At 43.0% G+C, this 72089-nt stretch overlaps 2 long non-coding RNA genes across 3 annotated transcripts in view; one reads left to right on the top strand and one right to left on the bottom strand.

Moving 5' to 3' along the window:
• Nucleotides 1-3323, top strand: part of LOC132810182 (uncharacterized) — a 17864-nt gene extending 14541 nt beyond the window's left edge. The window contains exon 5 of the long non-coding RNA XR_009642779.1: nt 3305-3323. This is a non-coding gene — a long non-coding RNA (uncharacterized LOC132810182). The remainder of the gene's footprint in view (nt 1-3304) is intronic.
• Nucleotides 3324-23930: 20607 nt separating this feature from the next.
• LOC132810184 (uncharacterized) lies at nt 23931-52250 on the bottom strand. Of its 2 annotated transcripts, none has more exons than XR_009642780.1 (5): nt 52148-52250; nt 47108-47213; nt 26250-26319; nt 25079-25196; nt 23931-24003 (listed from the first exon to the last, which is right to left on the bottom strand). It is a non-coding gene; the product is annotated as an uncharacterized LOC132810184 (long non-coding RNA). The 2 variants fall into 2 exon arrangements; XR_009642781.1 differs by lacking the exon at nt 52148-52250 and adding an exon at nt 47353-47430.
• Between the last annotated feature and the right edge of the window lie 19839 nt (nt 52251-72089).

Below are 72089 nucleotides of genomic sequence, written 5' to 3'. Positions count from 1 at the left end.
ATATCAATGATTTGGATGTGAACATATGAGATATAGTTAGTAAGTTAGCATTTGAAACTAAAATTGAATGCATAGCAGACAATGGAGTATGTTACCTCGGATTACAATGGGATCTTGATCAGATGGGCAAATGGGCTGAGGAGTGGCAGATGGAGTTTAATTTAGATAAATGTGAGGTGCTGCATTTTGGAAAAGCAAAGCTTAGCAGGACTGATACACATAATGGTCAGGTCCTGGGGAGTGTTGCTGAACAAAGAGACCTTGCAGTGCACATTCATAATTCCTCGAAAGTAGAGGTGCAGGTAGATAGTGCACTTGAAGAAGTGTTGAGATGGACACACCAAGCACTACTGATGCTGCCTGGCCTGAACACAATGACCAGGATGGATAAGATGTGGGCATTGCTGGAAGTCAGAGTGTACACAATGTGGACCTGGGGAAGTGCAGCAGGTCAGGCAGTATCAGAGGAGCAGGAAAGTTGATGTTTTGGGTCGGGACTCTATGTCAGTCCTGATGAATAGTCCTGACCCAGAACGTCTGCTTTCCATCCCCATTGTATTCATGCTGGTCATCAAGCACCTATTTATTCTGGTCCCACGTTCTGGCACTCAGCATGTAATCGATATTGTAATGCTTGGTGTGATCATCTCAACACTACTTCCAGGCTGCAATGTTTCCTGCATCTGTCACCATTTCAGACGCTGCCTGACCCGCTGAGGATCTCCAGCAGGTTTTGTTTTTATTGTGAATTTCCACCATTTTGCTGAGGCACTTCGAGTCAGAGAGTTATCCAGCACGGAAACAGGCCCTTCAGTCCAACTCGTCCATGTCGACCAGATATCCTAACCAGATCCAGCTCCATTTGGGAGCGTTGGCCTATATCACACATGAACACTTTCTATTCATGTACCCCTCCAGACACCTTTTAAATTTAATTTGACCTGCGTTCATCATTCCTATAGCATCTCATTCCATATGCTCACCAACCTCTGAGTGAACCGTTTGGCCCTCAGGTCCATTTGAAACCTTTCCCCTCTCACCTAAAACCCAACGCCCTGCAGTTTTGAACTCCCCGACACTGGGTGGAAACAAAGACCTTGGCTATTCACCCTGTCTGTGCTTCTCCGTAAGGTAACCCATCAGTCTCTGACGCTCTGGGGAAAAGCCCCAGCTTATTCAGCCTTTCCCTTTAACTCCACAGTTCTAACAATAGCCTTGCAGATATTTTCTGAAACTCTCCTCATGTTTTGTAAAACAGAGTCACAGAGATGTACAGAATGGAAACAAACCCTCTGCCCTTATCGTCCATGCCAACCAGCTCATTTATGCATGTAGCAAGCAAGTTGTCCCTACGGTCCCCTTGAAGTCTTTCCCCTCTCACTTTAAACCTATGCCCTCTGCTTTTGGACTCCCCTATCCTGGGAATAAAGAAACTGACTAGTCACCATGTTGTTGCTCCTCACAACTATATAAAGTTGTATAAAGCCATCCCACAGCATCTCCTGCTCCAGGGAAAATAGTCTCAGCCCCTCCCTATGGTTCACATGTTCCAATACTGGGAACACCCTTGTAAATCTTTGCTGAACTTGTTCAGGTTTCCCAACATCTTTCCTGTAGCAGGGAGACCAGAATGGAAAGCAGTCTGGGGATTCCAAAAGTGGCCGAGCTAATATACTGTACAACCGAACCATGATCTCCCAACTCCTATACTCAATGCACTGCCCAATAACAGCTAGCATACCAAACACTACCTTCACCGACCTGTCTACCTTCAACCCCACTTTCAAGGCATTATCAACCCACTCTGCACAGTGCTTTTGTTCTGGTACACTTCCCAGGAACTTGTTATTATGAGGTTGAGTCCTATTGTTGTAACATTTTTTTCCAAAATCAGGGAGATTAGAATTGAATGTAGTATTCTAAAGCTGGCCTCACCAATGCCCAGTACAGTCACAACTGTAGCTAATTCCTATACACAGTGACCAAAGCCCTACAGTGTGGAAGCAGGCCATTCGGCCCATGAGACTATGCCAACCATCTGAACTTGTGTATTTCCCCTATCCATGCCTCTCATGATTTTGCAAATCTCGATTTTGCAAGCCTCTGACGCTCCAGGGAACACAGCCTATTCAACTTCTCCTGGTAGCTCAAATCCTCCAGTCCTGGGAACATCCTTGAAATTCTTTTCTGACCCCTTTCAAGTTTCCCAATATTGTTTTGATAGGAAGGCAACCAGAATTGTATGGATTATTCCAACAGTGGCCTAAGCAATGTCCCGTGCAGCCGCAATATGATCTCCTAACTCCTGTACTCAATGCTTTGACCAATAAAGGAAATCATACCAAATGCTGCCTTCACTATTCTATCTACCTGCGACTCCACTTTCAAGAAGCGATGAATCTGCCCTCCGAGGTGTCTTTGTTCAGCAATGCTCCCGAGGACCTTATCATTAAGTGGATAAGTCCCTACTGTAGCACCTCACATTTTTCTAAATTAAACTCCATCTGCCACTCCTCAGCCCATCCGCCCATCTGATCAAGTTCCCATTGTACTCTGAGGTAATCTTTTTCACTGTCTATTACACCTCCAATGTTGGTGTGATCTGCAAACTTACTAACCATACCTCCTATGTTAGCATTCCAGTCATTTATATAAATGACGAAAAGTAGTGGATCAAACAACGATCGTTGTGACACTCCACTGGTCACAGGCCTCAAGTCTGCAAAGCAGCCCTCCACCACTCTGTCTTCTACCTTTTGAGTCAGTTCTGTATCCAAATGGATGGTTTCCTCTGTATTCCATGAGATCTAACCTTGCTAACCAGTCTCCCATGAGGAGCCTTGCGGAACACCTTACTGAAGTCCACGTAGATCATGTCCATCGCTCTGCCCTCATCAATCCTTTGTTACTTCTTCAAAAGACATTCTTCCCTTTGGAAAACGTAACAGTTACAGCCCCAGAATAATCGGCCCACCATGTCTGTGTGGATCATGATGCCATTCCAAACTAATTCCATCTGCCTGTACATGATCCATATCCCTGCCACCCCATGCCTGCTTATGTCTGCCCAAACGCCTCAAAAACGTTGTGATTGTTTCTGCTTTTACCATCTCCCAGGAGAGTACATTCTAGTCACTGACCACCTTCTGCTTAAGAAACTTGTCTGACATAACTCCCTTTAAACCTGCACAGATATTGTTGGAAATGCCCAGCAGGTCATGCAGCATCTGTGAAGAAAAATGAGTTAATATTTCGGGACTGGTCCCCCTTCCTCAGATACGGTAACTCTAATTTCTCTTCCCAGATGCTGCTGGACCTGCCGAGCGTTTTCAGAAACTTCTGTTTCCCTTCCTGATTTACAGCATCTGCAGTTGTTTTGGTTTTCATTTTCTTTAAACTGCCTCCTCTCCTCTTAAATGTCTGGCTCTAGAATTTGTCACTTCCACCTTGGAGAAAAGATTCACATTATTCATTCTGTCTGTGCCTCTCGGGTTACCCCGCAGCTACTGACTTGCCAAAGACAAAAGTTTTTCCAGCCTCTCCCAATCCAGACAACATCCTGGTAAACCTGTTTTCACCCTCTCCAAAGCCTCCAAATCCCCTTGAAGTCTTTCCCCTCTCATGTTAAACCTATGCTGTCTACTTTTAGATTCCCATACCCTGGGGTAAAAAAGAAACCATGACTAGTCACCCTATCGTTGCTCCTCATAATTTTATAAAATTCTACAATGCCACCTCAAGCGTCCAGTGATCCAGGGAAAATAGCCTCAGCCTATTCAGCCTCTCCCGATGGTTCTAATGTTCCAATCCTGGCAAGACCATTGTAAATCTTTTCTGAATTCTTTCAAGTTTCCCAATATCCATCCTATAGCAGGGAGACTGGAATTGAAAGCAGTATGAAAATTCCAAAAGTGGCCGAGCCAATAAACTGTACAACCGAAACATGATCTCCCAACACCTATACTCAAAGCCCTGCCCAGTAACAGCTAGCATACCGCACACCACCTTCACTGACCCTTCTACCTTCAACTACACTTTCAAGGAACTATCAACCCACACTGCACGGTCTGTTTATTCGTCAACATTTCCCAGGAACTTGTCAGTGAGGTTGAGTTTATTGTGGTAACATCTTTCTGAAATCAGGGAGACTAGAATTGAATATAGTATTCTAAAATTGTCCTCACCCATGCCCTATACAGCCACAACATGACCTCCTAACTTCTATACTCAGTGACAGAATCCCTACAGTGTGAAAACAGGCCATTCGGCCCATGAGACCATACCAATCAACGGAACAGCATCCCACCCTAACTCTGTAACCTCTCATTTCCCACAGCGAATCCACCTTACCTGCAAGTCTTTGGATTGAGAGAGGAAACCAGAGCACCCAGAGGAGGGCCACGCAGACACACACTGGGAGAATGTGCGAACACCACACAGACAGTGGAATTGAACCCAGTCCATTTATTAATCAGTGCCCTGTCCAATAATGGTCACTATCCCAAATGTCATCAAATGATCTCCCTGAAACTCTACTTTGCAGGAACTATGCAGTTGTTCTGAGCCCTTCAGAGGGATTGAAGGGGATGGAGAGAAAACAGCAACTGGGTTGAATTTTGATCTGTAACAATTCTCTCCATCTTCCCCCTCTCTGCCTGTCTCCCTTGTCTGCTTGTTGCCCCCGTCTCCCCCTCTCTGTCTGTCCCCCATCTGTCTGTCTGCCCCCTCCCCGCGCCTGTCCCCGTTGCTTCCTCTGTCCCCACTGTCTGTTCCCCATCTCTCTCTTCCCCCTTCTCTGTGCCACCCCTCTCTATCCCACCAGCCTCTCTGTCTCCCCACCCTCTGCCACCCCATCGCTGCCTTCCCTCATCTCCCTATTCCCTAGGTCTGTACTCCCCCACCACAGGGACAAGACGTTGTCTATTTAACCTACCCATGCCCGGCGTCCGATGTCACCCCTCAGTCTCCGACACGCCAGGTAGAACTCCTGGCAACATCCTTGTAATTCTTTTCTGACCATTTCAAATTTGAGAACATCCTTCTGATCGGAAGACCGAAATTGCATGGAATATTCCAAAAGTTGCCTAATCAATGTCCTGTACAGCCACATTATGACCTCCCGACCCCTATACTAAACACTCTGACCAATAAAGGCAAGCAGACCAACTGCCGCCTTCACTATCTTATCTACCTGCGACTTTACTATCAAGGAACTATGAAGCTGCATAACAAGGTCTCTTTGTTTAACAGCACTCTCCAGGAACTTACTATTAACTGTATACGTCCTGCTAAGGTTTGCTTTTCCAAAATCCAGCACCTCACATTTTTTTCTAAACTGAACTCCTCGGCCCATTTGCCCATGTGATCCAGCTGCCTTTTACTCTGAGGTAATCTTTTTCACTGTCCACTCCAACTCCAATTTTGGTGTCATCTGCAAACTTCCTAACAATGCCTCTTATGTTCACATCCAAGTCAATGATATAAATGACAAAAAGTAGTGGATCCAGCACAAATCCTTGTGACACTCCACTGGTCACAGGCCTCCAGCCTGAAAAGCACCCCTCAACCACCGTCCTCCCTCTTCGAACTTTGAGCCAGATTTGTATCCAGATGGCTAGTTCTCCCTGTATTCCATGAAATCTAACCTTGCTAACCAGTCTCCCAGGGAACTGTATCAAATGCCTGACTGATGACCACTGCTCTGCCCTCATCAATCATTTTTGTTACTTCTTCAAAAAATTAACTCAAGTTCATGAGATGTGATTTCTCACACGCAAAGCTGTTAATAAAATACAGGACTTAACTCTGTACATTGGGGTCTGCGTCACCCAGTTATGGGTGTTCATATTGTGGATAAAGTTCCCGTACACCAGCTTTGTGTTAGTGACTGTGTACGGAGTCTTGTTAATATCACCAACACAGGTGAGTTCCATTAGAAAGGCAGTCCCCATATCCCTAACCCCCTCTCATCTGCTCTGTCCCCTCCATCCCCACCGTAGACAGTAAGTGGGATGAGCTCATGGAGTTTCCATGTGAGTGAGATTGAGAACATCTTCCCTTCTTTCCACTAGCCCACCAGGAAATGGTGGTAGTGTCCTTGCCTCTGGACCAGGAGGATTGGGTTCGGAGTTGAGTAACAGCATCTTTGAAGTGGCTGATTAGAAAACCTACCCAACCCACCAGGCCATACTGTCTCCCAGCTGTCCCTGCCTAAGCCTCAACAGAACCTTCCTGTAGTTTCTCTCCTGTCAGACTCTCCCATTGCTCAGTTTGTCCAGGATCCCCTCCTGCTGCTGCACTGCTCCTGTCCCTCACTGACCTGTCCATTCCCCGAGTCCCTCCACATTCATTCATTGTTTACAATCCCATTGTCCCAGTCCTCAAGCCCTGCCCCCTCCACTCTATTGGGCAGCAGCTGCTGTCAATCACCCAGGCTCCTGTGTGATCTGGAGCGTGTGCTGTCGGAGGGGAGACCAGTGCACAGGCACGATGCTGGCCAATTGGCCACAGGGTGGGTCAGTGCCAGGGAGGGAGGCTATGGATGTGTGGGATTAATCTATCATTGGCAGCTCCCTATCTTCCTCCGCTGGGAACAGGACCTGGGGAATAGCCCCTCTCCTGGTATCCTGACGAGTGGTCAAATTATCAATGGGGGAGGATTTTGCAGAAAGTTATCAGAACACATCTTGTGAAAATTCAGGAATGTTATGGAAAGGGACAAGGATGGGCCTGCAATTAGAGATCTAATTTGGTTCATTTCAGTTCAACCAGATATGATTTTGCCAGTGTGCAGGATGCAGTGTGGGCAGGATGGTTCTCATCAGAGGGTGGAGGTGGGGAATATAAATGAGAGGTTCCAGATTGATTTTTTTCGCAATGTGATTCCGACCAGGAAGGCAACCCGGGGACCTGGCGGGAGGATTCACCAACACCCGGGAGGCTCTGAGTCAGAATCGTTGATTTGGTTCTTAGTCTGCAGACAAGAGCTAGGAAACTGAATTCAAGGAGAGGAGAGAGATTGTGAAAACTGGGTGTGGAGGAAAGGAGTGAGGAGATTGGTTTGGTCTTCAGTTAACAAGAGAGAGAAATTATGAGACTGAGATTTAAAGCTTTGAGGGGAACAAGGAAACTACAATTTAATACTATCATTATCTTGTAAAGTTCCATCCTGTATTAATGGTGGTGACTTGTTTTCTCTGTTGTAGGGTACTGAAAGGGTAGATTTGTGGATGAAAAATTCAAATTGAACTTCACGTTCAAACCCGATGGTTACTGGATCCGTGCCGATCTGAATATCATTCGCCTTTTCATCTGGAAGGAAAGGTGTGTATTCTGTCCGTGGGCGAATATTTCAAATGTCAGTGTGTCTGGAAAAATTACTGCGACACAGCCAAGTCCATGTTAGCAAAGTTTGTAGTTTTGAATGGAGGCTGTTTATCAGGATTGTCTCCATGGCAATGGCAGTTTAAAAAGTCTAGTTCAATTCAGCACATTGTTTTAACACCGCACCCCTGCCCCACACCCCCTGTGGCTCACTTCAGTACCTGACAGGCGCTTCAGTTTCAGTGGGATTATCTGTCAGGATTCTGATGTGGAGGAGATGGTGTTGGAGTGGGGTGGACAAAGTTATAAATCTCACAACACCAGATTATAGACCAACAGGTTTTTTTTGGAAGCACTAGCTTTCCGAGCACGGCGTAATTTTTAACTTTATCAGGTCTATCTCTATGATGACACACTTCTTCAGTTAAGTACTTCAGTAATTAGTGGGCGGCACGGTGGCACTGCTGCTTCACAGCGCCAGAGATCCGGGTTCAATTCCCGCCTCTGGCGACGTTGTGCATTAGGTGAAGGGGTAAATGTAGGAGAATATTTCTGGGTGGGTTGCGCTTCGGCGGGTCGATGTGGACTTGTTGGGCCGAAGGGCCTGTTTCCACACTGTAGGTAATCTAATCACAGAGGCTGCATATTCCCCTCTAGCAGTATCAACTGCTATTCTGGCCCTCGGGTTAGCTACTCGTCACTTTTTATCCCCAATCTCATCTAGCTTTCTGTTGATCTTTAAAGATTTTTCTAATCTCCTAGTTTCTCCTTGGTTATTGCCAATTTGTGTGCCTTCTATTACAATTTGATAGACTCCCTTATTTCCTGAGCCACCCAGGGCAGATTATTCCTTTTCCTAAAGTCCTTCCTTTTCACTGATATATACTTTTGCTAAGCACTTTGAAAAATTGCTTTGATATTTTTCCACTGTCCCTCAACTGCCTCATCGTAAACTCTTTGCTTCCAGTTTACATTAGCCAACTCCTGTCTCATCCTATTGTAGTCTCCTTTGTTTAAGCACAGGATCTTGAGACTGGATTTAATCTTCCCGCTTTCCATCTGTATTCTAAATTCATCCATACTTGGCACAAGTCTTTTATCAGATTACAAGGTGAAGGGATGTTACCTGGGTGTTTTGGTTTTCATTATCAGAGACCTTGGCTTTGTAATAAAGTCCCGGATAGATATTCACAACAGAGTATTCTGGACGGTGTGAATGTACTACACAGTCTAAAACCATAAATCACTGTCCCCCCTCAGTTTAAAATTGCAAAATCATTATCTCCTACACGCTTCCTCACTATCTAAGTTTGGAACACTAATCCAACTGACTATCCTGCATTTTCCGAAAATCTCCTTTGGTGAAGGTGGTGAGTTTTGGATTCAGCTTTCCAGTTATTACCGTAAGGAGATGAGCACTGGGCACAGGAGAGGCAATGCAGCCCTTCCAACCAGCCTCACCATTTAATACGGTGATGATTGAGCTCACCTCGGTCTCAGCTGGGTTTTCCCACCTGCTCTCTCTCACCCTTCATCTCATTGCAAATTCAACATCTGTATCTCTTCATTAAATCTGCTCATTGTCCTGGCATCCACTGCATTTTGAATAGGAAATTCCACAGATTCACAACACATTGAGATAAATACATCCTTCGTCCTGAGAATAGAGTCCCTGTTGTGCAGAAATAGGGTATTCATCCATCGAGTCCACACCAACCCTATGATGAGCATCCCATTCAGACCCAACCATTCCCTGTGACCCTGCATTTCCCATGGTTAATGGCCTAACCGACACATACATGGGCACTGTGGGCAATTTAGTTTGGCCAATCCATCTAACCTGCACATATTTGGACTGTTGGAGGAAACTGGAGCACCCAGAGGAATCCCACGCAGACATGGGGAGAATGTGTAAACTCCACACAGTCACCTAAGGCTGGAATCACACCCGGGTCCCTGACGCTGTGAGTCAGTGGTGCTCGCCACTGAGCCACCTCTGCTTAAAATCTGCTCCCCCTTATTAACCTTCCCGCCCCGCAATTGGCTGAATCTGTGTTCTTTACATCAGAAATCAGGTTGTGGAAGCAGATGTCTCAGTAAAACCCAGTAACAGCCCATATGTCCTGTGTGTCTGAATGGGGATCCTATATACAACACTTTTCATTGACTCCAGAGACAGGACTCCATTGGCTTCATGGGGACTAACACTCCCACAATCTCTGAGGTAGGGACCACACGTGTGTGGGGAAAACTAGCACTGTACATGTACAGAATGTGAGCAGGTTTTGGAGCATGTGCTTTAGGTAAGTATACTTTGCGGAAAGTATTTCACACTGTGATTGGCTGGAGGAGGAATACATCTGCTTCTAGTATTGATCTGTTGGGGGGTCAAAGTGTCACCACACCCATGTAGGACCACTCTCCATCCCCAATTCATTGTAATGGTGGGAATCAACTAATGGGAAACAAAGAAAGATCTGACCGATTCTCCCAGACTGAAGGTTCCTCTTCTGTCCAGGATCTGCCACCTCCCTTTCTGTTTCCTTTTGTTTCATTCTGCTGTTACATTATTGACTTGCAGCAACTGAAGGGAAAGGAAATGAACCCAGAAAGGGTGCAGAGTCTAACCAGGGATGGGAAGTGGTGGCATGGATCTGTTTATCAGTAACTCCATGAGAATGGGGAGGGTGTACACTAGGGGGTAGCAGAGTCAGAATGGTGGGAGAGAGTAAGTGGGCTGGAGGGTTACAGCGTTGGGGGAAGAAAGGGGAAAAAGATATTCCAGAGAAACTAGAATTGTCTGTTCTGAATTTCTAACTGTACATATTCCTTTATACAGGGTGCTAGATGGTGAGGATTTGCAGACTGAAATCTCAAACTCATGTGCAGATTATGATTAAGTTAACCAGCATTTGAAGAACCAAAGATGGAGAATGACTCGGCTAAAATCCTGCAACACTCTCCCTCCCAGCATTGTCGGTCTATCTGCACCAAATGGACTGTGAATGGTACAAGACAGCAGCTCACTCCCATCTTCTCAAGGGTAACTAGAGATGGGGAATAAATGCTGGCTGAGCCAGTGATGCCCATATCCTGGAAATGGTTTCTATCTCTCGTTGCTGAACCCCAGTTGATGTTACTGCAGGATGATGAGGGATGCTGAGTACATCCTCCAGGAGGCAGCACCATCACATTACCCCTGCCTACACCCACACAGTAACACAGCAACGTCACTGGAACAAAAGGCAGTGAAGCCAAAGGAGGACTGAGATATAGTTCTTCGGGGTAAAGGGGATTGGAGCACAGCATTAACAGGAGACTGAGCTGGATGGTCAGCTGTTTCCCATTGAATGGTGGAGCAGGATTGAAAGGCTGAATGGTCTCCTCCTGCTGCTATCTCCCAGGTATGTATATAGTCATGGAGCCCGGGTAGGAAGGAGTAGGCAGGGATTCTCCAGGAGATTGCACTTCCACAACAGTGGAGGGATGGTTTGATCGATTTTATTTAACATTTATCTTTAACACTAGATTTGTAAATTTTGGCTTAAAAATGTTGTACAAGTTTTTTTGCACAGCAAATAAAATTAAAGAAAATAAATTAAACACTCTGCAAGTTTTAAAACTGTATTAAATCTCCTATTAAAAAAAATCCTGTCTATTCCCGGGCACCATCACTTTCCAGCTACTCAAACTCCAGGGAAATATTCCCTCCCTGTCTGAACCTTTGGTTTGATTTAACTGCTTTTCAGTTCTCGGTCTGTGAGCTGAGAAGCGTTCTTTTTCCCCATTTCTCCGACCCAGAAATGTTATCGCAGCAACCTTCCAACCATCAAAATCATCATTACGCCATTTTGCTTTTGGTTAACATATAATCACCAGGAGTGCAATAGTGAGGACTGCAGATGCTGGAAACCAGAGCCGAGCTTAGAGTGGTGCTGGAAAAGGGCTTTTGCCAAAACATTGATTTTCCGGCTCCTCCGATCCTACCTGACCTGCTGTGCTTTTCCAGCACCACTCTAATCTAGACATAATCACCAGCAGTAAACCATTTGTGTAACCAATTGAATATTTCCAAACAGAGCCCATTATGGGCCAAGCAAACCATTACAAGTGACCGAGTGAGAAGGGACTAAATCAAAGTAGAGTTGTGGGGAGGGGCAGCGGTGGAGATAAAGCACTATATCCCCTGCGGTGCCCACCTCTATATAAAGGCATCGAGAGCATTGATATACACCACATGCTCCTTCTCCGAGGACACTCTGTTGTGTAGTCTTTATCCTCACTCATAGAATAAAATCCCTACAGTGTGGGAGGAGAGCATTTGTCCAACAAACCGCACCCATCATCTGAAGAACATCACGTCCAGAGCACTCTATCACTATAACACTGCCTTTCCCATGGCTGATCCACCTATTCTGCACAATCCTGGATACTGGACAATTTAGCACTACTGATCCACCTATCCGGCACATCTTTGGACTGTAGAGTAAACCAGAGCACCTGGAGGGGACCCACACTATCCTGGGGAGAATGTGGGAACTCCACACAGGCTGTGGGCCAAGGCTGGACTACAACCTTGTGCCTAATGCTGTGAAGCAGCCGTGTTACAATCACAATTTAAATCAAGACAAACGACCCCTGTTTATTGTCCCATTGCTGTTTGTACAGATGTCCTGCCCAGAGAGACACCCTGAGGTTCAGAAAATGGCAATGTAAGTTCAGTCAACTCCAGCCCAGTTGATGTGATTAACAACCACAACATCAATAATGTCATCATGTACAAGGCCCACTCCTGACTCTGCTGAACAGTAACATTAGAATCAGAGTCCTGCAGTCCACACGGAGCAGGTGGATGACCACTTCCCTGTGAGCACTCACTGGGCTCTCAATCGTGTTGAAGACGCAGCAAATCCCTTGTCACACAGAGGGGTGAACAGCTCCTACCCAGTGTGAACCCGCTGGGGTCTCAGGGGGCGGGATGAATCACAGCATCCCTTCTCCCACACTGAGCATCTGAATGGCCTCTCCCCTGTGTGGCCTCACTGGGGTGTCAGGGGGGCAGGATGAATCACTGAATCCCCTCTCTCGCACTGAGCATCTGAATGGTCCTCCCCGGTGTGGACTCACTGGGGTCTCAGGGGGGCAGGATGAATCACTGAATCCCCTCTCACTCACTGAGCATCTGAATGGCCTCTTCCCCCTGTGTGGGCTCACTGGGGGCTCCGCAGTTGGTGCAGTTGAGTAAATTTCCCCCCATACTGGGAACAAGTGAATGACGTCCCCAGAGTGAGCTCACTGCTGTTTAAGCAGGTCAGAGGACTGAGTGAATGCTATCCCACACACTGAGCAGGTGAATGGCCTCTCCCCGGTGGGAATGCACTGATGTCTCCGCTGGTGAGAGATTTGAATGAATCCTTTCTCACACATGGAGCAGGTGAAGGGTCTAAACCCACTGTGCCATCTCTGGTGCCTCAGCAGGTTGTAAGATCGAGTAAATCCCTTCCCATACGTGGGGCAGGTGAGCGGCCTTTCTGCAGTGTGACTGTGTCGGTGAGTGCCCACTGGGAGGGGTAAGTAAATTCCTTATTCTGATTGAGCCCGTTCTCCTGTTTTCTCAGTTGTTATTGACAATCTCATCCCCCCCTCCCCCCCGCACCAGAACCTGTTCCAGAGAGTGTTACAGAAACAGCAGAATGGTCAGCTGCAGCTGGTCACCTGACCGGTCACTGGTCCCAAAGGTTCACACTCCACAGAGGCTGCCAGACCTCCTGAAAATTTCCAGCAATGTCTGGTTTTGTTTCCGATTTCCCAGCATTTGCAGATGGTTAGCTTTTCAATATTCATCTTGTCTGTTACAGAGGAGTTTATTGATGAAATTAAAGGGTTTCCAAAATTGTACGTTAGGTCACACATCAGCTATGATCATCATGGGTGGCAGAGCAAAGTCGAGGGGCTGAATGGCCTCCTCCTGTTCCAATGAAAGTTGTCCATCGGCAGCTTGTGGTAACATTTCCCCTCACTTCTCACTTCACCTCCATCTCTAACACACTGTTACTGACTGAACAAACCTCCTGTGTTTGAACTAAACCTGCTCATGTTCAGTGGCTCCCTCTCCTGCCTCCTGGGTTTAACTCTCACCGTGGAGTGCTCTCTCATATTACTGCAGGAATGCCCACAAGGATAAATCCTGGAGTCTGTATCCGCTGGGATCCACAATCACCGTTTATTTCCCTCTTCCTCTTCCATTCTGGCTATTGAACTCTCGGTTTCAATCCATTCTCCTGTCATGCTCTTTAACATGTCCATGTGGGTAGACTAGAGGCAACTGGGATTTAATGAAGGGAAGTTGGGATTAGGCGGAAGCACGAGGAGAGGTGACAGCAAAGACAGTTCTCATTGTAACGGCAGAGTTTCTCCATGACCCAGTGAGTGGTGAGGCACCTGAGTTTGTGGGGGGAGACAGATTCAATCAAGGATTTGGTAAGACACTCAGACATTGACCTGTCCATCTCATTGTTAACTCAGACAGATAGTAAGCAAGATGCACATTTAGATAGCACCTCTGATGATCTGGGGCAATGAAACATGCTTCCAACCCAATGATTTCAATCTCAAATCTCTGAAAACACAGACACAAAGCTTCCTACTTGTACCAGGCTGTCTCTGAGCCTCCTGTTTCCTTGAGAAAAGCGTTTTGAGTTGTTCAGCCTTTCCTGGTGATTATAACCGCTATGTTCCTGTAAGATTTGTAACTGAACCTTTTATTTTCCTCTTCCTTGTGAGTGATGAAAGTAGCAAAAACAGTTCCTGACCTGTGAGGGGTTTCGGTTGGAGTATTTATATTTGCAAATCCATTCCCACCCTCACATTCAGTGTGAAATTGATGTAAAACTGAAGGGAAGGAGTGAGTGAGCACCCACAGAACCATAAAGGAAGCATTTGGATCTGAGTTGAATGAACCTACTCTAACATCAAACTAACCAACATGCCCTTCATTTACTATCATCCATGTGCCTATCCAAGAGTCGCTCAGAGTCGTTGATCTGAATCTACTGCCACCACTGGCAGTGCATTCCACGCACCCACCACTATCTATAAAGAAACTATCTCTGACATCACTGTTAAAAACGTGAATTTTGCTCATTTGAATGATCTCTGTAATCCCAGCTTATAAATTTAGAAAAACCTAATTACTTCTCCCTGCAACAATTCCTGTTCATTTTTGCAGATAGCACAGTCAAACAGCAAGATGAAATTTCTCATTATTCTTAAGTATGCTGATAGAATTTTGAAAATCTATGTGTTGCTAATATATAATAATTATTCATTTCATTCCATAGAATATAGAACAGGACAGAACAGTACAGTCCCTTTGGCCACGATGTTGTTCCAACCTTTTATCCTACTCTAAGATCAAACTAACCAACACGCCCTTCATTTCCTATCATCCATGTGCCTATCCAAGAGTCGCTGATGGATCTGAATCTCCTACCACCACTGGCAGTGCATTCCACGCACCCACCACTATCTATAAAGAAACTATCTCTGACATCTCCCCACAACTTCCCCCATTCACCTTAAAATTATGCCACTTTGTGGGGAAAACTCTCATTACCCATTCTATCTATGCCTCTCATCATCTTATAAAAATCTATCAAGTAAACTCTCACCTTCTTTCACCTCAATGACCAAAGCCCCAGCTCCCTCAACCTTTTTTTCATAAGACATGCCTTCTAGTTCAGGCAGCATCTTGGTAAATCTTATCTGCACCTTTTCTAAAGCTTCCTCATTCTATGTATAATGAGGTGATCAGAACCGAACACAATATTCCAAGTGTAGTCTCACCAGGGATCCATAGAGCTGCAGCATAACCTCATGGCTCTTAAACTCAATTTTCCTGCGAATGAAAGCCAACACAGCATACACCGCCTCAATAAACCTATCACCTTGGATGTCAGCCATGAGGGATGTATGGACGTGCACCCCACGATCCCTCTGTTCCTCCACATTGTCACGAATCCTGCATTTAATCCGAAAATATGCACTCAAATTTGAAATTGCAAAATGAATAACTTCACACTTTCCCAGGTCGTACTCCATCTGCCACTTCTCAGCCCAGCTCTGCCAATGTCCTCTAGCAATTACAAAAGCCCTCCACACTATCGACAACTCCACCAACCCTCGTGTCATTGTCAAACTTCCTAACCCACCCTTCTACTTCCTCATCCAAGTCATTTATAAAAATCACAAGAAGCAGAGGTCCCAGAACTAATCCCTTCAGAATACTACTGGTCACCGTGCTCCAAGCTGAAAACTATCCATATAATCTCACCCTGTCTTCTTTGGGCCATCTAATTTATTCTCTAATCAGGCAGGTTTCCCTGTATCCCATGCTTCATTACTTTCTAAATGAGCCTACCATGAGGAACCTAATCAAACAACTTGCTAAAATTCATATACTCCACATCCACTGCTCTGTGCTCACCAATGAGTTTGTCACATCCTCAAAATAATTCAGTAAGGTTTGTGAGGCATAACCTGCGGCTCACAAAGCCGTGCTGACCATCTCTAATCAATCAATACTTTTCCAAATAATCATAAATTCTGTCTTTCAGATTCCTCTCCAATAATTTGCCCACAACCGATGTAAGACTGACTCATCGATGATTATCAGGATTATCTCAATTGCCTATCTTGAATAAGGGAATAATGTTTGCCACCCTCCAATCATCTGGTATGACTCCAGTGGACAGTGAGGATGCAAAGATCATTTCCAAAACACAGTAATCACTTGCCTCCCTTCCCATAACAACCTAAGTTATATCCTTTCTGGCCCAGCGGACATCTATCCCCGTGATGTTTCAATGTTTTCAGCACATTCTTTGCCTTAACATCAAACTGTTCGGCCATATCAGCCTGTTTCGCGCTGTCCTCACAGGAACAAGGTCCCACTCACTCATGAATACTGAAGCAAAGTACTCATTAAGGACCTCCCCATCCCCTCTGACTCCTGGCACAAGTTTGCTTCACTATAAGGGGTATTAATGTGGAATTAAATCTCAGCAGTGAATTAATGTAAAGATATTGCAGTGTACAATCACTCGATTACTTTGAATATTGAGTTGTATTTTAACTGAGAAAATACAGTTGAATTGATTTGATTATATTTCACTTCATGCTAACATTTATTGTGTTTCCAAGCACAACAACAGTTTCATTTTTACATATATATAACTTACTTAAAATTCATCGCACGTTTATGTACAGAAAATAGAATTAACATCTGCTTGTTCCTTTCTTTATCGATGAGTGTTCATTTTGAATTTGTGGAAGTTGTACATTGTTGAAAGGAAGGGAAATTGCATTTTTAAATCAAAGTACAATGATCATGCAGTTTTATCAATTTGTCCTTCAAAGAATTGTCATGAGATTCCTCTTTATTTAAGACCACCGTTGTATTGTTATTGTTAAATATTGTTTAATTTCCAGTCCATTACAGACAGAAACTACCTAATTCGAATTGTTACAATAAACAGCTGATTAGTTTTCATTTGTGTAACCACATTAAACATAATATTACAGTCCTGCCCGTCCTGGGTGGGAACATTATGAAAGGAGCTTGTGGAGCTGTGGCAGTGTCTCTATTACTAGACCCGAGGGAAGGTTTCAAATCACACCTTCACCAGAAATATACCAAGAGCTGCTCTGAATGTTGATTAGAGAGCACCGAAACACAGACTGAACTGCTTTTCAATTCAACATTAGATCTGCACTTATCTATTATATCAATAATCACAAAATCTGATATTTATTTGTGTCAGGTTACCAAGAAATATTGTTGGAAACTTCACTTTAGCCACATTGCTTTTACAAAAGACTTACATCTGTCCCTGTTTTCTCTAACTGAAAGAAATCTGAAGAGGATTTTCACTTTTACGAAAAAAAGGGAGATGTTTCCCATTTAAATTAATGCGTCTTCGATTTGCCCCTTTTCCGTTTATGTGAGGTTTCATAATAACGCTCTACTTTCGGATAGTGGGGATACCTGTATCTAATTCTGTTGCTTATAAGTTCCTGGAGAATATTTGAAATTGTTGCAGAATTAAAGATTATGAAGCCTAAGTAATGAGATTGATCTTTTTTTGTTATGAAGGGGCAAGACCAAACAATTGAAACACATTAAACATTATTCTCTTGTGCTATAAATTTGAAATAAAGTTGATATCTTCAGTAAAATAACAAGTGCTACCACCAATTACATGTCAGTCAGCTGGTTACCTACTTTGTAACTAAATGTTGTGATTAATCTAAATATTACTCTGTCCTTTTATCAAAGTGAATTTGTAATTGTTCGGTTTATGAATTGTCAGAAACTTGTTTTTACTTTTCCATTCACCTGTTCATTTTGACCGATAGATTGAAATGTTTTGAAAATATTGGAGTTTGTTCATTTAAAAATAAGGTTTGCACATCTCTCACATATCTCATTTCTTGTATTGTGATTCAAGAATGCTTCCTGGTGGAATTCGAATAAATTCCAAACATTTGTTGACTTCAAATAAGATCTATAGCACCCAGTTATCAATCTGTTGTTACTGTTTCAACTGGTTACATTGACATTGATTAGGTACTCATTCAGAGAGATCAATTAACAATTATAAACTATTTGCATGATTATTGAATTGAAGGAGAGATACAGATGGGCAAACATTTTTGGAAGGCATTACTTTTTCATTTAAATGTGTCGGCTGTTCAAGAATTCTATCTCGCCTTCCATTGGTTTTCTTGTCGAGAATGCAGATTTATAGTTCATGTGAATTTTAATGCGTTCTGTATTTTGAGATTTGTATCCGATTTAAGAAGAAAAGGAGAAACAATTAACATGAAAACTTTAGTGAATAGAAAGCAAAGGAAATTAAATTGACAGAGGCAACTTTTAGTATAATCTCTGAACATTCAGTCAAATGTTTCTAATGTCAAGAGCGTGGTGCCGGAAAAGTGCAGCAGGTCAGGCAGCATTCGAAGAGAAGCAGAATCGACGTTTTGGGCATAAGCCCTTCATCAGGAATATTTTCTGATGACAGTCTAATGCCCGAAAGGTCGATCCTCCTGCTCTTTGGACGTGCCTGCCCTTTTCCAATGCCACACTCTTGGCTCTGATTTTCAGCTTCAGCTTTCCCCACTTTCTCCAAATATGTTTGATGAACATGAACTGAAAAGGTTAGCATCAGCACTTGAACAAGACCAAGTTAACACATTTGTTTGCAATATTTATAGAGAAAACCTGTTTGTGAACATGCAACAAATCAGATCGAAAAACATCTCTTGCCGTTAGAACCCTTGGCCATTCATAATAAAGAATAACCATGCGGTGAACAACCAGTGTGGTGTATAACTACTGAACTGAAATACCAGAGGGACAATGATTGCATTTATTGGAGGGAATGATAACCAGATCCTTACTGTGATAGTGGTGATTAATCTCAGAAACAATAAGATATTTACTGTGATTATTCCACTGAACAGTAATTAGATGGTCATGAAGATCTTTGTGTGGCTTCATGTGCAGTGTTTTGTTTGAACATTGATTTCAGTAACATTGAGATATTTTACAAGATTGACAATTGACTGTTAAAGATTAGTTTTAAAGGCAACTTTTTTTTAAAATGTCAGTTTTGTTTAGCGAAACACAATTCTAATTATACGGAATCCCTACTGTGTAGAAACAGGTCTACACTGACGTTCCAAAGAATAATCCACTCAGCACCATTCTGCAGTCAAATTTCTGGACATTTACCCCTGACTAATGCACCTAATCTACACATCCCTGAACAGAACGTGCAGTTTAGCATGGCCAATTTACCTAATCTGCACATCTTTGAATTGTGGGAGAAAACCAGAACATGCAAATTCCACACAAACATGTGGCCAAGGATGGAATCAAACCCAAGTGCATAACACTGTAAGACGCAAGTGCTAACCACTAATCCTCTGTTCTCAATGCCCAGCCCCCATGCAAGAAGTGAAATAAGTAAGAGACATGCAAAACAAAAAATAAAAATCTCTAACAAATCATGAATGAACAACAATTAGAAAATTAATATGATCAAAGGGCACAACAATATTCAGGTGAATTGCATTGTTTAATTACAAATTTGGGAATGAGATAACTAACGAATAACGGGAAGTGACATTTGTTTATTTCACTGATGAAGAAATTAATTTTCTTTTCATCTTTTTAACACTGCAGAATAGCAATTTATGTGCCTGAAATGTTTGCATTAAGCTCTTTCTAATAAAATAAATCAGTGAAATCAGAATGACTTCTTCATCTTTAAGACTGCAACAATATCAAATACTTTCCAGGAATTTTGAACCAGCAAAATTAGTTAATTTGGTTGCTTGGGAACTCGAAGAGAATTAAACAGCAGATTCTGTGAATTAGTTATTCAATGCGATTATTTAGCTGAAGACAACATCCCTTCTTTGCAAAAATGCTCAACTTCGAAAAATTCAAAATGCATTGTCATTGTTTTTGAAACAATACAGAGATGTTAATTCTTTTTCATTTGACTTAACAAAACGCAAACATTTTAAATGATTTTGTTGCAGAAAAAATACATAATCTTATTGTGATTAGAAGTACAAGAAATGTTTGCATTGAAGTGCAATATCTTTAAATGAATTCAACTATGTTTCTGTGGGTAAAATAAGAATTAATATTTAACAATGATTGAGAGATTGTACACTACAATATATTCAGTTATTTATGTAAAGAGCTGTAATTCCACATTTACAGCAAATACTGGATTTAATGATTATTAGGTATGAGCAACAATTGAATTATAAAATTCGATCAATGAATTTAGAAATAGTGCGAAATTTCGTTTTGCTATGTGACTGAGGAATATGTGCAAACAAACAGGAATTATTGCAGTGAAAAGTAATTGCAGGTCTGCGAATTTAAAGTCTGTGATTATGGAGATCATTCAAATAAGCAAACATCAGACATTCATAATTAATGTTGGATGGGAAGTCCTTGGATCCATCGTGGGAAACTTGACCTGAAATAAAGTTTCATATTGCAGTGTTGGTACTCAGAAACAATTGGTTAAATTAAAATGTGAATCTCACTTTACTTGTTCAAGACTTTCTTAAATAATTGCACAATTATTATCATGACAATGACTTGATAATGTTGTTATACGAGCAATTAAAATAATTCAATATTTCAAAAAGACTTTGCTGTTTTGTTGATTGAATATTTATTAAAATTGGTAAATTGTGGAATACAATATAGTAACTAGCTTTATGAATTGAAGAACAAATGCGCCATTCAGTGATTATCGAACTATTTTTCTTTACCAAATACAGGTAACACAAGAAATATGAATTTCTATTAAAACGGTTTCCTCATAGAGACATGTCATTTTAATTCAGGTAATTAATATTATGATCAGATTTCAGACATTTGTGTCAAAATTTGTAAGAAAGTTAATAGATAATGAAAGTGAGCATGAAAGTGAACAAATGATGCAGACATTTGGCACATCAAGGAATTATAATAATTGTGTCATTATTATACAGTGATGAATAATGTTGGAATAGAAAAAACAAAAAGAATCAACGTGTTCAAAGCAGTTCTTTTCTTACAATTAACTGAAATCAATAATCATTTTGTAGAACGCGTGATTTGGAAAAAAAAAGTCATTTACTGTGTTATATAAACTGAAAACGAATTCCATTTTGCAAAAATGGAGACTTCGTCAAATTCAAAGTTTAAGTTTGCTGAATTATACAACAAAAATTGTTGTACTTTGAAATATCTCTTGCACACAAATGTAAAATAAGCAAACTTAAAGATTTTTAGAATGACAAAACGTTTGTTGTTTGCATGACTGTATTACAGTCAATATCCGTGATAAAGTAGAAGCATTGTTTTAAGCAACATAAATCATCTGTAACTCCTGAACTGAAATAGAAGATATCAATTGCACTTGTTGCATGGAATAGTAAATAAATGCTTACTGTTATCATTGGTTTCAGGAGCAATAAGGTACTTACTCAGGTTATTCTACTGAACATTAATCAGATGGTAATGGACGTCTTTGTGTAGCTCTATGCGTACTGTTTAGCGTGGACATTGGTTTCAATAAAATTGATACATTTACTTGAATTAGGAACAGATTGATAATTGGATGCGAATGATCTGATTTAAAATCTGACAGTTTTTTATATTTACTACGATTGCTGAGTGAAACGTTCTGAAACCATCATGCAATCAATGGGATAAGTGAGAGTTGGCAAATCCAACTTTCAAATGAACGCTACCTGATATTTTCACACCATGTCAATGTCACATTTAATATAAATAAATGACTGGAACGCTAAAATCAAATCTCACGCAATTCATAATTGACCAGTAATTTAAAAAATGATAAATAATATCATGTGACATTTGTTGATTTTACTGAAGAATAAATTGATCTTTTCTCATATTTATAGCACTGGAACATAAAATTCTATGTGTTTTAACTAAGATCGACAGAACAAGAGAAAATTAATGAGTATCATGATTTGTATATTTCAGCTTTATGACTGCAACATTCTCAAATATTTTCTGAGGAATATTGATTGAGCGGAATTAGATACATCTTGCTATTAGTGACCAGAAGAAAGTATATAGCAGATACTGTGATTATTGGAATGAACGATGATACCTCCTTATAATCTACTGATATTGTGATTGGATATACAGTAAATGTCAGCATCGAAGTACATTATAATCAAATCAATTCAAAAATGTTTCCAAGTTTAAAATAAATACAGTATTCACAATGATTGAGAGATTGCACATTGCAATGTCCTTGCAGTATTTATTGTACGGAAACATAATTCCACATTTATACCCCTTACTGGATTGCACAATTATTGTATAAGATATATTAGCAACAAAGGGATTTTAAAAATCATATTCGTGATTTTGAGAATAATGAGATATCTCATCTTGATATTAGACTGAGTAATATATAGAAATGAAGAATAATATTGCAGGGAAACATAATTGGAGCTCTCTGAATTTCAAAGGCTGAGATAATTGTAATGTTTCACCTGAGCAAAAATCAGATATTTACAAAGAATTTTGCAAGGGATATTATTGGTCATTTTGTCTTTGGATTGGCCTGAACAAATATGTATTAATATAGTAGCATTGACAATCATGTGTAATTGCTAGGCTGAAAAGTAAGAGGATAGCTCTTGTATTTATTGGCAAGAATTATAATGAAATGTTTACTGTGGTTACTGCATTCTGTAGCAATAAGATCAAGATCGATGGCTGTGAGAATCCTTGGCCACTCGTAATGAAGAATAAACACTGCTGTGAGCAATACGTATCTTGGGTAATTACAGAACAGAAATTTCAGAAGATACTCATTGTATTTACTGGAGGGAATGATAATCAGATGCTTACTGTGGTGATTGATCTCAGGAACAATAAGACAGTTACTCAGATTATTCCACTGAACAGTAATTAAATGATCATGAGACCATTGTCTGGCTTTATGAATAGTGTTTTGTGTGAGCATGGATTTCAATAACAATGCCATAGTATTCACGTCTACAGGTTAGGTGAGTTGGCCATGCTAAATGGCCCATAGTGTTTATGGATGTGTAGGTTAGGTGCATTAGTCAGGGGAAATGTTGAGTAATAGAACAAGGGAATGTGTCTGGGTGGGTTACTCTTCGGAGGGTCGGTGTGGACTTGTTGAGACAAGTAGCCTGTTTCAACACTGTAGGGATTCTATGACTCTATGATTCTTTGATTTAGGAATAGATTGATAAGCGAGTGCTAAAGATGCTATTTAAAGTCAACAAAATCTTTATGTTTAGTAGAATTGCTTAGCAAAATGCATTGAAGCCATCATACACAAAGTGAGATAAGTGGAAGTAGTATTGTGATATTTTAAATTTGAAAAACTACAGTGTCCTCAAATCTAAAATTTAGAGACAATGAAATGTGATACATACATTTATTAATGACCTGAAGATAATAAATTACAGATTCTGTGATTATTGGAATGAACAATAGACACAGCAAATCCAAAATTGGATTGAAAAGCAATTCAAACTCTGCTTCGATATTTTCTAATCACCATTCGAAGCTGTTTTGGTGCATCTCTGTTGAAGATGGGAACTCAACGCACACTTCCTGGTCTCGTGGGAGACACTCTACTGGAGCTCCACAGGTTCCTTTCATTATGTTCCCACCAAGGAAGGGTGGGATTATAATTAATTGTGATTACTCAAATGAAAATTAACCAGTGTTCACTCTGATAATTGGGCTGGGAATTAATTTGACTGTTTCTATGCAATGGACTGAGAATGAAATGGTAATTCACAATAATGATGGTACTAAGTATATAGGCTCTTATGTAAAAATTAACATCGTGACAATTGAAGGAAAAATAAATAGATATATCATGCGTTTATTGAAAATTCATGAAAAATACAACTGCTGAATATGTTTAAAGCATTTTTTTCTGATAATGAAAAGATAATTAGAATGCTTAGCAGCAGATGGAATCACCAAAACAAAAATGTATTCACTGTGACTATGCAGCTGCAGGCAGCTCCCCTTCCTTCCACAAACGTACAACTTCCAACAATTCAAAATGTACTCTGATTGATAGAGGGAAGAACAAAGTGTTAGGAAGCATTATTAAGGGTAGGTTGTGTTCAGAAACTTTATTGTTAGGTAGTGCTCACGTAAGGTAGTACTAGCAAGTCTGGAAACTGTTAGCTTCACTAGACAACAGTAAGCCATTATGTTACACTAAGAACAGACTGAAACACTGATGGCATAATGGGGCCACAGGGAGGGTGAACAGATAACAGGACATTGAAACCGTGTTAGATTGCACGTAGCTCATACTGAGGTAACTGAATCTTATCTCTTCTGGAACCAATACTATTAGAGAATACCGCTTCTTACCAAATAAGGATGTAGCACTGGGATGTGAGGGGCTAAAAGCTAGACAAAGAGAACAATAGCTCAGAACGCGCCTTCTCCAGTGAAGAGTAAATATCTCACTGCATGTCCTATGTACGGCTCTCTCATTAAAACAGCTTATATTTTGAATCAGATCCTGTGTCTCTCTCCTTCAAACGAACACGGGACGGTAGCCCGTCCTAACAAAACACATGTAAGTTTTTTTTTCTCGTGTTTACAAAAAAAGTCACAAATTTGAACATTTTAAGCTTTAAATTATTTAACCCTTGCTGAGATCAGAAATACAATAAATCTTCACGTTGAAGAAAAATATAATCAAATCATATCAAAATATACATCGATATTCACAATAATTGGGAGAGTGAACACTGCAATATCTTTCCATCAGTTGATGTACTGAGCCATACTTCCACTTTTATATCCCTTACTGGATTGATCAGTTATTGGATATTAGTAATAACTAAATTATTAATATGCTGTCAGTGAACTGAATATTAAAGATAAATCTCACATTACTGTGTGAACATACAATGTGCCGAAATAAATAGTAATTATTGGCAAAATGTCATTAAATATCTCTTAATCGATGAGGCTATGGTTACTTTGGTTGTTGAAATGAGTGGCATTCAGATATTTCCAATGAGCATTGGATGGAAAATCAATATTTTTGGTGTAGACTTGAAAAAACATTATTGGAGTATTGGCAATAAGAAATATAGGATTAAATTATGATGTGCATCTCACCTTACCGAATATTTTCAAGTTTTCTGAAAGGTTTCTAGTCCAATCATCAGTTTAAAAGGGGTCATTTTGGTTCAGCAGATCAGTAACTGCAAACATTTTCAACACATCTCCATCAAAGCTGATAATTTAGAAAAAAAATACCAAAGCATTACCTGTGTAAATGACAAAATATATCTTTAGCTTAGAGTCAAGTTCATTCTCTACTTATTTTATTCCTATTTTGACACAAGTGACTGAATATTGATTAGATTAAATGTCATATGTGTTAGACATGAGTTTTCTCTCAAAGATCTGTGCAACACAGGAATGGGCCCTTTGGCCCATAACGTTGTGCTGAACATAATGCAAAATAAACTCACCCCTTCGGTCTACCCTTGGTCCATATCCTTCCAAATTATCTAAATGAACATTTAAAAAGCCCTAATGTATCTGCCTCTACCACCAACCCTGGAAGTTCATTCCAGACACCTACCACTCCCTTTGTAAAAAACAAATTGCCCCTCACATGCCCCTTGAACTGTCTCCCCTAACCTTAAACGCATGTCACATACTTTTGACGTTTCAACTCTGGGAAAACCATTTTGACTGTCAACCCTATTTACGTATCTCCTGATCGAATAGACTTGCATCAATTCTTCCTCCATCCTCCGCTACTCCACAAAAAAGCAACCTGAGTTTTTCTCACGTCTCCAAATCCAGGCAGCATCCTGGTAAATGCCCTCTGTATGCTCTCCAAAGCCACCATACCCGTCCTATAATGTGGCGAATAGGAGTGAATACAATACTTTAAGTATGCCTTATCCAAAGTCTTATAAAGTTGCAACATGCCATCCTGACTCTTGTAATCAGTTCCCTGACCAATAAAGGCAAGCATGCCATTTGCCTTCCTGACCACCCTATCTACTTGCATGGTTACTTTCAGGGAGCCATGGTCTTGAACACCAAGATCCCTTTGAACAACAAAGCTGTTCAGGGTCCTGCGATTACCTACTTTTCCTTAATATTTGAGCTCCCAAAGTGAAACACCTCACTGTTGTATGGATTAAACTTTGCCTTTAATTTTTCTGCCCATATCTGCAATTTATCTTTTTCCTGCTTCATTCTTTGACAACCCTCTACATTATCCACAACTGCACTGAACTTTGTATCATCTGCAAACTTATTAACTCACCAAATTAGATTTTAATCCATGTCACTTATATATATTTGTCCCGCAAACAGAAGGGTTCCAGTGCAGATCCCTGTGGGAAAAAGACAGAAAATGAGGAAAATGCAGAATTCTTGAATAAATGAGGTTTCTTTCAATGACAAAACTATTCTGATGAATAATCTCTGAAGGTGTGATTTTTGTTTTGAAATTAACCCAATATTTTAATTCTCAGTTTACTGATCTTATTGAATATCTAGTACAAACTGCTGTGAAAATATTGAATCGTTTTAAGTGTTTAGTTCCAACATTAATTATTCTTTAATTGTAATTTCAATTATCACACCATCATGAGAGTTGAATCTATTATTTCTTAGTGCCAGTATCATGATGAAATATTTACACTCGTTTCAGGTCAACTCACCTGCAATCAAGCAAAGTTTTCTCACCCAACACTCATAGTAACTATCTCATTCTCTTTCATTTGAATTCTCAAAATAATTAAATGATTATTAATCAGTCTTATCAATTAAGAGGTGGCTAACTAGTTTTCACATCAATATTTCAGTTCTTTACAACATATTGCACAATTACATTGCAATAAGGGGTGTTCTCATCCTTCTTAAATTTGTTATCAGCTATTTTTGTTTCTGATTTCCAGTATCCACAGTTTTTTGCGTTCTTGTATTAATTGTATTTCATTTCAATGCTAACATTTCTATATTTCTGATTATTACAATAAGAGCTAAATCTTTTTCATGTTAAACATTATATTAATTTCACATGTTTCTTGTGTATACAAACCAGAATTAACAAATGTTTGCTCTATTCTTTTACAATAAATCTTGAATTCTTAGAAATCACAATTTTGTGAAAATGAGGGAAATTATCTTTTGCTTGATAGTCACATTGAATGACTAATGCTTTATTTCCAAGTCATGTGCATTACAAAGCAGTTTAATTTTGAGTACATAAATAACTGCTTCAAACATATTTAATTACTTGATTATCATGAGATTTATATTTATTTCAGATCATTGTCGCTTCGTTCCAACATTTTTAGAAATTACTAATTCCTTTTATCAGTCCATTACACACTGGAATTGTCTAATACAACCCAGTCTGATTATCACAATAAATATTTGAGCAGTTTTCCCTGTGAGTAACCACAGTAAGTAAGTGATTATAGTCCTGCCCTTCTTGCATAGGAACATTATGTAGGGCTCTGGTAATGTCTGTACTGAAAGACCAGGAGGTATGGGTTCAATTCCAACCTTCAACAGAGATGTGTCAAAGCACATCAGAGTTGATTAGAAAATATCTAAGTGTCTTCTGAATTGTTTTTCAATCCAACATTTTCTCAACTTGTGTCTGTTGTTCATTGTAATGTTCATAATATCTTGAATTTATTTGCTTCCGGTCACTGACTAAACCATGAATGTTATTATGCTGCTTCTAAGTACCTCTCAACTTTTAATAACTTTGCAGTCATAAAGATTCTGCAGTGTTATATTATTAAATTATATTTAAGGTAAGGGGGAAAGATTTAAAAGGGATCTGAGGGGCAACTTTTTTCACAAAGTGTGTTTGGCTCACATGGAATGAGCTGTGAGAGGAAAGGCGTTGGCTGGTATAATTATAACATCTAAAAGACTTTTGGACAGTTACATGAATAGAAAACGTCCAGAAGAATATGGAACAAACACAGGAAAATGGGGCTAGTTTCGTTTAGGGAACCTGGCCGGGCTGCCTGAATGGCCTGTTTCCGTGCTGTACCAAGCTAGCATAGTACAATTCAAACTTGACTGCGATGGGTAAAGGAGAGAACAAACGGGTGTTGATTCGATTTTGTGTTCATAAAAAAGTGACATGAATTTTAAATAATTTTGTCACAAGAAATAGTTCACTCTTATTGTGATCAGAAATACAATGAATGTGAGCATTGAAGTCAAATATAATTAAAACAATTCAACTGTGTTTATATGGTTAAAATAAAAATTGATATTCACAATCATTGTGAGTTTGTACACTGCCATATCTTCACATTACTTCATGTACTGAGCCACTATTACACATTTATACCCCCTACTGAACTGAACAACAATTCGATGTTAGCAACACTTAGATTTTGAAAATCTATCAGTGCACCGTGAAGAAGGAGAAATTGATGTAATTTTATCCTGATCGATGATCCAACATTTGTGTCTGAATCAGGAAGAGAGTAAGGAGATAACCAAAGTGAATATCAGAGTGACCACAAGATACAGTCCATGACATGTGATAGAAAAAGGAATTTGCATAATTCCATGGTTATTGAACGTTAATAATTAATTCCCTCCGCAGGTACTGAAGCAGTCCAAGTCCAAGTACAACAAGATCTGGACAATATCCAGGTTTGGGCTGACAAGGGGCAAGTAACATACATTCCACACAAATGCAGGCAATGACCATCACGTATAAGAAATAATCTAACCACCATCCCTTGACATTCGATGGTGTTGCCATCACTGAACACCCACGATCAACATCCTGGGAATAATCATTGATCAGAAACTGAATTGGTCTCACCACATAAACACGGTGGCTACAAGAGTAATTCAACTGCTGTCTCCTGAAAGCCTGTCCAACAGCTACCAGACACAAGTCAGGAGTGTGATGGAATACTCCCTACTTGCCTGGAAAGTGCTGCCCTAACAACACTCAAGAAATTTGTTATCATCCAGAACAAAGCAGCCCGCTTGATTGGCACAATATCCCCAGGTATCCACCCCACCCCCCATCCCCCCACCACCACCACTGATGCTCCGTAGCAGCAGTGTATACTATCTACAAGATGCACTGCAGGAATTCACTAACCAGCACCTTTCAAACCCATGGCCACTTCCATCGAGAAGGACAAGGGCAGCAGCTAGATGGAAAGACAACTATCTACAAGTTCCCCTATAAAGGTACTAATCACCCTGAATTGGAAATAGATAGCTGTTCTTTCACTGTCGCTGGGTCAAAATCCTGGAAATCCCCACCCCAAAGGTATTGTGCTGTATACACACAGCAGGTAGGCTGCAGCGGCTCAAGAAGACAGCTCACCACCAATTTCTAAAGGGCAACTAGGGATGGGCAAGAAATGCTGGGCCCAGCCAGTGACACCCACATCACATCAAAGAAATATTTTTAAAATGACTACAAGATCAAACCAGCTCCACACTGTCCTAGCTGCAATCTCTGCCCCTTATTGACAAAGATAAACGAATCTGACCTTGCTCAACTTTCTCATCAAAACCAAGTACAGTATTCACCCCAGCCCTCTCTTATATGAACTAGCAGCATTTCCACCACCAACAGTAGATCCTCTTAAAATATTTTGTCAGTAACTTTTAATTAACTGGTTACTACAATTACAATGCAATCTCTACAAACAGACCAAATACCTTTTATGCAACAACAAATTTTCTAACGACTTTTCTCGATCTCTGTCATTCTTTTTAGTTCGATGAGGTAGGGAGGGATGGAAACACGACAGTGATGTAAGATATATGTAATACAGTGAGACAGGGAAGCTAGTATGGCTCATGTTGACTCTTAGACCCCACACAGTGAAGCAACACATTCACTGCATAATAAACATAACATAACATTTCAACCCCACTCACACCCGGCGTGACAGAAATAAAATGTGGATCGGTTGGACAGGATAGGTTTGTTACAGTTAGAGTTTGGAAGAGTGAGGGGTGACATGACTGAAGTATCTAACATCCTGAATGGTTTGATAAGGTGGATGTGGAAAGGATGTTTCCACTTGTGGGTCATTCCTGAACGAGAGGGAACTGCTTTAAAATTGGGTTCACCCTTTCAGGACAGCGATGATGATATTTGTTTCCCATCAGAGGGCTGTGCAAATTTGAAACTCTCTGCCACAGAAGGTGGGCTCACTGAGTATTTTTAAGACACAATTTGATAGATTCTTGTGAAGGGACGTTGAGGGGAGATGGAATAGAAATCACTAACAGATCAGGCCTGGTCTTATTGAATGGTGGAGCAGGGTCGAGGGGCCGAATGGTCACCTTCTGCTTCTCTCTCACATGATCCAAGGAATGAGAGATTTGTTTAAAATTCATTCACTGGGTGTAGGTGCCACTGGCTGTGGGCAGCATTTATTACCCAGAGAGCAGGTAAGGGCCAACCACATTGCTGTGGGTCAGGAGTCACATGTAGGCCAGACCAGGTCAGGATGGCCGTTTCCTTCCGTAAAGGACATCAGTGACCCAGATGGGTTTTTCCTGACAATCGAGAATAATTTCATCAATAGACTCATAATTCTAGATGATTATTAAATTCAAGTTCCACATCTGCCGTGGTGGGATTCGAATGAGGGACCCCAGAATATTCACTGGGTCTCTGCATTAACAGTTCAGCAATGATACCACAGGACTGTTCCCGAGCTACAAAGGGTGGGAACCAAAACCTTGATCAAACAGGGAGAATTAAGGAGCGTTGAAGGGAATGGGGGAAGAGAATGACCAAGTTTAGGTTCAAGGCAACTGAAACTAAAGCCCCCAACAGGGAGGAGAACAAAGTAAGAAACCCTCACACAGCTGGAATTGGATAAGTGCAGATACCCCAGGGAGGTGTGGAACTACGCAGGGAGGACAGGGTGAAGGCACGGGTAGGTTTAAAAGCAGTGAACCAAATTTTGAAAATATCTTTCTGAACATAATGTAGATCAGGTTAAAACTGAGGTAGTGTCTGACACAACTTGCTGCAAGGACACAGACAGCAAAATCTGAGGTGATCATGAGGTAATGGAGGTAGAATGTGGGAGACAAGCTGGGACTGTATTGGAGTAGTCACGGTGAGAGGGAACAAATGCTGGATGCAGGGTTTCAGCAGCTGATGGACTGACGCTGAGGTGAGCCATCGGAAACTGAGCAAGTGAGCACCATCTAATAGGACAGAGAAACTGGTCCCTCAGCCTGAAACTGACTGACCACGTGGCTGTCAGTGACTCCAAAACAAGTGAATGGAAACATTGCTCAGAGCCTGTTTCTGTAACATTCAACACAACCAGGAAATGGAAGTGAATAATTAGCTGAAAACAAGGCCCTGCTCTGTTAGAGTCTAAACTATTCAATGTTCAGTTACTGAACATTATTGATTCACAGAATATTCTAACCTGCACAATCACAGTAAAAGGGGAAAGTAAACAACATTCTTGGCAAAGACATAATGAAACAACTGCTTGTATAAAACAGCTGAGAGCAAAAGGGCTGAAACCTCCACAAACTGACAAACACAGATACCATCGGTTTATAGATAGACAATGAAATTCTTCAGAAAAACACTTCCCTGCCTCTGGTGTGTGAACTGCCACTTATTTCCTTTGAAAAGAGTCTCTGTTTCCCCTCAGAAAAGCAGGTGTGTCGCGCACTTACAGACTGACTTACAGACAAAGGAAACCTGATCTGAGACTCGCAGGTTAATGAAGCTATTAGTGACAGTCCATTGCACACAACAAGAGCTTAGACCACAACAGATTCTAGTGAAACCAACAATGCAATGAAAAAGGTGAATTAGTCTTTATAATCATGCAGCCTCTCTCAATCAAATAATCCCAGTCAACTTCCAAACATTTTTAAACTATTAATACCAATGTATACAGATTTATTTCCTTCCCTAATTTCCTCCAAAAATATATCTAATTATTCTCTTCAAAGTACATTTTAAATGGTCAATTCATAATCACAATTCATTTCCAATTATTCTTAGAGCAAAACAACTTGCAAACTAAAATAGTTTTCATGTTAATAATGACACTGGAAACTTTGTTATGTAGTTTAACCATATTTCCAAATATTGTTTTGGTTCATTATTGCAGTGAAGCTAAAATTAAAGTCTATTTATTTTTTCTGATATCCTTCCATTACTTTATTCCCTAATAACAATGCCCATGGTGTAATGGGTGACAAGCATTAAAATAAAATCGAATTTTCATTGCAAGAACTGGTACAAATGATCACATATTATTCAGTTCATTCATTGTCGTTGATGTTAAGAGTTATTTTCACTGTATGATCATGTTAAATTCACTTAAATAATCACAGTACAATTCTCACCTCTATAGATCTGTAAAGTGAATGTCAAGTTATAAATATTTCAAGTAAAACCAAATTCACATTTTGTTCTGTTTTATTCCTGGAAGGACAGAATGTGTTACATTATTATGGGGAATAGGAACAAGTGAAGGTGGTGCCTCTCAGACGTGAGGCCTTAAAGCCAAAGGGCCAGCTGGCAGTCACAGTGGGGGATGTACCTAGTGCCCCGCTCTCCTCAGAAGGCAGTGAGGATGGTGACACTGGGTAGAACAGGTTAGATGATGAAGCGCCCACGTATCAACAGAGGGACGGCAATGGGTGGGATGACCCACCGCCCTGTAAGGCCCAGAAGGCCGTGTCCATGGCACCGCTCGGCATCAAAGCTCAACGTGGCTAGACAGTAGGGAGCAACAAAGGGAACTGACAGAAACCAAACCTTAACCGTTTACCCGGCTGAATGACAGGTGTTGGTGAATGAACACCCAGCCTGATAGAGAAATGGTAATAATGGGCCTTATTGAGACAATATGGATGAATTAATTGAGGTACACAGTCTCACCGAAGATGGTGTCAGCCAAGATCTCTCAGGCCAAGATGCCCTGACGTGTACAGCAGAAGCTGTCCCTGCAATGAGAGGGTGGGTGTGTGAGCCAGTTCCTCCCAGTGCACAGCTGATCAGTGGCTCCAGGCATTTACAGATATTACAGGGACACACTGGGGAGGGGACAGGCTGAATGGGCTAAAATAACCTTGGTGTCTCAGGGACCCAAGGGTAATATCGAGGATCATACAGAGAGGAAGCCTGAGGTGTGTAAGGACCACGGGGGATTACCAAACCCCAAACTGTGATGATGAAATAGGTTTGATGTGTTTAAAAGATGACATGGGACCCCATTTAACTGTAATTATAAACATGGGACTCCCAGTGGGAGATAATTCTAACCAAATGCTGAATTGGTCATGAGAGCTGAGGCAAACGCAGAAACACAGAGGAATAGCTTCAGTCCAGGGAGGGTAATCAAACCCACAATGTTACAAGGGAAGCAGGAAAGGGCACATAGCCAAGGAACGGAGGCAGAGAGAGGGAGATAGATGTTCACATTGTGTGTGGCCTGTGTTCACGTAGGCACATGCAGAGCCCATGAATATTTATTGATGCTGTGTTTGCTGTATTAATAAATATTAATACAGGAGCAGCTATATCAGTTACCGATATGGATTTGCCCCCACCCTCTCAATTACTAAAATGAGAGCATTTGGAGAGGGAATCGAGGAAGCTGGATAAAATAATCCGATGCAGATCACCGATATGGCAAAATATACTCAGATATGGGAGTGTGAAACTGAGGAAGGGACCATTCTGGGAGTTGCCATTTTAGAACAGTTAGGAGCAACTATTGATGTAGAGACACAAACTGTAATATGGGAACAACCTGGACAGGCCCGGGACAGGAAGCAAAGGAGAGGCGACATCTCCAGGGTAGATACCTTGCAGGGAGACTGGAACAGTCAGGGAATCTGGGGAGTTATAGCTAGGACCCAAACAGCAGTGTGGGGAACTCAAACAGGAATGTGGGTTATTATCTGTAGATCCTGTAAAGATCGAGGGCCCTCTCACTCCCCACACAAACAGGATCCCATTAAAGCTGGGGCTGAGGAGGCAATAATTATGACAGTGACAGATTGAGAGAAGCAGGGAACAGTCAGACCGACAGTATCCCAGACTAATTCACTGAATCCAGACGGCTCATCCCACCTCACTATTGATTATACCTCCCTCAGTAAATCCGCCACTAAAGAGTATCCTACAGTAGCAAACCACACCACTGTATTTAATGGATTGAAATCGCAACAGGATATAGTCTCAGCCCTTGATATTGTGAATGGGTTCTGGTCCATAATGGCAGAATAAGCTGATGTTTACTATCAAAGGAAAACAGTACACCTGGATCCAGTTATCTCAGGGATCCCATAATATTCCATTATATCCCACCGATGTATGGCTGATGGAGTTAGTCTATTTAATCTTACCAACACCTCATTACCTCAGTTGGTGAGAAAGAACATATCCAAATATTAAACATAGTATTGTGTCAGTTCAGGCAGGCCGGGCTTAAAATTAACCCACAGAGAGTGCAACTGGGAAGGTAAGTAGAGGCGTACCTGGGACATCATATCAGGGAGATCAAATCAGGAAGGCAGAGGGGATAATCCCAGTGGAACGAAAGACCATGATTTTAAAACTATCCATCTGCACATCGCGAAAGGGTAAGGCAAACTTTAGATTGTTTAATTATTGGAGGCCTTTTGTGGAGGCCAGAATTGGCAGAACCATCACAAGCCCTGACAGAAGCACGGACATTAGCCAGGGGTCAGGGAGTCAGCATATACACAGACAGTCAGCATGCCTTTGGTATTGTTCATGACCATGTGTTGGTCTGGGCTCGGTGAGGGTACATCACCTTGTCTGGGGGCCACATAGAGCATGAGGAACCGGTCAGAGAGTTAGTGGAAGCAGCTAACTTTCCCAGTGAAGCAGCAATAATAAAGATTAGAGCTCACAGGGAAGTAGAAACCCCACACCAACGGGGCAGTGAGTATGTGGATAAGGCAGGTAAAATACTGACTGAAACAGTGCAGACATTTGAGGAGATGGCAGTGGCAGGAGCTGCAGAAGTGAGAGAGGAAGGTTTAAAGATATTCCCAGAAACAGTCCCACAACAGGAGAAAGAGGAATGGGAAAAGGGTGGGGCAGTAATTGGACAAGACAGAGTCTGGATGATCCAGCAGTGCCACCACACTGTAAAAGACAAACGTTATTAAAAACATATCATGGGTCAGCCCATATTGGGCAGGATACAATGCAATATCAGATGCTCCACTACAGGGGGAGGCCTGGAACAGGGAGAGATACAGCAGCTTTTTGTTGAAGGGGTGTAGTTTTGTACACGCTATATGAGCCAGGGAAAGCAATCAGGATAAAATGGAGGCAGCAGCAGGGACCCAGGGGCCCATGGGAACAATTACAGATTTTACATACACCCCCATCCCAATCTCAGGGAAGGAAATCCTGCTGGGTCTTAATAAACAGGTTTACGCAGTGGGTGGAAGCATTCCCCTGCAGATTCTGGCCAAGGGACACATGTTACAGGGAACATAGTTAAACAGCTCTGTGGCCTGTTTGGTACTGAACAGAAACCCCATCTCCCATCCCACCCCCAGAGCTCAGGGACAGCAGAAGGAATGAAGCAGACACTGAAAGCTAGTCTGACTAAGGCCCTCCCAGAGACAGGCAGAGATGGGTTAGAGTACTCCCCACCATCCTAATTAAATTGACATCAACCCCAGCAAAGGGAACAAGGCAGTCCCCCTTTGTATTAGTGACCGGACGGACTACGCAGGTGCCACAGGGTGTGGCAGTGGGAGTGCCCGAGATGTCCAATGGCAAGGATAGGGTCAAACAATTCTTGAATGAACTGGCAAAGCAACTGCATGAGCTGAGAGGGGAAGTTGCAGAGGGACAGAGAATCAGAAACTGGGAAAGGGAGCACAGAAATATCCGAGCTGACATTCCAAACCCAGGAGATCAGGTCGAGTGAAAATATTACCGGAAAGCATGAAGGAAACCCAGCCTTACTTGGCTGGGGAAGCCACAGAGTTCACGAGAGGGAACTCTCCCACCATGCTTAAGTAAGGAGCGCTGAATAAAGGTCACCGCGCTGCTAAACTCAGGCTCCTCTTTGATACTTCTCCCAGCAACAGTTGTGCAGGGACATGTTGCTGGCTGGAGGTCTGTGGCCAGTGTCTCTGTTCCACAAGGATCAGAACTGGGACATCTGTTGTTTGCAACATATATCAGTGATTAGCAAGAAAATGTAAACAACTGAATTAGCAAGTTTGTAAATGGTACAATTGATGAAGCTGTGAACAGTGAAGAATGTTGTCAAAGGACACAGCAAGAAAGATCAGTTAGAAGGTTATATGGAGAAATTACAGATAAATCTGATTTAAACAAATGTGTGGTGATGCATTTTGGGAGGCACATTGCAAGAGGAATGTATGCACTAAACGGAAGGGCCCTGAGCAGCATTGATATACAGAGGGATCTTCAGGTGCACGTTCACAGCTCCCTGAAAGTGGTGAAGGAGGTGGATGGCAGGCTTGCCTTCTTCTGTCAGGGGAGTGATTATAAAACTGTCATTAGGCCACCTTTGGGGTATTGTGTGCCGTTTTGATCACCACATAAGGAGGATGTGGAGGCTTTGGAGAGATTGAAAACAGGTTTACCAGGATGTTGTCTGGATTGGGAGAGGTTGGAAATTCTTGGATTGCTGTCACTAGAAAGTCAGTGGCTGCGGGGTGACCCAAGAGGCACAGAGTGAATAATCTGAATCTTTTTCCAAGGTGGAAACGACAAATTCTAGAGGCCATAGGTTTAAGGGGAGAGGGGGGACGTTTAAAGGAAATGAAAACCAAAACAACTGCAGATGCTGTAAACCAGAAACAAAAACATTTTTGTGAAAAGTTCGGCAGGTCTACCAGCATCTGTGAAGAGAAATCAGCGATAACGTTTCTGAGGAAGGGTGACCAGACCCTAATCATTAACTGATTTTTCTTCACAGATGCTGCATGACCTGCTGAGCATTTCCAACAACATCTGTGCAGGTTTAAAGACAGTTGTGTCAAGCAAGTTTCTTATGCAGAAGGTGGTCAGTGACTAGAATGTACTTGCCTGGGAGATGGTAAAAGCAGAAACAATCACAATGTTTAAGAGGCATTTGGGCAGACACATAAGCAGACATGGGTTGGCAGGGATATGGATCATGTACAGGCAGATGGAATTAGTTTGGAATGGCATCATGATCCGCACAGACACGGTGGGCCGATTATTCCGGTGCTGTCCTGTTCTGTTTTCCGGGGGGTAGAATGTGTGGAGCGAGAGATAATATTTTGAGTGGAATATGTCTTCTTTAGAACACAAAGTAAGTTGATGCATTTTGAGAGAAGCAATGTAGAAAGGGAATATATATTTGATTGGAACAGACACAGGGAGCAGGACAGCAGGATGGGGGACAATGTGTACAAATCATTAAAGGAGAGAGAACATAAAGTGTTTTGAGTAAACGTATAGGATACTGGGCTTCATTAATAGAGCAAATGATAACAAACTCATGGAAAAGATGCTGACCATTGACAAAGCTCTAGTTAGGTCACAGTCAATCATTGCATCCAATTCTGGTCACCAGATTCCTGGTCAGGATGGGGAAGTTAAAATACCACAGAGGGGCCAGTTCCATACTTTCTTTCAGGATGCATTGGCGACTCAAGGGTTAAACATTCTCCTGCCAAAGGCCTGTACTCTTACAATACAGACAGAACACCTCAGTAGGGGGAGGCGGACTGTACCTTCGAAATAGAACGCTTTGCAGCCACACATGTGGATTCCCCCGTAACCCCAGACAGAGGAATTTGCCCTTTCCAGACAAGACTGAGAGCCCTGGGCACAACCCTGTTAAACTGCCTCCCGCTCCCATTGTCTTACCTCCCCTCCATATTAGCATAGGTAAGTGAATCCCCCATTTACTGAAGGAAGAACCCTTCTGCCTTAATCTCTTCCAATCAACACATAATCATGAGCAATACAATAATCAGTTTCTGTAATCCATTCACACTTTATCACAGGACGTCGCCATTCATCAAGCTTTGTAAGGTCATAATTACCTGCTTTAAACTATGTAATGGCAATCGCCCATGTGACTGATATGTCTTTGTCTAATTCCTATTAAATATACTGTCTCTGTGGGTAAGGCAGAGATTCATGAAGAACAGTCTCTGCAAGTAGACACTCGGCTACGTTAGAGATGCTTTGAAACTCTCGCCTGCAGTCCAATAATAAAGCTACTGCTGTTGTGCAGAAAACTTGCATCATTTGGATTTGTGGAACAAAATAGGCACCAACAATGAATGATATGAGTGATCTTCAGGTGTGGAGTACAGACTTACTGGAGTGGTTCACTGATGAAGAAAATGCAGTCACTGAATTGATTTGAAGAAATTGCTATTTTCTTTGAAGTAAACTAGTTGAATATATTTTTGATAGAGCTGTATAAGATTATAACACACCTAGATATAGCAGACAAAAATATCTGTATTCAATAGGTGATTGCACAAGAATTAAGATCAGATGTAAAGTTTTGATACAGCGGGAGATGAGCAAGTGTTTCTGCTGACTGTATTGGCTGGAAATATGCAGAACATGCTGCCTATTATGGTAGTGCAAGCAGAGAAGATGAATGATTGATAAAAACAATTAGATCAGATCTGAGGGAAATAAAATTGCAGAGTTTGGGGGACGTATGGGGAATGAGAATATTGGATTCTGCTACAGTGCGCCAGCTTGGATTTGATGGGTGTCTCTCTGTGCTATAATGCATTTTATTTGGACCTACTTAACTTTCTCTGGTCTGGTCACCGATTAAATTGTCATTTAGGTAAATCTGCTCAGTGTTCCTACTCAGTCCAACACAGGCTGTCCTTCCACAGCAGGAGATAATATTTACTGCTTTATACTGGGTTCTGGGAGGGGGCGGGGGGGGGGGGGGGGGTGGCGGTTGGTGGGGTGTGTCTAACAGTCTGCCAGCACTTATCTGAAATCAAAACACCAGTGCAGCCACACTAGGGACAGACTCTGGAAATGTGGGGAATGCCAGAAGGGAATTCTTTACCCATTCCCACCTGGAAACTGGCCAAACCAGTCAGTCTGGAGAGAAGCTGTTCACCTGCTCTGTGCGTGTGTGTGTGTGTGTGTGTGGGGGTGGGGGGTGGGATTCACTCAGGCAGCCATTCTGCTGAGACACCAATGAATTTACTCATAAGCACAACTTGAAGGACTTTTTTTTCCTCTTATTCACACCAAGTAATGAACAATGGTATTGGCAGTTCATAAAGTTTTTTGCATATAGAGAACTTAGCTTTGGAAATGTTCACAGCAGTGTTGAACATGTACAGATTCACACTGGGTAGAGACTTTTAATTGCCTTTATTCATTCACAGGATGAGGGTATCGCTGGCCCGGGAAGCATTTCCTGCCCATCCCTAATTGCCCAGAGGGCAGGTATGAATCAACCCCATTGCTGTTTATATTGATATTAATCAACATGAATGTCAGACTAGATTAATTATCATCAAACTCAAATCCATTTGATATTCATATATTTACAATCAGTGTTCAATTCACCAAATGTAGCTGAAGGTTATAATCTTTAAGTGATTCTAACAGAGAAGATACCTGAATACTTGTTCAGCAAATTAAAGCCTGTTGTGTTTAGATAGTAATAATTTTTTAAAAAGTAAGGTGACTTGAGAATAATGGAAGAAGTTGATTGTTGGGTAACTGATAATCTTGTTTTAATCTGAAGTTAATTTAGGATTAGTTAACAAATGGTAGGGAATCCCAGCCCCATAGAGTGCACATCCAGTTCCATGTGGGAAAACCAGGACACTTCTTGTATCAGCGACAACCACAAGAACACGGAGGTGACACTGGAAATGTCAGGAGCACGAGTTAATCCATGGTTAAGGTACTGCACTCACTCCGAGTCCCCACGTTGATGTGTTCTCACCAGAGAGGGTACAGAGGAGATTGATCAGAATGTTTCCATGATTGGAGAATGTCTGCTCTGAGGAAAGGTTGGATAAGTTGGGGATGTTTTCCGAGGAGGATGAGCTGAGATTTAATTGAAGTGATAAGATGCTGAGGAATCCAGATCGAGTGAATAGGAAGGAGCTATTCATAACAGAGAGGTCAGAAACTGGAGGTTTTAGATTGAAACTAATTCTCAGATAAAGGGGAGTGGATGGTGGGGGGGCAGGAACTCACTGATGGGCTGGCAGAGGCAGTAGCCAGCATCACCTTACAATAAAAGGACATGGATGTAACTGAAACGCTGGAACATGCAGGGCTATGGACTAAAGTCTGCAGAATGGGATCATTGTGATTTATTTGACGTTTCTCCAGAATATTAAACTCAAGTCCAATTTGAGAATTTATGAATATCATCCAACCTGAATTCCAAACGTCAGACTAAATTTGTCAGTAAGTTCCAGCACAGATCGAGGCTACTTGGTCCATCCTGTATGTGTTGGCTGTAATAGAACGATCCAGGCTTTACAGCGTTCTGTACTCACCAATGACAGCAACAATTTCAGACTGTGTACTCTGCCCTCTATGTTGTTATAATCTGTTTTTTTTTCAATGTATTTCTTTGGCAGCTGCTCAACTTGTTTCCTTGTTTCTTTCCCAGCCCTAACTCCATTCCCCGTGGCCTTGAGGGACTACCATTTCTGCTGTTTAATCTCTCCTGCCTTCCCCCGAGTGACAGACTGTCTTTTTGTCCTTGTCTCACTCCCACCTTGCTCACAACCTGTTACATTTCTGATGGTTCCCAGACCTCTAACTTTCACTGCGCCCCCTGGGTCAATGGCACGAGTTTTGAATTTTCTTCCTCATGAGATAATCAGAAATCTTTCTGGTTGCAGTTTCCCCCAGATTTTATTTTGAAAAAAAAGAGCATTTGTGTCAGAGTCAAGTATTTGTGAGCCTTCATCCACAATCCTGAGCACTTAGACATAATATGTGACCCTCCCACAGATGTGCAGGTTTGCTGGATTGGCCGTGCTAACAGGGCCTGTAGTGTGTAGGTTAGGTGGGTTGGGCTAACCATGGAAAATGTGGGGTTATGGAGGTAGGGTCATTGCAGACTCGATGGACCAAATAGTTTCTTTGTGCGCCTCAGGGATTCTGTGATTCTAACTAGTTGTGATTGTCGACACGTTTTCCTCATGCCAGGTTCATTCAGCTCAGGTACACACACTGCCTTTGTGTTTCTGTTGGTTCTCACTCAATCCTTTCCTTCTGTTTTACAGCAATTTCACACTGTATGTGAGGGTGAGAATGAATTTGTCAATACAAATACTCCAACCGAAACCCGCACAGGTCAGGCCCTGTTTCTGCTGCTGATGTCGCTCACAGGGAACAGGAAAATAAAGGTTCAGTCATACATCTTACAAGGACACAGAGGTTACAATCACCAGGAACGGGTACACAGCTCAAAACTCTCTTCTCAATAAAGGATGCTGGAGAGACGCCTGGTACAAGTAGGAAGCTTTGTGTCTGTATTTTCAGAGATTTGAGGTTGAAATCATTGGATTTGAAGCATGTTTCATTGCCCCAGGTCATCAAAGGTGCGATCTAAATGTGCATCTTTCTTTCTGTCTTTTTGTCTGAGTTAACAATCTGAACCATCTCCTGGGCAGTTAGAATGGATGACAAATGCTGCCCCAGCAAGTGATGCCGTCATCCCACGAACAAACAAAACAAATCCAATCGCTGTGGGTAGTTGTGAACTCGCTGGTGTTATTGGAATGTTTATGGGGTAAAGTGAGGTGATCCTTTGGAGAGCTGATGAGCCAATCAGCCTCCTTTTGTACAGTAACAATTCTGTGAATACTTAATTCTGAGCCCTCTAAGGAAATATCAGCGCAGGGTTTGTAAAGAGGTCAGATTGAATGAGTGTCTCGGTGAACACAAGTGAGACACAGGTACTGAGAGGCTTTGGGATGGATTAAATTAAATTTTATACATTTGCACAGTCATCAACATTACAGCAGTTAAAAATGGGAGTGATCAAGAGAGTGGAATTAGAGCAGCAAATAAATCTTCAACATTTATGTAGCTAAAGGGGATGCTGGGTAAAGATACTGTAGTTAGTGCTTATTTTATTCCAGGCACACCCGCCTAGGAGCACATCCTTCTTGTATCTATCCTATCGAGCTCTTGACGATTTTGTTCATTTGAAGTGTTTCATGTTTAGATACTCCAGAGAAGACAGCTTCAAGCTCCTCAATCTCTCCTACTAGGGCAATGCTGCTGTTAGAATTCAATTCACTGGCATGTAACTGGCTGCTTCATGGACTGAAACTGGCAATTGAGACTGAAAGGTAACTGAGTGGTGAGCACTGCTGCCACACAGCGTCAGGGACCCAGGTTTTATTTCAGCCAGATGCGACTGTGTGGAGTTTACACGTTCTCACAGTGTCTGCGTGGGTTTCCTAGGGTGCTCAAGCTTCCTCCCACAGTCCAAAGATGTGTAGGTTAGGTGGATTGCCTATGCTAAATTGCCCACAGTGTCCATGTATGTGCCGGTTAGGCCATTAGCCATGGGAAATGCAGAGTTACAGGGACAGGGTGGGTCTGAATGGGATGCTCATCATAGGTTGGTGTGGACTCGATGGATGAATACCCTGTTTCTGCACAATAGGGACTCTATTCTATTCTCATGAAGAAGAATGTACTTGTCTCAATGTGTTGCAAATTTGTGGCATTCCCTCTTCAAAATGCGGTGGATGCCAGGACAATGAGCAGATTTAGTGAAGAGATACAGATGTTGAATTTACAATGAAATGAAGGGTGAGAGAGAGCAGGTGGGAAAATCCAGCTGAGACCGAGGTGAGCTCAATCATCACCGTATTAAATGGTGGGGCTGGTTCGAAGGGCTGCATTGCCTCTCCTGTGCCCAGTGCTCATCTTCGTACGGTAATAACTGGAAAGCTGAATCCAAAACTCACCACCTTCACCAAAGGAGATTTTCGGAAAAGGCAGGATAGTCAGGTGAATTAGTGTTCCAAACTTAGATAGTGAGGAAGCATGTGGGAGATAATGATTTTGCAATTTTAAACTGAGGGGAGACAGTGATTTATGGTTTTAGACTGTGAGGACATTCACACCGTCCAGAATACTCTGTTGTGAATATCTATCCTATACTTAATATAAAGCCAAGGTCCTTGACAATGAAACGCAAAACATCCAGGAAACTTCGCCTCACCTCGTAATCTGATAAAAGACTTCTGATAAATCTGGTTGAACTTAGAACACAGCTGGAAAGCTGGAAGATTAAATCCAATCCAAGATCCAGTGCTTAAACAAAGGAGACTACAATAGGATGAGGCAGGAGTTGGCTAATGTAGACTGGAAGCAAAGACTTTACCGTGGGAAAGTTGACGGACAACGGGGGAATTTTTCGAAGTGCTCAGCAAAAGTATATATCAGTGAAAAGGAAGGACTGTAGGAAAAGGAGTAATCTGCCATGAGTGGCTCAGGAAATAAGGGAGTCTATCAAATTGAAATAGAAGGCATACAAATTGGCAAAGACCAAGGAGAAACTAGGAGATTAGAGAAACTTTAAAGATCAACAGAAAGCTAGATGGGATTGGGGGAGAAAAGTGATGAGTATCCCCAGAGCCAGAATAGCAGTTTACACTGTGAGAGGGGAACCTATTGTGTGGGAAAATGCGGCCTCTCATTGTTGAAGCACTTAACTGTTAACATAGAGATAATCCTGATCAAGTTAAAAATCACAGCACACTCCAAAAGCTTGTGCTTCCAAATAAACCTGTTGAACTATAACCTGGTGTTGTGTGGTTTATAAGTTTGTCCGCCCCACCCCAACACAAGCTCCTCAATATCAGAATCCTGATAGACATCCCCACTGAAACTGAAGTGCCTGTCAGATACTTGAGGGAGCCACAAGGGCGTATGCTTTAACCACAAAGTGCGAAACTGAACTAGACTTTCTAACTGACCGTTGCCATGGAGATAATACTGAGAGAGAGTCTCTATTCAAAGTCCCAAACCACAAAAGGTATAAGAATGGGAGCTTTACATTGGATAGGTGTTTTGCATGTACACTATCCAGGTAACTGCCATGTCTCATCAATAAAGACACAAAGAAGACCTCTCAGTTCTGTACCTAGTTATTCCTATCCAGCAGGGTTTAGGAATATGAGTACACAGCAGTCAGTCTTCACAGTGGTGGATACGAAGAACATGCCAGTAATTGATAAGGAGACTGAGGAAGGTGAGGACCTAGAAACAACCATTATCACGAAAGAGTTAGAGCTGGGCAAGCTAATGGAGCTAAAGGTAGACAAGTCTCTTTGCCCTGATGGAATACATCCCAGGGTGCTACCAGAGATAGCGGGAGAAATAGTAAATATACTTGGAGTCAGAGTCCTGCAGCAGAGATAGGCCATTTGGCCCAAACTGGCCCATGCCGACCAGAATGTCCATCCACACTAACCCCATTTCCCTGCACTTGGCCCATCTGCTTCTGACCCTTTCCTATCCATGTATTTGTCCAAATGTCTTTTACCTGTTGTGTGTACCCACCTCAACCACTTCCACTGGCAGCTCATTCCATATACATACCACCCTCTGTGTAAAACAGTTGCCCCTCAGCTTCCCTTTCATTCTTTCCCCTCTAACCGTCAACTGATGCCCTCCAGTCCTTGATTCCCTGGGAAAAAGACTGAATGCATTCACCTTACCCATGCCCCTCATGATCTTATACACTTCTTGAACAGTACCCACACAGTTTCCTCTGCTCTAAACAAAACAATCCTCGCTTGTCCAACCTCTCCCTATAACTCAGACCCCTGAGCCCTGACAACATCCTTTTAAATTGTTCTGCACCTTTTACAGTTTAATAACTGAAACCTACACTGCATTCATCATATTTCCAGTCTTTCCGCACGGCGCAGGAACCAACGTGACAACGCCAATGGATTACAATCCATGATCGAGAATGAACTCCTTTACAACAATCCCGTTTTCATAGTGTTTCCCATGGTGCAGGTATCCTTGTGTCTTTCTGGTTGCATGGTTAATTAAAGACTTGTCCTTCTACAAAGCAAAGCTGTGGCTTAATTGTTCCTGGAAGATGTGCCATGATTTTTCAGACTTTCAAAAACAAAAACTCTTTCTCCACAGTCACCACACTAACATGGACTTGGCTGTACCTCAGTATTTTTTTCAGTCACACTGAGATTTGGAATATTCGCCCATGGACAGAATACACGTCTTTCCTTCCACATGCAAAGGCCAATGAATATTGAGATTGGCACGGATCAAGTAACTATCAGATCTGAACAGGAAGTTCAATTTGAATTTCTCATTCACAAATCCACCCTTTCAGTACCCTACAACTGAGAAACAACTCACCATATTAATACAGGATGGATCTTTGTAAGACAATTATAGTATTAAATTGTAGTTTCATGTTTCCCAAAGTTTTAACTCTCAGTCTAACAATTTCTTTCTTCTGTGAACTGAAATCCAAACCAATCTCCTCACTCCTTTCCTCCACACCCCGTTCTCACACTCTCTCCTCCCTTTGATTTCAGTTTCCTAGCTCTTGTCTGCGGACTAAGAACCAAATCAGAGGCATTTCACAGAAACCTGACTGGGATGAACCCTGGTTTGCAGGGATTATCTTTTAATAAAAGGCTGAAGTAGTTGGGACTCCACTCACTGGATTTGGGAACAATGAGAGGGGACCTCATTGTAACATGGAGGATTCTTAAGGAGTTCGACAGGGTCAATACTGAGAGGATGTTTCCCATCTTGAGGGAGTCTGGAACCAGATTCTGGGTCAGTCACGGAATCACGGATTCTGTTTTAGATTCGTCAATTTTAAGGCAACACCGACACGGGTCAGGGTTTGCAGTAGCAATGGAGCTGGGGTGAGGTTTAGAGATTGGAATTCCTGGTGTTTGTGATTGTGTAGATGTCTGATCAGAAGGTCACCTTGGGGTTACAGATATGACAGCAATATTGTGAAGAGTATGGTTCCCAGGGAGAGGATGGGGGCTCAGCAGTAAGGGAAAGTAATTTGTAATAGCAACTGAAGGCTATGAGTTTAACCACCACAATGTTTCATTGGAGGAAACTGCAGCCAATCGCGTAGTGGGAGTGTGATGAGCAAGTTTGATAATTGAGTCATGGAGAGGGATGATGGGGAGGGAGAGCTGGGCATTGTCAGTGTACGTGTGAAACCTACCACGGTGCTTATTGGACGATGTCACCTCCTGGCAATATATAGGTGAGATACAGGAGAGACTAAGGAGGGACACCAAATCCAAGGAATTCAGAAAGGAAAGAGAGAGTCGGGATGGAGGAGGTGTTTGCAACAACGGTGGGATCAAATATTAGTTTGTAGCAGAATGGGAGAGAAGGACATAACCAGAAAAGACAGACAGATAGAACAAGGAACTATATCTGTGATTTGGTGAGGGGGAGTGATGAGGAGGAGGCGCAGCCCAACTCCAAAAACACTATTTCTACATTAGTGACGTCACCCAACCCCACCCTAGTCTCAGCTCATTTACTGAAATACTCGTCCATCCCTGTGTTATCTCCAGACTTCGTTATAAAACACACTCTTGGCCAGCCTCCCACATTCAACGTACATGCAATCTCAAGAGTATCTAAAACCCTACTGTCCAAGTGCTCACTTGCACCAAAACTTGTTGATCCATCAACAAGCAACAATTTAAAATTCTGACCCTTGATGTAATTCCTGGCTGTGAACATCCCTGTCTCCCTGCACCACACAACCTGTGAGATCCCGACAACTCATTTCCTTTCAGACTCCCAACGATGTGTTTATTCATTGCTTCACCTGTCTGGCTGTTTCTACTGTTGCCAAGGCAACACGGTCTGGAATTCCCACCATCACCCTCTCAGACCTGCTTTCCTCCTTTAAGGTATTCCTGAAAACCTGTTTATTTGGCAATTCTTTTGATCACCTGACCTAATATCCCCATCTGTGTCAGAAGCTCTCAATAGTATTTCTGTGGAATTGTAAACATGATAAAAACAAACAAACTGTTGTTGATTTGCACATACATTGTCAACTCTTCACTGTCGCTGAGTGAATAATCTATAACAGCACTTACCCAACCACATTGTGGGAGCACCTTCACCACACGAACTGCAGCTGTACAGGAAGTCAAACATCACCTTCTCCACAGGCAATGGGGCTTTGGCACTGATCACTGGTATCTGTGGAGAGAGAAACACACAGTTGATATTTCAGGGAGTGTAAAATGCATAATAGGGAGGGAAAATGGTACAGAATTTGGATTTTCAAATTTGTGTTGTACAATGTACACTAAGTTCTGTAAAACCTCTCATTCCATACCGTGAAAATTTCCTTCCCTTCCTGGTCAATATGACTTTCCTTTCCCCTGCCCTGCACCTTCATTCATTTCCAATGCCTTGGTCACAACAACACTGTGCTGTCAGTGAAGTTTATCACGTGGTAAAGTATCGTCCCGCCCCTCATTCACTCCGATTGGTTGAAGGAACAACTAGCACCTCTAGCCCCCGTTCCCCCACTGACATCAATAATCCGAGGCCCATTGTGGGCTGGAGCATGCTCAGTGCGTCCTGCTTTTGCTGCTGTTCATCAGGTGTGAGAGAGAGAGAGAGAGGGCTCATCCCTGTTTCTCCTGATGTCAGACAGTAACAACAACTACCTGCATTGTATGGAGCCTTTCACATTGACAAATCTCCTAAAATGCTTCACGGATGATGGAAACGTTGATTAAAGAGAACGATTTTTAGATACATCTTTAAGGCAGAGAGAGGGGGTTCGGGAGGATATTCCAAAGGTTTGTGTCCTCAGCAGCTCCAATCGTGGAGTGATATAGGTGGACAACAGCTTACAACGGAGACAGTTAGTGGTTAACAACCTCATGTCGTAGCCCCCTACCCCACACACCAGGCCTTGTTCTAACAGCCTGCCATTACACACTACCTATGGTTAGCCACTAACAATCTCCACGAACAGCTAGTCACCCTCCCCCAGCCAGATCATTATCCTTTATCCAACTGTCCTTCTCACTCTATCCACACCTATCCTTTACTCCTTTTATCCTCTCCCCACACTATCTTCTGCAAATAAACTGACTTTTTTTTCTCAGTAACATCAGTTCTGTGGAAGGATCATCGGATCTTAAACTTTAACTCTGATTTCTCTTCACAGATGCTGCCAGATCTTTTCCAGAACCTCCTGGTTGTTGTTTTTAATTTACATCTTTCACAGTTCTTTTGGTTTTAATTTACCGGGAGTTTGTAATTCATGTCCTACAGCCTCTGTCCCAGACTCTGCTGTCTCTCCCACCCCCACCCAGTGACACTGCACCTGCACAGCTCATGGACAGGTGTCGTATTGCTGGCCACACCCCTCATTCACTCCCATTGGCTGCAGGACCACACAGACTCTCCTCCCATTGGTCTGGAGCTGCCGTCAATCAGCCGGGCACAATTGTCATGAGAGTGGAGGGCTAATCCCTCTCCCTGCCCTGGGATGAGCTTCATCATTCGCAGTGAATGGGGCAGTATCACAGAGCACAGGGCCTGGGGGCTATTCAGCCCATTGGGGTTGTACTCTTCCCCCTCTGGAGATGCTGCAAATCTGTCCCAAGTCCCCTCCCATGTGCCCATATCCCCCAAATCTTTCCTTAAAAAGTAAAATTCCAAGTCTTTTCGAGAATGCCTGCTGAATCTGTGTTGTTCAGACTGTTCCAGATGCTTAGAACTTACTGAGTAAAATAGTGTTCACATTTTCACCTTGTATTATTTGCCAATTACTTGAAAGTAGTTACTAAAAATTGTGACAGTGTTAACAATTCCTCTCTCTCTGCAAATTCAAAACTTTGGAATCAAATCTGCACCAGATCGAAATCACTGCTTCACCTTCTCAGCTCCAAGGTTAATTATTTGTGCTTCAGCGAGCTCTCCACAAAAGACAGGAATGCATCTTAATTTATTAACATCAAAGAAACAGACCTTCGTTCCAATTCGTCCGTGCCAACAAGGAATCCTAAACTAATGGATTCCCATTTACCATCTATTGGCCTGCATCCATCAAAACCCTTCCTATTCGTGTACCCAATTGGAAGCCTATTAAATGTTGTGATTTTATCAGCCTCCACTATTTCATCTGGTAGCTCCTCCCATACACACACCACACTCAGCTTGAAAACGTTGCCAGTTAGATCCCTTTTAAAGCTTTGCCCTCTCAACTTAAAACCATGTGCTCTAGTTTTGGACCCACCTAACCTGAGGAAATAGGACCCCAGCTGCTCACCTTTTCCACACCCCTCGTGAAAATCTTCGAGTTTAACCTACTGCGAATCCTCTTGCAAGGATGCCTTCCTTGAAGAAGCTCTCTTCCTCCCTCTACAAGGATTTCAGTGAGTCTCTCTCTCACTGCACCCCCCCCCCGCCCCCCCGCCCCCCCAGCCACGTTCTCAAACAGACTCGTTACCACAGCCACATCTCCTTCCTCAACACCTGCCTACCTCCTTCCACCTATCCCACCTCCATCGCCCCTCCCCCAAGTCCCTCTTCCCTACCTTTTATCTTAGCCTGCTTGGCAAACTCTCTCCCATTCCTGAAGAAGGGCTTATGCTCGAAACGTCGAATTTCCTGTTCCTGAGATGCTGCCTGACCTGCTGTGCTTTAACCAGCAACGCATTTTCAGCTGTGATCTCCAGCATCTGCAGACCTCATTTTTCACCCTCTAGTTCTGGACCCACCGAACTTGGGAAGAAGTCCCTGACTGCTCACCTTATCCTTGCCCTTCATGATTTTATAAGATCACCTCTCAGCCTCCAACTCTCCAGGGAAAATAGTCCCAGCCTATTCAGCCTTTCCCAATAGCTCAAACCGTCCAACCCTGGCAAAGTCCTTGCAAACGTTTTCTTAACCCTTTCAAGTTTCTCAATATTATTCCAAGAACAGGGAGATTGGAACTGAAAACAGAATTCCAGAAGGGCCTTAATCAGTGCCCTGTCCAGCCACAATATGACGTCACAACAGCTGCATTCAATGCAATGACCAATAAGGGGGAGCGTACCAAACGCTGCATTCACTACCCCGCCTCCCTGTGACTCTACTTTCAGGGAACTATGAACCTGCATTCCAAGGTCCCTTTGTTCAGCAACGCTCCCCAGAATGTTACCATTAAGTGTATAAGTCCTGCCCAGATTTGCCTTTCCAAAATACAACAGCTCACATTTATCTAAATTTAACTCCGTCTGCCATTCCTTGCTCCAATGATCAAGATCCTGTTGTATTCTGAACTAACCTTCTTCACTGTCCACTACACCTCCAATTTTGGTGTCTTCTGTAAACCTACTGACCATACCTCATATATTCACATCCAAGTCATTTATTTAAGGGCCCAATATACATCCTTGAAGCACATTACTGCTCCCAGGCCTCCAGTACACAAAGCAACCCTCCGTCATTCTCTGTCTCCTACCTTCAAGGTACTTTTGTAATGGTTACTCCCCCTGCATTCCGTGTGATCGAACCCTGCTAACCAGTCTGCTTTGTGGAACCTTGTTGAATGTCCAAATAAACAACATTCACCGCCTGGCTTCATCAATTTTCTTTGTCACTTCAAAACACTCACTCAAGTTAGTGAGACACAATTGTGCATGTACAAAGCCACATTGACTCTCACTGATCATTCCTTACCTTTCTAAGTAGATGGATATCTGTCCCTCAGAATCCCTTCCAACAACTTGCCTGCCACTGACTTCAGGCTCACTGTTCTCTTGTTCCATGGCCTCTCCTTACCACCTTTTTAAAATAATGGCACCTCACCTGTTGCTAACAACGATACAAATACCTCAGGAGAGACCCAACAATCACTTCCCTAGATTTCCAGGAAGTTGCAGGATACACCTGATCAGGTTCCAGGGCTTTATCCACCTTGATGTGATTTAAGACATCCAGTACCACCTCCTCTGTAACATGGACACTTTTCAAGTTATCACTGTTTATTTCTCCAATCTCTCGAGCTTCCATATACTTCTCCAGTAAAAATGATGTGAAATATTTGCATATATTTCACACCCCCTGTGGTTCCATAGGCAGCCATGTTGACCTTTAAGGGGTCATATTGTCTGGTCCAGTTAATCTTTTGTCTGTGATATATTTGTTTCATCTCTTTGGATTCTATTCCAGGACATCCCAGAAAGGCCTACTTCACGGACCATAGATTTTCTTCCGACTTTTTGAACAATGCCCTCCAACATATACCCTCCACTTCCCGCACCTCCGCCTTTACCCCACCCCGCCAGCCACAATAAAGAATATAACCCTGCGATCTTCACCTTCCACCCCACTACTCTCCAGATATAGCACATTAACCTCTTATTTCTGCTACCTAAAGTCAGACCCCACCATAGACATATTTCCCTCCCCACCTCTATCTGTGTTCCGCAGAGACCATTCCCTCTGCGACTCCCTTCTTGGGTCCACACCCTCTCACCAACTCATGCTCCACACCTTTGACCTTCCCTTACCGCCACGGGAAATGTAAAACGTTCAGCCACACCTCCCTGAGCTCTGTCCAGGACCTCAAAACGATCTTTTCACATCAGGCAGAGATTTGCCTGCACATCCCAAAACCTCATATACTGCATCTGGACACTATGGGAAATTTAACATGGTTCATCCAACTAACCTACACATCTTTGGACTGCGGGAGCAAACTGGAACACCCGAAGGAAACCCTCACAGACACTGGGGAGAATGTGCCAACACATACAGTCGCCCGAGGCTGGAATCAAACCCAGGTCCCTGGAGCTGAGGAAGCAGCACTAACCACTGAGCCACAATACTGTGGGGTCTTTAGTGCTGATGTGCTGCCCCACTGATACCTCAGTCACTCACCCTGCCTCATTTCCTAAGAGGCAGCGATGATGGAGTGAAATTATCGCTAGACAGTTAATCCAGAGACCCAGATAACGTTCTGGGGACCCGGGTTTGAATCCCATCACGGCAGATTTGGGAACGTGAATTCAATAAATATCTGGAAAAAATAATCGAGTGACGACAAGGAATCCATTGTCAATTGTTGGAAAAACCCATGTGGTTCACTCATGACCTTTAGGGAAGGAAAATGCCATCCTTACCTGGTCTGGTCTGCATGGGACTCCAGACCTAGAGCAACGTGGTTGACTCTTAACTGCCCTCTGGGTAAACGCAGCAAGAAATGCTGGCCGAGCCAGTGACAGCCTCATCCTGTGAATGAATAAAGAAAACAGGTCAGGTTTTGTTCCTTCTCTAGTAGGTACATCCTACAAACTCAATCAGAAATGTTCTCGTATACACTGAACAAATGCATTTCCATCCAAGCCCTTAACACTACAGCACTCCGAGGCCATGTTGGTAAAGTTAAAACCCTTTATCATTGCAACCATATTATTCTTACAGATAACTGAGGTCTCCCGGTAAAATTGTGTCTCAATTCCCTGCTGACTATTGGGAGAGAGTCTATAATACAATCCCAGTAAGATGGTCATCCCTTTCTTATTTCTCAGTACCACCCAAATAACTTGCCTGGATGTACTCCCAGGAATATCCTCCCGAAGCCCAGCTATAATGTTATCTCTAATCAAAAACACCTCTCCCCCTGCTCTGTTGCCCCCTTTCTATCCTTGCTATAGCATCTATACCCTGGAACATTAAGCTGCTAGTCCTACCCATCCCTGAGTGCTGCCTCTGTAATTGCTGTAATATCCCAGTGCTATGTTCAAAACCATACCCTGAGCCCACCTGCCTGACCTGTCAGGTCTCTTGCACTGAAATAAATGCAGTGCAACTGGTCCGTCCCACCCCATTCTGGGACTTGCTCTTGCCTGCCTTGACAGTCTGACCGGTGAACAGTACCAGCCTCAGACTCACCTCTTTTCTCACTATCTCTTTAGGATTACCCCGACTCCCTCACTAGTTTAATGCCTCCCGAGTGGCACTAGCAAATCTCCCTGCTCCTCAGGACCCCATGCTTTCCCCTTCCTATGCCATTGGTACCAATGTACAATGTCCTCCCACTGGTTATTTTCCCTTTGCAGAATATTCTGCTCCCTCTGAGAGACATCCTTTACACTGGCACCAGGGAGGCATCACCCCATTCTGATGTCTCACGGTCAGCAGCAGAAATGGCAGACTGTGCCCCTGACTAGAGAGTCCCCTATCACCATCGATCATGTGGAACTTGATATAACTCACATTATGTTAGAAGCCAGTCTCAGTACCAGTAACTTGGCTGTCAGTGCTACATTCCCCTGAAAGTCTATTCCCACCTACATTTTCCAAAACAGTATACTTGTCTGAGATGGGGATAGCCACAGGAGACTCCTGCAGTACCTACCTGCCCCTCCTAGCTTTCCTGGAGGTAACCATCTACCTGACTGTATCTGCAGTATCCTGCAATTCTCAGACTGCCACCGATCACACCCCCGGCTCCTGTCAATTCCTCACTGCCTTTAATCACTCCTCCACCAATCCATGCGTTCCAATAGGATTTGCAATCACATTTCCTGCAGACAATCATCAGGATCATTGAAACTCTCCCTAATCTCCCACATCCGACAGGAACGGCACGCCACTCTACAACAGGCCATCTCTCTGCCTTAACAACCTACAGACCAAGACAAAGGCACAGTCTTACTGCTCGAAAAATACTGCCCGAGAATAACTTAATGCTTATGTTTCATATCGTAAACATTTAATCAAGAGACCGTAAGACATTAAAAAGAACTCCTCACCTTACTCACTACTGTAGATTTAATAAAATAAAACCAACTAAGATTGATGTTTGAAGAGACTGAAACTCACTGAGCTGATCCCCAGCTCTGAGTACTTCCAAGGGTGAGGTCTCTCTGAGGGCAGCTGTGAAATGTCACTGTTTCTCTTCTCTGCCCACTACATTTCCAGAGAGGTTTTTAACTTCACAGCAAGTCAGCTCAGAGAGGTCACTGCTTGGTTTCATTCACTGGGGGTTGCCTTTGCTGCCCAGACCAGTATTTATTGGCCACCTTTACTTGTCTTGGAGAAAGTGGTGGTTAACCGCCTCCCTGAAATGCTGCAGTCCATGTACACCACAGTGATGTTAGGACAACAATCCCCCTCCGGCTTCACAACTCTCCCTGTCTCTGTAATCCCCCTCCGGCCTCACCACCCTCCCTGTCTCTGTAATCCCCCTCCGGCCTCACCACCCTCCCTGTCTCTGTAATCCCTCTCTGGCCCCACAACCCTCCCTGTCTCTGTCTCCCTGTCTCTGTAATCCCTGTAATCCCCCTCCGGCCCCACAACCCTCCCTGTCTCTGTAATCCCCCTCTGGCCCCACAACCCTCCCTGTCTCTGTAATCCCCCTCCCTCACCACCCTCCCTGTCTCTGTAATCCCCCTCCGGCCCCACAACCCTCCCTGTCTCTGTAATCCCCCTCTGGCCCCACAACCCTTCCTGTCTCTGTGATCCCCCTCCGGCTTCAGAAATTACATGTCCGTGGCATAAGATTTTTATTTCGATTCATTTTTGTTTATTAAACCCCCTCCTCCCCCAAAAAAAGTGAAATATTTCGCCCCCAAACAAATTTCTGTTGATTGACCTTTTGGAGAGGCCGACACATGGACGTTGCAGTATTTTATCTCACATTGTACACGTAGAATGATGGAACATTCTTTTAAACATTGCTAAAAAGGGAGGCAATGGCTTAATGGTATTCCTGCCAGATGATTGAAATGTGCAATGTTCCGAGGATTAGGGTTAGAATCCCAACATGGCTGATGGCAGCATCGGAATCCAATACAATCTAGAATGAAAAGGCGAGTGATGACCATGAAACTATTGTCAATTGTTAGAAAACCCATCTGGTTCACTAATGTCCTGTAGGGAAGGAAACTGTCATCCTCACCTGGTCTGGCCTACATGTGACTCCAGACCCACAGCAATGTGGTTAACTCTCAACTGCCCTCAGGAAAACTACTTTAAAAACTGTTCACAAATACTCCGCAGGTATCACTTAAAAACTGGCTGTTCCCATTGGGACCATGTGAATTTCTGAACGGCCTGAACTAAAACTGAGTTTCAGCTTCACCTTCTCCCTGTCTCCCCTCGCTCTGTTTTCATCTAACTCCAGAACACTCTCATTGAGCCAAGCAGCCCTCACAGTGCAGCCCTGTCATTGTCATTGTCTGCTCACACCTACACTGCCCTCAGCCTCCTGTACTGTTCCAATGCATCTCAATGGGAGCTCAGGGACAGCATCTCATCTTTCAATTCAGCCCTTTGTAACCCCAGAGTCAACATGGACCTCAGCAGTTTCTGAATGAACAGACAGTTGTCAGAATCTGGAACGTTCCATCTGAAAAGGTACTGGAATTTGAGTCCACAAGGACTTTTAATGGGAAGTTTGCAGGTCATTGAAAATATGAAGTTTACAGGTTAACATCATGAAGTGGGTGACTGGGTCTAAATCTGAGAGTTCTTACAAAGAGATGAGGTATTATTTGGATAAATCTGTGCTCCCTCGAAGGCCAATAATTCCTACCTCAGCTGCAGGGCCCAGAACAGAGCACACACCCAAAGGGTGATCCAACCACAAATTTGTACATCTTTCTGCTTAACAAAAATATTGGAAATATTTTCCCACAAACAGACAAAACTTTCTCCTTCCACATTTAAATGCCAATGATATTCAGATCCTGATGACTCCATTGACTGTAAAAACTTGCTTTTGAGATCCCAGCCTCAATTATTCTGATTTAATATCCTATGAAATAAATTCACAAAACAAAACTTAGTCAGTACAGGAAGAATATAAAGACATACTTTTTTCTTGGTATGTGCATGATGTGTAAATGCCTCTCTTCAAGTTACACACCCGCCCCATCCTAGGAAGGGGACATGTGCCTCACTGTACCTTACCCCCAATAAAGATGGCGGCCATATCCCAGGACCTTTCACTGCCTGAGGGCCACAGCCATTTTCCCATCTGCTGCAAACGTGGGATTAAGAGTTTCTAATTCAGACCTACGACCCGCACAGAGTGTAATTAAAACTTCCCAGTATAAAGTGACGCATTACCTCCCTGTCTCCGAGGCCACTCTCCCCTTCCCTGTTTGTGTCTCCCACATTCACCAACGGCCGAGTCACGTGGCACTGCACAGGCGGAGTTACTGGTGACGTGTAATCCCACTGGTCACGCCCCTCATTCACTCCCATTGTTTGGATGACCAGCTGCTTCCACTTGGTCCACCAGTCCCACCACCTTTTCCTATTGGTCCGAAGCTGCCATCAATCAGCTAGACCCCATTGTGAGGTCAGTAGTGGGATCCTCCCCCTGCCTGAATCAAACCCGGAAGGTGGATGGATGGTGTCAATCAGGAACAACAAGCAGGAGGTGCTGGGAAAGCTCAGCAGGTCTGGCAGCATCTGGGAACAGGAATCTGTCCAGTGGCCCTTCCTCAGAACCGATGGGAGCTGGGAAAATTAGAATCCTGACAGTGTGGAAACAGGCCATTTGGCCCTAAGGTTCCACAGCGTGCCTCCGAGGGGTATCCCACCCAGACCCATTCCCCTACCCTATTACTGTATATTTCTCCTGATTAATGCACCTCACCTACACATCCCTGAGCATTATGGGAAATTTAGCTTGGCCAATTCAACTAACCTGCAGACCTTTGTACTGCAGCAGATAGGGGTTAAAGAGTAAATAATAGGCAGGGACAGAACCCAGAGAGAGACCGGAACATTTGGAAAGATAAAGGAGTGGATTACGATCTGTCTGGGAGGGTGCATAGCTGTTAATGGAGGGGACAGGAACCTGTGTCTGGCAGTGTCTCAGTGGAGGGGGTGGAAATGGCGACTGATGATCTACATTCTGCTGCAAAAACAGACCCTGAGCTTCCAGCTGTCTGCCACTTTAACACACGAGCCTGTTCCCTGGCCAACACCTCTGTCTCATGATTACTGCAGTGTTCCAGTGAGGCCAGAACATACCAAATGGCCCTGTATTTCAAGGACTGCAATTTCCCTTCCCACGTGGTCAATACCATCCACTATATCTCCTCCACTTCTCGCACCTCTGCCTTTAAAACTGACACCACCAACTGCAACAAGGATAGAACACCCTCCCTGTCCTAAGTCCTTACCTTCCACCCAGACCATCCTCTGCCATTTCCACCACCTACAATCAGACCGCACCACCAGATTATTATTGACAGAATAAATACTGATGTGTCTGAGGGTAAGTACTGGGAGGGGAGTCTGAAACCAGTTTCTGAGTCAGTCACAGAATCAAGGGTTCTGTTTCGGATTCATCAAGTTTAAGGCAACACAGACACGGGTAAGAGGTTTCAGTAACAATGGAGCTGGGGTGAGGAGGAGACAAGGAACGTTTAAGAGATTGGAATTCCTGGTGTTTGGGATTGTGAAGATGTCTAATCAGAAGGTCAGCTTCGTGTCAGATACAACTGCAATACTGTGAAGAGTGTAGTTCTGCTGCATAGTTCCCAGTGAGAGGGAGGGGCTCAGCAGTAAGGGAAAGGAATTTGTCAGGCAGCAGGTTTAAACATTACAATATTTCATTGGAGGAAACTGCACCTAATCGAGTTGTGGGAATGTGGTAAGCAGTTTGATAACTGAGTAGCAGTGTAGTAATGGAGAGGGATGATGGGGAGGGAGAGCTGGGCATCGTCAGTGTCCATGTGAAACCCAACATGGTGCTTTTGCACAATGTCACCTCCTGGCAGTATGTACGTGAGATACAGAAGGGACCAAGGACACCAAATGCAAGGAATTCAGAAAGAAAAGGGAGAGTGGAGATGGAGCAGGATTTTGGGAGAGAAGGATAAAACCAGAAAAGACAGAACAAGGAACAATATCTGTGAATCGGTGAGGGGGACTGATGAGGAGGAGGAGGAAAGAGAGTTGGAAAGTCTATGGGTAAGTGAGATTAGGGTAACTGTTCAAGATGAGCTCTGATAAGGCTTGACATGAGACTGGAGAAAGATGCAAGTTTAGGACAAAAACCGGGAACACCACATGAGGCAATTTGACTAAGTGGGTGGGTGAGTGGGAGGGAGGGAAGCGGCAGATCAGATTATCTCAGTCTTAGTGACAGAGAAACTCCATGTGCTCCAAACTCTTGTTGTTGGAGGGAAGGATGGAGGAGACAGGATGATTGACAGTGTTTCACAAAGAAACAAAACCTGGGTCAGTGATACTTAAAATGAGGGAACAAACCTGATGTATTTAGCTTTTATGCAGAATATTAAAACAGACGACTGAATTCTGGTTCGAATCCCATCTTGGTAGACGGTGGAATCTGAGTTCAAGAAAAAATAACTGGAATTAGGAATCTCCTGATCTCCATGGAACCATCGTCAATGGCGGAAAAAATCCTGCCTACCGGACAGTGGCCCAGCCAGCTACTCACTGTACCAATCACTGCAAAGTCTCAACAAAGGAGTGAAACTGGATGGACCACTCGGCATCGAACAGGGCATTTGGAAATACTACCACAGAATCAGCCCTCTCGATGGTGCAATGTCCTCCAGACTAACATCTGGAGTTTGGTGCCAAAATGTGCAGAGCTGTCTCACAGACCAATCAAGGAACAGCCTGACATACTCATACTCATGAAATCAACCCTTACAGACAATGACCAGACACCACCATCCCCATCCCAAGTAATTGAGATTGTGGTGATGGAAAAGCACAGCAGGTCAGGCAGCAGCCGAGGAGCAGGAGAATCGAGCCTAAGTCCTTCAACAGCCTGACCTGCTGTGCTTTTCCATCACCACACTCTTGACTCTGATCTCCAGCATCTGCAGTCTTCACTTTCTCCTGAAATGTCTGAATATGTCCGGTCCCACCGGCAGGACAGACCAGGCAGAGGTGGTGGCACAGACAGGGAGGATTTGCCCTGGGAGTACTCAGCATTGACTCCGGACATCAGGAAGTCTCATGGCTCCTGCTGATTACCAGGTACGGTCGTCCCTTGGCTGATGAATCACTTCTCTTTCATATTGAACAACATTTGGAGGAAGCACTGGGGAAGTAAAATGGTGTCAAACGTACTCTGGGTACAGGATTTCAATGTCCACAATCGAGCCTAGCTCTGCAACAGAATTACTGACTGAGCTGGTCAGGTCCTAAAGGACATAGCTGCTCAAATGAGTCTGCAGCAGGTGGCGAGGGAACCAACAAGAAGGAAAAACATACTTGATCTCATTATTATGAATTGACCAGCTGCAGATACATCTGTCCATGACAGTATCGGACAGGAGACATTCCTTTTGGAGTCACAAGTCTTGCCTTAAAGCTGAGAAAACCCTCCATTGTGTTGAGTGACACTATCACCGTTCTAAATGGGACAGATTTTGAAGAGATGTAGAATCTCAAACTGGATATCTCCGAGGCACTGTGGGACATCAACAGCAGCAGAACTGTACTCCAGCACAATCTGTAATCTCATGGGTTTGTACATCCCGCACTCACCCATCACAACGGACAGGAAAGGACGGCATGACAAGAGCAGCACCAGGCATACCTAAAAATGAAGTGCCAACCTGGTGAAGCTACCAAACAGGACCATCTGCATATCAAACAGCATCAGCACCAAGCAACAGAACTAAGTGATTCTACATCCAATGGAACAGATCAGAGGTCTTCAGTTCTGCTACACCCGGTTGTGAACGGTGATGGACAATTAAACCACTCACTGGAGAAAGCATCACAGATATCCCCACCCTTACTGATGGAGGGGCCACACACATCCATGCACCAGACAAGACAACAGCATTTGCAACAATCTGCATCCAGAAGTGCAAAGTGGGATGATCCATCTCCAGTGGTTTCCAACATCACAGATGCGAGTTTTAAGCCAGTTTGATTCAGTTTGGATAACATCAAGAAATGGTTAAGTAGTGCAAAGGCTACGGGCTCTGGCAATAATACTGATGGTTTGTGCTCCAGAACTTGCCAACCACCAAGCCAAGTACCGCTCCAGCACTGGCATCAACTGACAATGTGGAACATTGCCCAGGGATGTTCAACACAAGAACACAAGGCAATCCAACCCAGACAATTACAATCTGTCAGTCCATACTCGATCAGCAGTAAAGTGATGGAAGATGCCATCAACAGGGCTACCAAACAGCAGCTGCTCAGCAACAGCCACCTGAGTGACACTCATTTTAGGCTCCACCAGGGCCACTCAGCTCCCGATTGTGTTACCGCCTGATTCACAACCTGACAAATCAGCTGAATCCCAGAGGGGAGGTGAGGGGGACAGCCCAGTCCCACTCCAACACCACTATTTCTAGCTGATTCTATCCTTGTCTCAGCTCATACACTCTCATCCACCTTGTGTCATCTCCAGACTTCATTATCCAAATACACTCCTGGTCAGCTTCCCAAATTCAATCTCCCTGTAATCTCAAGAAAAACTAAATCTCTGCCCAAGTACTCCCTCGTTCCAAAACTTGTTGATTCATCAAAACGCTGCTATTCATAATCAACAACATAGAGCCACAGAGATGTACAGCATGGAAATAGACCCTTCAATCCAACCCGTCCATGCCGACCAGATATCCCAACTCAATCTAGTCTCACCTGCCAGCATCTGGCCCACATCCCTCAATTTAAAATTCTCACCCTTGATGTAATTCCTGGCTGTGATCATCCCTAGCTCGCTGCATCACACACCCTTTGAGACCTCGACAACCCATTCTGTTTGAGACTCCCAATGATCTGTTAATTCATTACTTCATCTGTGTGGCTGCTTTTACAGTTGCCAAAGCAGCAAGGTCTGAAATTCACAGCCAAAACCTCTCAGGTCTACTTTCCTCCTTTAAGGTATTCCTCAAAACCTGCTTATTTGGCAATGCCTTTGGTCACCTGAACTAATATCATCATCTCTGGCCTTATGTCTAAAGTTCTCCAAAATATTTTTGTGTAATTATAAGCATGATAATAGAAATAAAAACTGTTGTTGATTTGGACATTATCTTCAGATCTTTACTGTTGCTGAATGAATACTATGTAATGTTTCTTACCCAACCACATTGTGGGAGCACCTTCACCACACAAACATCACCTTCTCCACAGGCAACAGGGCTTTGGCATTAATCACTGGTATCTGTGGAAGGAGAAACACAGTTGATGTTTCAAGGATTTCAGGGAATGAAAATGGTCCAGAATGTGATGGTCAGAAATGGAAGGAAAATACACATGCTTATTGGAAAAAAAGAATTTTTGACTGTCATGCAGTGTATAAGCCCTGTCCTGATTTGCTTTTCCAAACTGTAGCACCTCACATTTATCTACATTATACCTCTTCTGATCAATATCTCATTGTAATCTGAGGTAACCTTCTTCATTATCCACAATACCTCCAATTTTGTATGACCTGCAAACTCATTTACGATACCAAATCATTTAAATGAATGATGAAACAAATCCAGAAATAAACATCCATTTCTCTCAGTTAGAATGTGCTCTGTGTAAATCCTGCCCAATGACTCTGTACCAGAGAAAGGCTGCATATGCGCCTGGCTGCACATTGCCCCCTACAAAGCTGGCATCTCCGCACGTGTCCGGTGAATTCTTGTCCCGAATAAAGATGGCGGCACGCACCCATGCCTGCAGCCACACTGAGGCAATTCCCCGTTTACTGAAAACACGAGACTGGGACGTTCAAATTTGTGTTTTCCGATGTGCACATTTTGTTTGTAAAACCTCTCCACTCATACAGAATCTCTCTCACCTCCTGCTGTTCCACAGACAACCTTGATGATTTTTTTTTCCGGGTACCTATTCTCTGCCTGATTACTCGTTTGTCTTTAATGTATTTGTACAATCACTTGGGATTCTCCTTAAACCTATCTCATGTCCCCTTTTTGCCCTCCTGGTTTACCTCGAGTATACTCCTACTGCCCCTATACTCCTCTAGGAATTCACACAAACACAACTCTCTGTACGGCCATATGCCACCTTCATTTTCTTGACCAGGCCCTCAATTTCTTTCGACAGGCAGCATTCTCTACACCTCCCAGCCTTGGCCTTACCAGCAACATACTGTCTGTGTACTCTCATTGTCGCAGGCCGATGGAGGCAATGGCAGATGAAGACAGAGAAGCAATCATTCCCAGTAAAGAGGTAATGTTGGGAAAGATAACAGCCTAAAGGTAGATGGGTCTCCTGGCCCTGATGGAATGCATCCCAGGGACTAAAGGAGATGGCGGGGGTGGTGGCTCGGGGAGGGGGGGGGGGGGAGTGGAGGTGAACAATAAATAGATTCGTGATAATTCACTAAAATTTGTTGGATTCTGGGATGGTTTTGACAGACTGGAAGCTGCAAATGCAGTGCCACTATTTTTCAAAAAGGACCCGTTAGCTTAACTTCTGTAGTCGAGAAAATGCTTGAATCTCTCAAGGAAGTAGTGGTGAGATATCTGGGTAGAAGTTGTCTCATTTAGCAGACACAGCATGGATTCATGAAAGGCAGGTCACGCTTAATGGTTTTCCTGGAATTATTTGAGGATACGACGAGCGCTTTGGACAAGGCAGACTCGGTGGATGTGGTTTACCTGGATTTCAGGAAGGTATTCGGTAAGTTGCCACAAAAAGGGCTGCTGAATAAAGTAAAGATGCACAGCATTATGGGTAATGTATTATCATTGATACAGGATCGGTTAACCAACAAAACAAAAAGAATAGGGATAAACGGGTGTTTGGATTAGTGTTAGCACTACAACTGTTTGCAATTTACACAAATGTTTTGGAGTTGAGGACCAACTGTACAGTGTCAGAGTTCACATTTGATACAAAGATGAGGTAGAGCAATATCTACAGAGTGCCACTGTCAGTCTGCACAGGGATGCAGATCAGTTACGTGAGTGGGTAAGGGTCTGACAGATGGAGTTCAATGTTGGGATTTGTGAAGTCATCCATTTTGGTCGGACTAACAGCAAACTGGATGATGAAATGGTGAAAACATGCAGCAGGCTGCTGTGCAGAGGGAGCTGGGTGTCCTTGTGCATGAATCACAGGAAGCTGGTTTGCAGGTACAGCAGGTAATTAAGGCAGTGAAGGGAATATTGTCCTTCATTGCTAGAGGGATGGTTATGCTGCAGCTGGACAGGGTGCTGGGGAGGTCATACCTGGAGTACTGTGGACATAAGCAAGGATGTACTGGCACTGGAGGGGTTGCAGAGGAGGGTCACTAGTTTGAGTTGGGAGTTGAGAGGATTGGTGTATTTGGAGAGATTGAGAAAACTGGTTCTATAGTCATTGTAATTTAGAAGAATGGCAGGTTGGAGAGGAAAAAAATAAAATTATGAAGGGGGTAAGAAAGATAGAAGCAGAGAGGCTATTTCCACTGGGGGTGGGTCAAACTAGAGCATAACCTCAAAATAATGGGGAGCAGATTTAGGACTGAGTTCAGGAGAAGCTTCTTCAGCTAAAGGGTTGTGAATCTGTGGAATTCCCTGCCGAGTGCAGCATTTGACGTTATCAACTTGAATGCCTTTAAGGCAAAATGTAGATTTGTGAACAGGAAAGGAATAAAGGGTTATGGTGAGAGAGCAGGAAAGTGGAGCTGAGGCCATGAAAAGATCAGCCCTGATCTTATTGAATGGCAGAGCAGTCTTCAGGGGCCAGATGAAAGTTCTTACCTTGTACCATCAAAATTGGACTTTGTCCAATTCAGAACCTGAACGTTTAGATCTGGTATATTATTTTCTGTAACTATTTTAAACTAGTATAAATATCAGAGAATTCCAAACAGTGTGGAAGCAGGTCATTCAGCCCATCATATTAATACTGACCCTTAGAGCGTCCTAACCTACCACTGTAACATTGCATTTCCCAGGGCAACCCAACCTACACATCCCTGAACATTATGGGCAATTCAGCCTGTATAATCCACCCAACCTGCACATCTCTCAACACTGTGGGCAATTCAGCCTGGATAATCCAACCTACCCTACACATGTTTGGACTGTGGGAGGACCCAGACGAGATCCATGCAGAAAACCCCAATAAGGTGATCATCCCTTTCTTCGTTCCCAGTTCCACCTAAATAACTTCACTGGGCGTAGTCCCAGGAATATCCTCTCTAAGCAAAAACATAAGCTATCTCAAATCAAAAATGCCCCTCCAACTCCTCTCTTGTCCCGCTTTCTATTCTTCCTATTGCATCTATACCATGGAACATTAAGCTGCCAGTCCTATCCATCCCTGAGTGATGCCTCTGTAATTGTTATGTTCAAAACCATACCCTGAGCTCATCTGCCTTCCCTGTCAGGCCTCTTGCATTGAAGTAAATGCAGTGCAACTGCTCAGTCCGACTTCATTCAGCCCATCATATTAATACTGACCCTTGCCTGCCTTGACTATTTGACTTCTGAACGGTACCAGCCTCAGACATACCTCTTTTCTCACTATCTTCTTGGGTTTACACCCACTCCCTCACAGGTTTAATGCCTCCCAAGTATCACTAAAAAATCTCCGTGCTTGGATATTAGACACCTTCCAATTCAGGTAAAATCCATCCTTCTAATGCAGGTCAACTCTACTCCAGAGGGGATCACAATGATCCAAAAATGTGAATCTTTTCCCCCTGCACAGGCTCCTTAGCCATTCATCCAGCACCTCCTCCTCCTCTGTAATATGGACATTTTTCAAGATGTCACCATTTATTTCCCCACATTCTATATTGCCCGTGTACTTCTTCACAGTAAACACTGATGCAAAATACTTGTCTCCATATCTCGCCCATTGCCTGCAGCTCCACACAATGGCTGCCTTACTGATCATTGAGGGTCACCTCTCAGTCTTTGACTCTCCAGGGAAATTACCCCTAGCCTGTTCACCCTCACCCTGTAGCCCACATCCCTCAACCCTAGCAAAGTCTTTGTAAATCTTGTCTGAACTCTTTCAAGATTCACAACATTCTTTCCAGAACAGGGAATTTCGAACTTAAAACAGAATTCCTGAAATGGCTTAATCAATGTCCTTTCCAGCCACAATATGACGTCCAGGCTTCTGTACTCAATGCATTGAGCAATAAATATAAACATACCAAACACCACCTTCACTAGTCTGCCTACCTTCGACTCGACTTTCAAGGAACAATGAACCTGCACTCCATGGACTCTATGTTCAGCAACATTCACAAGGACTTTACTATTAAGTGTATAATTCCTGCCCTGATTTGCCTTTCCAAAATCCAACAGCTTACATTTGTCTAAATTGAACCCAGTCTGCCATTCCTCACCCCAATGGCCCATCTGGTCAAGATCCTGTTGCATTCTGAATCAACCTTCTTCATTGTCCATGACACCTCCAACTTTGGTGTCTTCTGTACACCTACTGACCATATCTCATATATTCACATCTAAATCATTTACTTAAGAACCCAATATCCATTCCTGCAGCACACTGCTGCTCACAGCCCTCCAGACCACAAAGCAACCCTCTTTCACCACCCTCTGCCTCCTACCTTCAAGGCAGCTTTGTATCCAAATGGCAAGTTCTCCCAACATTTCATGTTAGCTAACCTTGCTAACGAGTCTGCTTTGTGGAACATCCTTCAGTGTCAATATAGACAACGTCCACAGTCTACCTTCAAAAAACTCAATCAAGTTAGAGAGAGAGAATTTCCCAGACACAAAGCCATGTTGACTATCCCTAATCATTCCTCGTCTTTCCAAATACATGTAAATCCTGTCCCTCACAATCCCTTCCAACAACTTGCCTGCAACTGATTTCAGGCTCAGTGTTCTCTTGTTCCCTGGCCTTTCCTTACCACCTTTTTAAATAATAGCACATGTCTTCCAGCACCTCACCTGTCACCAATGACAATATAAATATCTCAGGGAGGGGAACGGTCATCATTTTCTTAGCTTTCCACAAATGTCTGGGATACACTTTAACAGGTCCCATGGATTTATCCACCTTGCTACAATTTAGGACATCCAGTACTACGTCCTCTGTAATATGGTCAGGAGCCGGGCTGCAGTGGACAGTTCATTTACAGAAAGGTTGGTGAACGTAATCATAAAATACTAAACAGAGCAAAAATACAGTCAGAGACTGAGGAAGCTACATAATGAACAAGTGGACATTAAGGAGCCCAGAGATGAATCAGAGCAGTGTTCACTTTTATAATCCCACAGTTAGAGATGTCTAGCACCGAAACAGACTCTTCAACCCAACCCGTCTATGCCAACCAGATATTCTAACCTAATCTATTCCCATTTGTCAGTACTTGGCCGGCATCCCTCTGAACCCTTCCTATTCAAATGTCTTTGAAATGTTACAATTTTTGTTGCCCTTTAGGCTCCTGTTGAATTTTCCCCTCACACACTAAACCTATATCCTCTAGTTCTGGGCTCCAACACCCCAGGGTTCCACCTTGTCTACTTACGCGATCCTTGCCCCTCACAATTATATAAACCTCTTCAACATCACACCTCAGCCTATGACACTCCAGAGAAAATGGCCCCAGCCTATTATGCCTCTCCCTGCAACTCAAATCCTCCAACCCTGGCAACATCCTTGAAAATCTATTCTCAAACCTTTCAAGTTTTAGTGCCTCCTTCTGATAAGAGGGAGACCAGAATTGCACAAAATATTCCAATAGTGGCCTAACCAATGTCCTGTCCAGCTCCTTTACTCAATGCTCTGAGCAGTAAAGGGAAGCATACCAAATGCCTTCTTCACTGTCCTATCTACCTGTGACTCTACTTTCAAGGAACTGTGAACCTGCATTCCAAGGTCTTTTTGTTCAGCAAGACTCTCCAAGATCTTACAATTCAGTTTGTGAGTCCTGCTCTGATTTGCTTTTCTAAAATGCAGCACCTCACATTTATCTAAATTAAACCCTATCTGCCACTCCCCAGCCCATTGGCCCATCTGATCAATATCCCATTGTATTCTGAGACAACCTTTATCACTGACCACAATACCAACAATTTTGGTATCATCTGCAAACTTACTAACTGTACCGCCTCTATTGACATCAAAATCATTTAAATGAATTACGAAATAAATCCGGAGAAAAAATGCATCCATTTCCCTGGGTTTGAATGGGCTGTGTGTAAATCCTGCCCCATGACTCTCGATCAGGGAGAGCTGCACATACTCCCCTCTGAACCTTGCCCCCTACAAAGATGGCGGCTGTACGTGAACAGTGAATCGTTGCCCCGAATAAAGAGGGCGGGACTTACTCGAGTGAATCGCGAGATGAGGCAGTTTCCCATTTACTGCAATAAACGAGACTAAGTTTCAAATTTGTATTTTCCGATGTGCACAAAATGTTTGCAAAACCTCTCAGCCCATACCAGCACCAATTCCCTCCGGCTTCCTGCTGTTTATTTCTTTCCTTACTGACAACTCTCTGCCCGCACATCCGCGCTGACCGCGAGGATGATCACGTGGTATAGCCAAGTCCCGCCCCTCGCTCACTGATTGGCCGGATGGCCAATTGCCCCGCCAGGTCCTCCAACTCCGCCCCTGACATCCATCATCCGGGGACTAGTGTTGCCTGGAGCATGCGCACTGCTTCGTGGTTTTGTTGCTCTGCATAAGTTACAAGAGTGAGGGACAAAGTTAAAAACACACAACCACCTGATGAAGCAGCAGCAGCAACGCTAGTGCTTCCAAATAAACCTGCTGGACTATAACCTGGTGTTCTGTGAATTTTAATTTTGTCCATCCTAATCCAACACCAGCACCTCCAAGTCACGAGTGAGGGAGGAATGCATAACATAAGAACTAGGAACAGGAGAAGGCCATCCTGCCCTTTGAGCTTGCTCTGCCATTCAATACGATCATGCCTGATCATTTCGTGGACGCAGAACCATTTACCCATGTTCTCACCGTATTCCTTAATTAATTATTTCTTTTTTTAAAAAAAAGCTACCTTACCTTTATAAAGGTTTACTGAACTAGCATCAACTAGTTCCCTGGGCAATGAATTCCATTGAGGTTAAGAAGTTCCTTCTCAATTCAGTCCTAAATTTGTTGCCTCTAATCTTGAGTTGATGCCCTCTTGTCCTGGATTCACCTGCTAGTGGAAACATCCTCTCTACTTCTATTTTATCCATTTCATTCATTATTTTATATGTTTCTATTCTTCTGAATTCCAATGAATATAATCCCAATCTACTCAGTCTCTGTTTAGCCAAAACGCTCAACTCTGGAATCAACCTATTTAACCTCCTCTACGCTCCCTCTAGTGCCAGTACATATTTTCTCAAATTGAAGTAATAATCTCTTTTAAAATGTTATTCCAACCAAACAGTATGACATTACATTTACGAACATTATATTCCACATGACTGACCATTGCCCACTCAATGTTCCTCTGCAATGTTTCACAGTCCTCGTTGTTGTGATTCTGTTCGCTGAGCTAGGAATTTGTGTTGCAGACGTTTCGTCCCCTGTCTAGGTGACATCCTCAGTGCTTGGGAACCTCCTGTGAAGCACTTCTGTGATCTTTCCTCCGGCATTTGTAGTGGATTGAATCTGCCACTTCCGGTTGTCAGTTCCAGCTGTCCATTGCAGTGGTAGATATATTGGGTCCAGATCGATGTGCTTATTGATTGAATCCGTGGATGAGTGCCATGCCTCTAGGAATTCCCCTGGCTGTTCTCTGTTTGGCTTGTCCTATAATAGTAGTGTTGTTCCAGTCGAACTCACGTTGCTTGTCATCTGCGTGTGTGGCTTCTAAGCATAGCTGGTCATGTCATTTCATGGCTAGGTGGTGTTCATGGATCTGGATCGTTAGCTTTCTTCCTGTTTGTCCTATGTAGTGTTTTGTGCAGTCCTCGCATGGGATTTTGTACACTACAATGGTTTTGCTCATGCTAGGTGTACAGGTCCTTCGTTCTGGTGAGTTGTTGTCTGAGAGTTGCTGTTTGTTTGTGTGCTGTTATGTGTCCTAGTGGTCGCAGTAGTCTGGCTGTCAGTTTGGAAATGTTCCTGATTTATGATAGTGTGGCTAGTCCTTTCTGTTGTGGCATGTACTCGTTCCATTGTCTTTCCCTTAGGCATCTGTTGATGAAATTGCACGGGTATCTGTTTTTGGCGAATACATTGTAGAGGTGTTCTTCTTCCTCTTTTTGCAGTTCTGGTGTACTGCAGTGTGTTGTGGCCCTTTTGAACAGTATCCTGATGCAACATCTTTTGTGTGCGTTGGGGTGGTTGCTTTCGTAGTTCAGGACTTGGTCTGTGTGAGTGGCTTTCCTGTATACACAACTCACCAGAACGAAGGACCCGATACCCAACATGAGCAAAACCAATGTAGTGTACAAAATTCCATGCAAGGACTGCACAAAACACTACATAGGACAAACAGAAAGATAGCTAACGATCCACATCCATGAACACCAACTAGATCCGAAACGACACGACCAGCAATCCTTAGTAACCACACACGCAGATGACAAGCAACATGTATTGGACTGGGACAATACTACTATTATAGGACAAGCCAAACAGAGAACAGCCAGAGAATTCCTAGACGCATGGCACTCATCCACAGATTCAATCAATAATCACATCAATTTGAACCCAATATACCAACCACTGCAACGGACAGCTGGAACTGACAACCGGATGCGGCAGATTCAAACCACTATAAATGTCGGAGGAAAGATCACAGAAATGTTTCACAGGAGGCTCCCAAGCACTGAGGATGTCACCTAGACAGGGGACGAAACGTCTGCAACACAAATTCCCAGTTCAGCGAACAGAACCACAACAACGAGCACCCGAGCTACAAGTCTTCTCACAAACCTTTCACTGTCCTCCGCACACATTGTCCTGCTACTTAACTTAGTGTCATATGCAAAGTTTGACACCCTACCTGTGGTCCCCAACTCCAAATCATCTGTATCAATTCTAAATAATCGCAGTCCCACCACTGATCCCTGAGGCACACCACTAGTCACTGATTGCCAGCCAGAATAATACGCATTTATCCCCACACTTTGCTTCCTGTTAGTCAACCCACCAATCTCCTATCCATGCTAATACTCTACCCCTAATGCCATGCACCATTATATTATGCAACAGCCTCTTGCACAACACCTTTTTGAAGGTCTCTTGGAAATCCAGATACACGGTATCCACTGGTTTCCGTTGTCCACCTTGCTCGAAATGTTTTCGTAGAATTCCAAAAGATTTGTCAAGCATGACCTGCACTTCATGAACCCGGTGTCTGTCCAATGGGACAATTTCTATCAAGTCCCTGCTATTTCTTCCTTGATAATAGACCCCAAGCATCTTTCCCACTACAGAGAAAAAGCTAACTGGGATATAATTCCCCATTTTTTGTCACCTCCTTTTTGGAATAGTGGTGTCACTTTTGCTGCTTTCCAATCTGCTGGGACTGCCACAGAGTCCAGTGAATTTTGAAAAATTACTGTCAGTGCATTTGCTATTACTCCTGGCATCTCTTTTAGTATCCTGGAATATATTCTGTCAGGACCAGGAGAATTTTCTATTATTTGCTCAATTACCTCCAACAGTCCAAAACTAGCTGTTCTGAAATAATGATAGTTTCCAAATCCTCACCTACCTTTGTTTCTTTGTTAATTACTGGCAAGATATTAGTATCCTCCACTGTATTTTCCCATAACTAAATGCTTCTTCTCATTTTCCAAAGGCCCAACGTTTACTTTAGCAACTTTTTGCTCATTATGTATGTTTATGTAAACCTTTGCTCTCTGTCCTTATAGTCTGTGCTAGTTTATTTTTCTCATGCTCTATCTTACATTTCTTTGTAGCTCTTCTGTGGCTTTCTGGTGACCTATAAAGTTTACCCAGTTCTAGTTTCATGCTGGTTTTGGCCACTTTGTATGCCTTTCAATTTGATCACTTTCCTTAGATACCCATCGCAGAGAACGCCTTTTCTTACAGTCCTTCCCTTTCACTGGAATATACCTTTGCTGAGGATTTTGTAAAGTGTCTTTGAAAATCTTTTACTGCTCATCAACCGTCCCACCATAAATTTTTGTTTCGAGTCTATGTTATCCAGGTTCTCCCTCATTCTATTGTAGTTCCCCATGTCCAAGCTCAGGACCCAGCTATTAGATTTTATCTTCACACTCTCCATATGTATTAAATTCAACCATACAGTGATCACTTCTTCCGAGAGGATCCCTAACTCTGAGATCACTAATTATTCCTGTCTCATTGTACAGGGCCAGATCTTGGATAGCTTGCTCCCTTGTAGATTCATTTCATACTGTTCAAATAAAATATCAAGATACACTTAATGAACTCCTCAAAACTACCCTGATTAAGCTGGTTTGACCAATCTATATGTAGATTAAAATCACCCATGATAATAACCATACCAGTTTTACAGGCATTAGTTATTTCTTTGTTTATTGCCCATCCCAATGTGATGTTCTTACTTGGTGACTTATACACTGCGCCTATCAGTGACTTCCTTGTTAGAATTTTGAATGCATCATTCCTGTTTCTCCTAATGTACGGCAAAAACAACAACTACTTGCACCGTAAGGAATCTGTCACAATGGCAAATCTCCTAAGGTGCTTCATGGATGATCAAAACATTGATTAAGGAGAATGATTTTCAAAAAAATCTTAAAAGGAGGATAGAAAAGCTTAGGGAGGCTATTTGACAGACTTCTGCTCTTGACAGCTCCAATTGTGGAGTGATGCAGGTGGGGTGGGTTGGAAAGGAACATGCAAAGGGGAAACGGAGGAGTGCAGGCAGTGTATAAGGTCTCAAGGACAGAGGAGGTTACTGACTGAGTCTGTCTGTCACAGACAGTATGGCTGCCTCGTGGAGTTTGAAGCACTGCAATGGGTCCATGCAAGTCATGTTAGTCAATGATATTATAACGGTGGCTGAGAGTACTTTTGATGAGGACTCTATGACTGAGGTAGTGTGGGCTGAGTTTAGAAAGAGGAGAGGAGAGGTCACACTGCTTGGAGTTTTTTTATAGGCCTCCACAGAGTTCCAGGGAAGTGGAATAGAGGATTAGCAAAATTATTCTGTGTAAGAGCAAACGTACCAGGGTGGTC

This window comes from Hemiscyllium ocellatum, unplaced genomic scaffold, assembly GCF_020745735.1.
Source record: "Hemiscyllium ocellatum isolate sHemOce1 unplaced genomic scaffold, sHemOce1.pat.X.cur. scaffold_1570_pat_ctg1, whole genome shotgun sequence".
NCBI classification, from domain to species: Eukaryota; Metazoa; Chordata; class Chondrichthyes; order Orectolobiformes; family Hemiscylliidae; genus Hemiscyllium; species Hemiscyllium ocellatum.
The sequence above is the reverse complement of the archived record's forward strand: the minus strand, read 5'-3'. Positions and strand labels throughout refer to the sequence as shown.